The sequence below is a fragment of the Aplidium turbinatum genome, chromosome 4 (assembly GCF_918807975.1).
Source record: "Aplidium turbinatum chromosome 4, kaAplTurb1.1, whole genome shotgun sequence".
NCBI lineage: Eukaryota > Metazoa > Chordata > Ascidiacea > Aplousobranchia > Polyclinidae > Aplidium > Aplidium turbinatum.
The window spans coordinates 29,738,469-29,810,557 of record NC_137475.1 but is presented as its reverse complement, the minus strand read 5'-3'; the positions used below and the strand labels follow the sequence as shown (position 1 = coordinate 29,810,557).

The 72,089-nt window shown below is 37.9% G+C and overlaps 4 protein-coding genes and 1 non-coding gene across 5 annotated transcripts; 4 read left to right on the top strand and 1 right to left on the bottom strand.

Moving 5' to 3' along the window:
• The first annotated feature begins 5,844 nt into the window (after positions 1-5,844).
• LOC145768823 (tRNA (carboxymethyluridine(34)-5-O)-methyltransferase alkbh8-like) lies at positions 5,845-8,160 on the top strand. The gene has a single exon (XM_082580423.1). It carries the CDS (start codon positions 5,846-5,848, stop codon positions 7,694-7,696), a length of 1,851 nt encoding a protein of 616 aa, XP_082436549.1. The 5' UTR covers position 5,845; the 3' UTR covers positions 7,697-8,160.
• A 9,904-nt stretch (positions 8,161-18,064) lies between these two features.
• Positions 18,065-22,082, top strand: LOC145769704 (SUMO-conjugating enzyme UBC9-B-like). The gene has a single exon (XM_082581382.1). It carries the CDS (start codon positions 18,098-18,100, stop codon positions 18,578-18,580), a length of 483 nt encoding a protein of 160 aa, XP_082437508.1. The 5' UTR covers positions 18,065-18,097; the 3' UTR covers positions 18,581-22,082.
• Positions 22,082-40,810, top strand: LOC145769703 (cyclic AMP-dependent transcription factor ATF-7-like). The gene is made up of 17 exons (XM_082581381.1): positions 22,082-22,202; positions 22,595-22,700; positions 23,585-23,688; positions 24,839-24,964; positions 25,419-25,608; positions 28,447-28,514; positions 29,830-29,964; positions 30,278-30,435; positions 30,638-30,806; positions 31,249-31,335; positions 34,148-34,213; positions 34,552-34,685; positions 34,974-35,055; positions 35,487-35,548; positions 38,009-38,118; positions 38,365-38,438; positions 38,851-40,810. Exons 1-17 carry the CDS (start codon positions 22,110-22,112, stop codon positions 38,914-38,916), a joined length of 1,830 nt encoding a protein of 609 aa, XP_082437507.1. The 5' UTR covers positions 22,082-22,109; the 3' UTR covers positions 38,917-40,810.
• Positions 40,811-41,475: 665 nt separating this feature from the next.
• LOC145768592 (cysteine sulfinic acid decarboxylase-like) lies at positions 41,476-70,161 on the bottom strand. The gene is made up of 14 exons (XM_082580121.1): positions 70,068-70,161; positions 68,266-68,308; positions 63,468-63,518; positions 62,083-62,268; positions 60,658-60,748; positions 60,000-60,106; positions 58,117-58,367; positions 56,909-57,025; positions 55,401-55,465; positions 54,281-54,359; positions 52,273-52,383; positions 51,292-51,435; positions 42,022-42,134; positions 41,476-41,785 (listed from the first exon to the last, which is right to left on the bottom strand). Exons 1-14 carry the CDS (start codon positions 70,137-70,139, stop codon positions 41,635-41,637), a joined length of 1,581 nt encoding a protein of 526 aa, XP_082436247.1. The 5' UTR covers positions 70,140-70,161; the 3' UTR covers positions 41,476-41,634.
• Trnay-gua (transfer RNA tyrosine (anticodon GUA)) lies at positions 57,896-57,984 on the top strand. The gene is given in 2 exon segments: positions 57,896-57,932; positions 57,949-57,984. It is a non-coding gene; the product is annotated as a tRNA-Tyr (tRNA).
• Positions 70,162-72,089: the final 1,928 nt, after the last annotated feature.

Genomic DNA, 72,089 nt, shown 5'->3' with positions numbered 1-72,089 from the left:
TGTGCAACTATCCGTGACGAGCTCTCAGACATCCTAGTGCTTACATTTGAGGCGCTATCCTCAGGATGTATGTCAGCATCCAACCTATCTGAGAACTCACTTTCTTTTTGTTCGAAGTTATTTTTTAACGAGTTAAATTCGGGATCTACCCTATCATGAAGTTCTGCCAAGATTGCAGAGTTAACAATTTTACTCAAAAGAGCATGGAAATGCCGTAATTCCTCTTCTAAAGTAGATAACTTAGATCTAAAAATTAACAGTTCCTGCTGATCACTCAAAGAACCTAGGGCTACAGAAAGTTTCCCAATTTGAGTCAAAATATCCCGTCTAAGATGCCGGGCCTCTCGAACTGACTTAGCCTCATCGTTAATGGGTCCCTCCCCAGAATGGCCTGCCCGACCGCAAAGAACATCATCAGGCTTAAACTCAGTCGAGTCGACGGCGGTCGAGTCCCTGTCACCACCGAGTGTAGACATATTAAATGTTAGGGCTAAATTTAACAATTAAAAAATTAAGTTACACAAACACACAAAATTACAGTAGTTATAAAAAACTTAACTGCAAAGACCGTAAAAATACAAAAAAGAATTTAAATGCACGATACCGTAGCTGTACGAGTATGTGAAGTCCAAACGTCCACAAAACTTGCTTGGATTCTTCCACTTGAATCTTCAAGCACAGATGGATTGCCTTTAATCTTCTTTCTTGCCAATAAATGTCAAAGTTATTTTTCTTCTGTACCAAACTGAGAAGAAATGTCTTTACTTTTTAGCTTAAAGTTCTTCAGTTGCCTACCGAGAAGAAATGTCTTTAATTTTCTTTGCTTCTTTAGACTACCAACCAACAAGATCTTCTTTTATTATTTCTTTGCTTTTGTAGCCTACCAACCAACAACTTTGTCTTTTATTTTTTTATGGTCACAGCGGTAAACCATAATCTCTTCTTGGGAAAATTTTAACATAAAGTTCCCGAATCCGTTCGTCTGTATATAATGACCGAAGAAACACACACTTGAACTTCTTTTCAAACAGTGTATTTCTGTAAAATTAGCCCACGGCTACCGAAAACGAGGGGGTGCAACGCCTTACACCACTGAAAAACTGTCACTACAGAACAGATTACTTGGATAAAAGACGGAACCTTTGTCCAGCTAGCAAGCACTAAGCCAACAGTTAAAAGTGCGGCCAACTTTCAAACAATCATTTTACGAATGACCAGAATAGATAGCAATATCTCAAATTCACGTATGCAGTACTGTGACGCAATAATGAAAGACAACTATGAAGTCATTCCAACAGGTGTTTAAAGCTGATGTAATATTTCCTGTTTAAACAGGCCCAAACAGGTTTGACACAATTCTTATGAACGCTGGTGCAATTTTGGCACATGTTTTAGGAATTTCCATGACGTAATATTCAGTAGACTTGAACGGTTTTTATATGACGTTTGATTTGGTGAAAATTGTCGGGAACAACCGTAGCACTGAAAATAGTTTTCAATCCTGTAGTTGTAGACATCCCTGATTCCCTGGTACATATACTCAATAAGACAAATTCATGCTTATTGCTTAGCTAGATGTTCCGAATAGCACTGTTCATGAATTGAAGTAATAGTGGTTTCTAGTTTATCTGCTACTACAGTAATTTTTCATTTATCAAATTATGCAAACGAACCGGTCATTATGCTCTGACAGTGCTAAATTATTATCTGTCACATTTGATTGTAAAATGGCATTTTCAAAAAATTGTTTCAATTAAGTTGTTAGCGTTTATTTAGCCTTAGAAGGAAATAAAAAATTTGGCCTTTTTTTGGCCTTATTTTATAATGGATTTGGCCTTATTATAGCTTGAGTATCTGGCAACCCTGTCCCAGACCACCACAAGTCAAGTCAATTTATTTTGTTTCAACAGCGCCATATATTAACAAACAAGCAGAGTATATGTAACAATGCATTGTACAACTGTTGGTTAGATTATGGCGCAATCAGGACGGTAGCGAAAGACCATAAGCAGTCATCTAGTCAGCCACCACCCCATAACAGTATGTCTAACTGTACACTAGTATGCAGAGGCAGGCTCACTACTTCAATAAATAAAAAGGGTTCGCCACTGAGATTGAGAAACAACTGCTGTTGGTTTGAATTTCCATTCTCAAACTGAGGATGACGACAGGGATATCTAAAGAAGGGGATACGAAGGCTTTTATTACGTCTGACAATAGAAGAGCTTTTGTTTATTGTAAATAATCTGTGTTTATCGTAAAATGATAATTGGCACCGATAGTAGTTTAATAAATCTTGTTATGATAACTTGCATTACGCTATTAACATCAGGCCTGGATATTCACTGCATGCTCGTGGTTGCTTGTTAATTCAACTACTCATATACTTGCTTTACATCTAGCCTCCTGCAAAGGCTTTGTTATAAAAAACAGCTTACTGGTAACTTTTCAACTGTCTTTGTAAACAAGTATTCTTTAAATATACTCTACGTAACATTTGCTAACTGTCTTTTGTAGCTCATTGTACCAGCTGCACTACAAAACTTTCTACGATTTTAAAAAGAACCACATGTTTAAAGCACTACAAACTACCGCCCTGGTAGTGTCATGAGAATAAGACAATCGCTGCAAGCCTTCATATCCCCTTCTCTAGATATCTCTGGATGACTACTCAAACCAGCGACCAAGAATTAATCAATGACCAATATGTGATTGTGTGCTTAGATAGGCTACAGCACTTGCAAAAGTTTTCCTGAAATAACTGGGAAAAACGTGACCATTGAATTGCAACAAATATTATGTAAAACATACAACTAGAACAGTAACCGTAACAACAACAACAGTGAACACAATCACAGTGAACTCCTGGCTTCAAATTGCCTGTCAACAACCCAGTATTTGTGCATGAAGTGTCCGGACTTGGATGAAGTGATTCATAGGTAAATCAGAAGATAATACAGTATATTAAAATGTGCCATAAATCGAAGAAGCAAATGTTAAGAATGTCAAAGCGGAAATATTTATACTTGCAATCAAACCATTAAACATCTTATCTTTTTTTTTACTTCTCCAGCCCCAGTTGTTTTCAATGATGTCGACCACTTAAATGTCAGGAGTCACAGTTTTCTGTTTGTATAACTGGACACAGTTTTTGCCTTAGTTAAACAACTGCTGACAACATCAGCCTTGTTGTACCATGATTCAACATCTGCAGGCATTGATTCAGTACGATAGCGTATAAAAAAAGGTGGATTTGCTTACTGGGTTTCTCTAATCAAATCTCTTCTCTAATCATTATTCCACAGAGTGGCCTATTTTGGAGAATACGATTTAGGCTGATTCGGAGACAGCCTTATTTGGAGAAAACCAATTTAGTGATTTCTTAAAGCCAGCGACGGCTTCTGTTTATTTAGAGAATTCGTAGGGATCATTTGGATAAGCGGTGTTTGTGTTTACTGTACCTTCCCATATATACCCATGCAAATGAGAAAGTTATTGTTTCAGTGAGGGAGATGTAAATGGTATACATAATTACATATAGCAGTGATTCTCAAACTGTGCGCCGCGGCACACTAGTGCGCCGCCACAGATTCTCAAGTGTGCCGCAAATCTTTTTGAAATTTTGGAAAAGAACTGTATAAATATTTAAAATAAGCCACTCAGACAAGCATAATGCGACTTAAAAGCGCTTTAACTCCTTCAATAGATGATAAATAAGCATATGTGACGATGAATCCAATTATGGCATTGCCGATACAGCAGGGTAATTGCTACGTCACTATTGGGCTGCTATGTTGGCTATTGCTAACATTACTTCCCACCATTTGGAAGCAATCAATCAAGCAATCTTTCTGCAGAAGAAGAACAGCTCATTGATTTACGAAATGACCCATTTTTTCAAACGCTGTTGCCACAAAAAAACTTGGATGTGTTTTGGCTGTCTGCTTCCAAATTCTATTTTATGATCCGTGCAAAAGCAATCAAAATTATATTACCATTTGCATCTTCATGGCTATGTGGACATAGCTTTTCTGTTTTGACTTAAATTAAAAGCTGTAAACGAGAGAGACTGCTTGGAATTGACGATGAAATTCGGGTATATGTTTGTCAGCAATACAACCTCGTTTCAGTCAAAGCTTATATTGGTATAAACAAGCACATTCATCGCATTGACACGTGAAAATAACTTTTTAAAGCAACTTTTCTTCTTTTGTAAGTGTGCTGCGTGCGTTTTATATTTTTTCTAATGACTAATGTGCCACAAGCTGAAAAAGTTTAAGAACCACTGACATATAGGCGTTAGCCAGTGTTGTACGTTGACGCCGTCAATTTAACGGTGTCAACTGTTTGTTAACACTGAGGCTAGCGCCGTCAATTTATTTTTTAGTTGACGGAAGTGATAGCGCCGTCAACTATTTTGTCGATTTTAAGCATCCCATGGTATGCGTCATTTTTTGTTTTTATGGAAAATCTTGTTTCACAATGAGAGTTTCACAATGTATTCTGGCCAGCTCGACTCATCCGAATTACCGGCTTTTGCGTTGGTTGGAATGGCTACCTGGAATACAAGCGGAAGAAGTTCGCCAAATGGTGATCACTCATATCGAGCACTATCGAAAACGAGGGATCAGAGAGAGAAACCGAAATATCAATGAATGTCATCGCGTTGGTTGAAAATACTATATTTCAAGAGCTATATGCCTCTGAAAAGAGCAATGTTGGTGCAGTGGACCTAGTTAAAAGATTTATATATGCAACACCATCACAGCACGCTAGAAACAATGGAACAGTGATACCTTTCCGAGTAAACATTTTCAAGGCTTGTTTTTGAAATATAATACACCAGTGCCATCCAGCGCTGCTGTGGAACGTATGTTTTCACTCGGAAAGGAAATTAATGTGTCCCAAATGCAGCAGATTGTCGGACAAACATTTTAAAATGCTTGTGTTTTTACAAGGAAATAACCAATAGGCTAAGCAGCTAATTAGCCTACACGCCCTACAGTACAGTCTCAAAACATAAAACCTGCTCTTTATTCATAGCTATTGGTAGCCTAAACTTGGTTGAAATACTTCTGTTCTGTGAGACACCAGTTGGCTAAAATAGCGCAGATGCGTCAATTTCTTTTAAGAGCTTGACGCAGTACTTTACGTCGTGAAGTTTTTAGGCAATTCACGCTGACGCCGTCAATTTTTTCATTGACACGTACAACACTGGCTTTAGCGATATCTAGCAACTTTGAAGACATTTTCACCGACACTTCATTTGATTATCAACTATATATATAGTTAGTCACGAAATGCCGTTTGACAGCTGTTTTATTATTTTCGCTGAGACTTTATTTGTTTAACCTCTATTATAATATAACGACATTTGATGCTTTGTTGAGAAAAAAACATGTTTTTGTTTCTCAACTGTTGCATTCACTCCTCAAATCACTTTATGTCAGACCTGATGTCAGGATTGTTTTTACCGTTCTGAATACTTTCAATTCTTACAACACTCATTGTAGAATTTGTAACAGTTGATGTTCAGTGAGCTCTTATACTGACGACATCAAAAGTGTTTTTTTTGCATTTGTTGTTTTGGATGTGCACAGCTTTGTCTGATACAAATAAATAATATTAAGCTAATTCCTTTAAATATACAGATAAGCTATGACAGTTTAGAAATCTCCGAAAAAGGCTGTCTTAAAATTGAGATTTTTTTAATCAGATTCTCCGAATAGTAGCAGACCGATTATTCCATTCATTATGTGCCCCTGAAGTGGCTTACTTAATTGGACTGCAAGCTTTTTGTATTTCAGGTTTTATGTTTTCATTTACCAGAAACTAGGAAGCCAGTATGCTTGCACATTTGACTAAAAAGAAAGTTAAAAAGTGGCGCAAGATAAGACACAAGCTGGAGAATGATGGTTTCTCAGTGTTGGATGAGATATCTTGTTTTGTTCTTGCTGCCAACGCTGGTTTAGGAAATGGAATCACTGTTGGCCAAGTTAAAGATCTTTTTGATCCATTTGCTTCTGATTTCAATATTCACTCATTTCCGGATAAATCTTATGCTTTCATACATTTTAAATCTGATGCTGAAGCAATGCAATGTGTGGAATCTTTTCAGGGACATGTACTTGTCAAGCATGCTGAAGAAAAAGAATCTATTTTATATCTTTTTTACATCAAAGATATTTCGATCCATGACAAGAAGTTGTCAGTTACCAGTACAATAGATGGATCACCGAATGGTCTTCACATTTATGAAGACTTTATAACAGTTCAAGAAGAGAATGAATTAATGGAAAGAATTAAAGTTGACTTCAGTACCTTATCTCAGCAACACCTTCAGGAAGAATTAAAGCACAGGGCTGTTATTCATTATGGATATAAATTTCGATATGGTAGTAATGATGTTGATTGTAGTCTTCCTCTTGACAAAGAAGGGCTACCAGATTTTACCAGAAATTTATTAGACAAAATTATGAAAACTGGTTATTTTCAGTCTGAACCAGATCAACTGACTATCAATAAATATAATCCTGGAGATGGCATTCCGCCACACATTGATAACCCTGATGCATTTGGTAGTGTGCTTGCTACTGTCAGTCTGGGCTCATCAGTGGCTATGGAAATGAAGTCATTGAATGGCGAAAGAGCAACAATTTTGCTGAAACCTAGAACTTTAACTATTTTTACTGGCGATTCTAGATATAAATGGACACACAGCATACCTGCTAAAAAAACTGATGTCGTTTTTGATAAGTCCATAAATGACCAATGTCTCTTGAAAAGGCAATTGAGAATGTCAATGACGTTTAGAACTGTGTTGCCTTCTATAACGGACAACTCTTTAAAAAACGTATTCACTGAGAACGAGCATTTTATCCCCAAAGACCAAACTGAAGCTGTGTGCTTGGAAAATAAATTGGTACACAACGTTTACAATGACATTGCCAGTCATTTTTCATCCACAAGAGAGAAACCCTGGCCCCGAGTGGTTGAGTTTTTGCGGAAATTGAAACCGGGCTCCACTGTTCTTGATGTTGGTTGTGGCAGTGGGCGATATTTGAAGGCTAATCCTAACATATTGGTTTTAGGATGTGATTATTCTTCATCTTTAACTGCTATTTGTTATGAAAAGGGTGGTTCGGTTTTCACTTGTGATGGATTAAGCCTCCCGGTGAAAACAAATTGCTTTGATGCTAGCATTTGCATAGCTGTAATTCATCATTATTCAACGTATGAAAGAAGGCTTGCTTCAATAATTGAACTTGTCAGGGTAATACGGAAAGGTGGGTTATGCTTGATATATGTGTGGGCTGCAGAGCAGAAATTAAATGATATTGATTCTAATTATCTGAAACAAGGGAATAAAAATGTTATATCTTCTGACCAAAGCAAAACATCTGAAAAAAACGAAACTGACTGTGTCAAAAATGATGTTGGGGAATTAGAATCAAACCGTCTGCTTGTGCATAAAAATCGAACTGAATTTGTTCAGCAAGACGTTTTAGTTCCTTGGACAATGAAAAAAAGTTCTTTGTCAAAGAGGGGTGACATCAATGACTCCACCTATTACAGATTTTATCATGTGTTTAAGCGTGGTGAGATGGAAACGTTGTGCGAAAACGTACCTAACTGTTCTGTTGTAGATTCTTATTATGATAACGGGAATTGGAGTGTGACATTATTGAAAAAGTAACACGTCAGATTTTGTTTCTTTGGGGCGTGCGGTAGGCGTGTTTTTGACAAGACGGGGATTCTGTGCGCTTGCACTGAAAATCAAACAACGTGATATTATTAATCTATGATTGGAAGTCCGTTATTGCTTCACTCCCGTGCGTGTTAATTTGTGGATACAGTATTTCTAATCGAATTTTGAACGGTAGAATTTGTCTAATTCGTTTTCGTTGATCTGGTAAATTTGTTACATTTTTGTCAGTTCAAATAGAATTTTTATCTTGCGTACATTTCAGTTCTTTTATAGCACTACCAGTTACTGCAGTATAGCTAGATTTTACTCTTGAGAAAACCCAAACGAACCATATTCTGTTTTTTCGGATTAAGGGCGATCGCCCCCCCTGCCGTAAAATTTTCTCTAGATGGGGGGCAACTGTGCCCTTTTATGGTTATGTGAGCTACTGCACATTTTTCAATAATAACAATTTCTGCCATTTGCTTTTAGCCTAATTACAATCTTACATTTTTGCCTCAAAATAATATTCACACACAAAATTCTGTATCACAGTACTTTAGCATGATGCCCTTCCGTGCCATTGTTCTTTGTACACCGGTATGTAGTTCTTGCATCATTACTCGATAATGAGCTATTGTGTAGGTCACAACTCACAAACATAATTTATTGCAATTCTACCACTCCTATACTTCTTCAAACACGGCTTTTTCACAACTACTGTATGTTTGGTGCTACCACCAGCCGTGAAAATCAAACGGCAATGATTCGAGGCACCACTTGCGACCGTTTCGCATTGCATTGGACCAAAGGTAGGGCCGGATGGCCGGGTATTGTTGATGGCTGACTTAGGGGAAAAAATGTTTCTTGTGGTCTGGGTTTTAGTTAGAAAAAAGATCTGAGTGATATAGAATTGTAGAAAAGTTAAGTAATGATAACCTATAAACGTCTTGGCATAGCAAAGCCAAAGAGTGTGAGAACCTGAAAGTTAAAAATTTTTAGAAGAAAAAGTGTAAGTAAGCCGTTATGATATAGCGTCAAATTAGAAAAGGTAAATGCTGAAGGCAGTTTTAGCGCCATGAGGCGTGTAAAAATATGGCTTCGTACCACAATGACAGACAAAAGTTTAAACAACTGACTGTTTGCGACTATTCACAAACAGGTGATGGACACCATTGACTTAAATGCTATTGCAAATAAGCTCATTCGAGCAACCGGCGCGCGTAAAATGTACTTTTCGGATTGGTTTGATATTTGTCTACACTCTACTGTCGGCCTATATACAGTAGGCTATACAAATTATTCCGTGGACACATTTTATACTTTGCAGCAGATTGTGACGCTATGAATGTGAAATTTATCTTTCGTTTCTTCTTGTTCAACCTATTTCAATATATTTTATTGATTTATCCTCAACTGTCGAACATATGTCGAACTGCCCAGCATTATCGCTATATCTTATTTTAAAACTTTAAAAAAGTGCCCTTTTTTCATAATCCAGCCCCCCAGTCAAAAATCGTTCCGGCGCCCCTGGTGACACAACCATTTAAGGCGTGTCTCAGCTTGTTTTACAGCTCTCCGTACCCAAATGCAACCTCTTGTCAGCAACAATTTTCCACAAAATTTCGACCAAACTAAGCGTGATCTCAATTTTTCCCTATCTTAAATTTTGGTTCTCTACAGCCTTGACATTTCCTTGAAGTTGAAGTCTTTAAATCGGAATAGTTGTCGGGTGGATTTTTGCTACCGTAGGCTATGTCATTTTCATCCAGGTTCATAGGCATGGACTATAGAGGAAAGTTATTTTTTGAGGGTGCGAAAAAGTACTTGCCCAAATATAATTAAATGCGCCCAAATATTTTTTGTGACAAAGCATGGATCACTTGACTAAAATTTCTACACTTCTCCCTACAGTCTGGTATACTTTTGATTGGCCTATTTTAGCAAAAAATCAAAAGTAGCCTAAGTTCAATACAGTATTAATAAAATTTTTGAAACATGCGGAATGTTCTTGCCCAAATTTTCGACTAGGCTAATTGAATAGTTTGGGCGTGCGGTTGCACTTTATTTGACATTTGCATCATTATTATCTTAGCAAAAAATCCACTAATTGAAAATTTTGGGGATGCGGTAGCACTCTACGCCTATGCCAACATTCTTGAATAACGCATTAAAAGAGGGAGAAAAAAAACTTTATTGACCAATCAGATTTTGTAATACAGATAGGTAGCCTAGTGTACTAGCTGGTAAAGCTCCCGCTACGGCACCTAATATAAGTGAATACTGAAAAGTTTGGGTGTTCATCAGGACAGTTATCGTTTCTAGCACTAGTTGCTACGTTCATCTGATGAAATTGAAAGTAAAATTAACAACAAACAAGATGGTTTATTGCTTCACTGACGTTTCGCGCATATGGAAATCTATCAATGAACTTCTTCAAAAAAAGAAAGCTAAAACGAATACTCTTCCCAATGAACTTATTGCAGAAAACATTTCATACAAAAAACAAGAACAAATATGCAACCAACTTAACTACCACTTTACACATATTGGCGAAAAATTAACCTCACACTTAAAGCAAAAGTCAAACTTTGATTCATTCATGGGGCCTGCTTTAAAACAAACATGTGCGGTATATGAAACTGATGAAAATGAAGTCGAATGCCTAATAAACAAACTAGATGTTAAAAAATCGGATGGACCAGATGACATCTCTTCTCGAATGTTAAAGTTATCAAAAAGTATTATTGCACCTCATTTAACTAAACTTTTTAATGCATGCTTGAAACAAGGAATATTTCCTGACGCTCTAAAAATTGCAAAAGTTATTCCTATTTTCAAGAAAAAGGCAAAAGCAGATCCAACTAATTACCGTCCTATTTCCTTGCTTTCAAATATCAGCAAACTTTTAGAAAAAATTATTTACAAACGCTTGATGAGCTTTCTTGACAAATTCAACGTGATTAATGATCAACAATTTGGATTTAGGGAAGGTCATTCTACAACGTTAGCATTAAGTAATCTTCATGAAAGACTAATTGAACTCAAAGAAAAAAATCATTACGTTTACCTGTTATTTCTTGATTTAGCAAAAGCGTTTGACACCGTTAACCACCAAATACTTCTAAAAAAGCTGGAGTTTTATGGCCTGAGAGGTTTAATGGGAGGCCTTATAAAATCTTACTTACACAACCGCCAACAATATGTTTCTGCTGATGGCTTCAAATCAAAGCATGAAAATATCACATGTGGTGTTCCTCAAGGATCTATACTTGGACCATTGCTTTTTCTGCTTTACATAAATGATTTGCCTCTTATAACAACTTTCGATTCTCAGCTATTTGCTGATGACACTGTTTTTTTTACTTCAGCAACATCTATTTTGCAATTGCAGCAAAACACTGAAATTGAGATGCAGCGTATCACTGATTGGTTCAATGCAAACAAATTATGTATCAACTACTCCAAGACATTTTACATGTTACTTGAACGAAAAGGAGGGTCAACTTCAAAACTAAATGTAGTCTTAAACAACACAAAAATTCAAAAAACAAACAACATCAAATATCTTGGCATATTTCTTGATGACAAACTGAGTTGGAATTATCACATTGAAGATCTATCTGGGAGATTGGCAAAAATATCTGGAATATTTTATAAAATTAGAAACTACACAAACAAACAAAGCATGTTAACACTGTACTATGCTCTTGCACGATCAATAATACAATATGGCATTTTATGTTGGGGTTCAAGCACACAAAAACTGCTCAAGAAAATTTCGACAATGCAAAATCGAATCATTCGCACAATAACCTTTAGCAACAGAAGAGCAAAACTTTCACTACTGTACCAAGATCTCGACATACTTCCCATCACTAACTTGCATCAATTAGAAATTTCTAAATTTGTCTTTAAATTTAAAAATATGCTATTGCCAAGCTATTTTGAACCTTACTTTAAGGAAATTACTGAAGTACATTGCCATGGCACTAGAGCTTCTCAAAAAAATAACTTTCACTTACGTAGTGTCAGCTCAAGAAAAGGCCAAGGCAGTTTGAAATTCTTAGGCCCAAAAATATGGAATGATTTACCTTCTGAAGTAGTAGGGGCTACGAGTGTAAAAACTTTCACAAAAAAATGTAAAATTTATTATATGAAAAAACTTTGTCTGTGACTGTTTTTATTGCCACAACATTGACGAGTGTTATCGCAAATTTTTCGGATTGAACATTATTGATACTACGTAGACCTAGGTCTACTACTCACGAACTAGTGCTAAGTACTATTTATTAATGGCTGTCATCTTATGAACTGTATTCAAGTCGGCCTATAAACTGACTGATTTTGTTAAGGTTTAAAGTTATATACTATGATTAGGCCTACTTTTAGTGTTTCTGTTTCGTCTTTTATGCTAGCAGTTAGAAGTTGTTGTTTATGCATAGTTTTTTGTTTGTTTTTTTTTCTCATAACTTACTACTTTTGTAGGGCATGATATTTTTTGATATTTGAATAAAATCACAGCAATTCACTTGACTGTCGCAGCAGTAAACAACTTTTTGTTTTCATTTTTTACGGAACTTAAGCTTATCCTATTTTAACGCATATCTTGGTTTCAACGTAATGCCGATGTTTGACATTTGTCACATTAAAAACACGGGAAGCAGCTGACTCGATGACTAATATAGTCTTTCGCTGCTTCCTGTCTGTTGTAGATTCTAGTTATGGTGCTATTTTATTTGCATTGTCTATATTTTGTACCGTATACTTTTCTCGCAACAGACAAAATAAAAGGTTTCTCTCTCTCTCTCTCTCTCTCTCTCTCTCTCTCTCTCAGAGCGAATAACATACAAAATAAAATTTCACCAGGTTATATAGGCCTACTGCAGTGCGATTGAAGGCAAGAAAAAATAAAACACGCAATATTTTAAAAAAATTGGCCAATAATGTGTGAGCGGTTACTTTCCACGTTAAATTACGTAAAAACTTCCAACAATAAACAAAAAAATTCGAAGCAGTGACGACCAACAGAAAAAAGTGCGATTGAAGGCAAGAGAAACTTTTTTCTGTTGGTCGTCACTGGTTCGAATTTTTATGTTTATTGTTAGAAGTTTTTACGTAATTTAACGTGGAAAGTAACCGCTCACACATCATTGGCCAATATTTTTTTTTGAATATTGCGTGTTTTATTTTTTCTTGCCTTCAATCGCACTGCAGTATATAACCTGGTGAAATTTTATTTTGTATGTTATTCGCTCTGAGGATGCGCATTGTCATGGTGCGCGAAACGTCAGTGAAGCAATAAACCATCTTGTTTGTTGTTAATTTTACTTTCAATTTCATCAGATGAACGTAGCAACCTAATATAAGCTTACATCACAATAACATGCAATTCATAAACCAGTGGTTCCCAACCTTTTTCATCAGGTGGACCCTTTTAGTCAATATTCAAATCTAAATTCCCCCCTATAAATTTAGTTTGTTAAAAACTCGTTTACATTAATGTTTTAATCTAAGTCTTGTAAGATAAATTAAACTTTCACTAGTAATAAGCTTTTTAGCCTGTAGGCTAATATTCCTTTTCATACTAAAATAATTTAATTACGGTAATGAAGAACGTTGCTGAAAAGTATTTCATTCAAAAAAAAAAAAAATGAGATACAAAGACCAGCTGAAAGTCTCCCTCAACCATGCAAACATTGATCTGGATTCATGGGAACAACTTGCTAGTGACAGATCAACTCTGCAGAACAAAAACTAAGGAGAGCACGCAAATTTTCGAAAAGAGCAGGATACAAAAGCCACATGAAATACGAAACACTAGAAAAGAAAAGCTAAAACTACCACGTCCCCCACCATCCATACAATGTGATTTTTTCTCACGTCCTTCCCCATAGTCACCCACCATAGACTGGGCTTCCAAAGCCACATATGACATCACCATCCAAAGCTAAATTCGATCGGACACGAACTGGAGCTAACGACATTGAAAACATAAGAGTCAATGCATTTAACAGTCTGTGTGAAGCTTGTGATTTTTTTGTTTCGACAACTCATGAATGTAGTGGTTTCGTCTTGTAGTGGTTTCCTCTCTTACGTTTCTTTTTGAAAGTCATCGAGTATTTGCATGAAAAAGAAGTAGGCCTACGTAATGGATTTCATCCATGTCAGTGCACAGTTGCTTAAATAATCGGGAGTTTAGAGCTCCTCCTTAACGCTTCGAAGCTCTGGTCTAGGCCAACTTACTAGGCTTAAAAAGCTTTACAATCCTAAAACCAAATTCACCCCTAAAAATTGCAAAATTTCCCCCTAGTGGGGAATTCTCCCCCGGTTGGGAACCACTGTCATAAACATAGAAGAAAACATAAGTTAGCTTAAGTACGCTCAGTGTTGAATAATCCCGTCTGATTAGCCAGGAACAACGAAAAACTATTTGGTCATCCAGTCAGCAGCTCCCAACTAATCATATTTAGGCTATATCAAAAAAAATAATAGGCTAATTGTAGAAAGCGCTCGAATTGGCTAATGTTTTTGTTTATCAACCGTTGCATTCACTCCTCAAATCGCTTTAATCAGACCTGATATCATCTGATTGTTTTTATCGTTCTGAATACTTTCAATTCTTCCAACGCTCATTGTATGTAAATTTGTAACAGTAGATAGCTTATTTAGTGAGCTCTTATAAAACCGACGGCATCCAAAGTGGCTCTCTCTGTGACCTTTGTGCAATGTGCATTTGTAGTTTGTGTAGGCTATTATTTCGTTGTTTTGTTTTGGATATGGACAGCTTTGTCTGACGCAAATAAATAATAATAGGCTAATAATGACAACAAACTAATTATGATGTATCAATGCGTGATTTAATCATCTTTAACAGCATAAATATTTGTAGAGGTAGAGGTAAACTAAGTTGTTTTTTCATGTAGAGCAGAGGTCGGCAACCTTTAGCATTAAAAGAGCCAATGTTCCCAAGTTTCTTCAAATTAAGACATATTCGGAGCCATAGCATGTAACTATCGAGTTGGCCACTAAAACCAAAGGTAATTATAGCCTACACTTCATGTAGAATTTCTTTCAATTTTTGCTTTGTAGGCTACATGCAAATATTCTAGAATTTCAACAAACAAAGCCTGACTATTAAACACAACACTTTTTAGTAGGCTACCTACGGGCACAGTAGGCCTATTGGGTAAAAACATACATTTTCAAATAATCATTTATTTCACCCAGCTAATGCGATATTTGCTCCTGAATTTCACTGCACAGCACATCTACATTAGCTTGATAAGATGACACTTTGAGTTTCATCTGGGACTGCAAGCTCTCATCTGTTAGGCGTGAGCGTTGTTCATGTTTTAAGTAATTCATGACCGAAAAACTTTGTTCGCATAATATGTTGATCCAAATATTGACAGAACTCCAAATGCATATTTTTTTATGTTCATGTAAGAGTCAGGTATGGCATTCCACGTATCGAACACGAGCTTGTCTGGTTTTTGAAGCTTTTCAAGATCACTCCATTTGTGGTTGTGACGAAGCGTGGCCTTCTGGCGAGCAAGATCTTCAAGGTCAGCTCTCAAGCTTCGGAACTTAGATACCCACACATCCTTGTCAGCTACGTCGGCCAGTTCAAGTTCAAGACTAGATTGACTTACAGCTGTGAATGCAGGTCTGTGATGCAGTCATATTCAGCAGTAATGGATCGATTTCCAGAGGGGTAATAGGGAAGATAACGTAAAGATAACGTTGGTATACTGGCAATAATTTGGCAAATTTGCCAAAGTTACTGATTAATAACTAATGGTGATTTACATATTTAACAAAGAGTATCTGACACTTTTAACTGCTTACAAAATACTACAGGATACTACAAACTGCACTGTGACACTGCCAGGTATAAGATAATGCTAACATTAATTGTGCGATAAATCACGTAACAATATGCTCTTTATCGTTTCACAGACGGGGCGGGCAAATCAGATTCTGTCCGCATACAATACATGCATTGTAAGCCGTGAGGAGCCGCCATTATTCCTAACAGTCCTAAATGGTTTTTTCCTTAGCAAGATAAAAGCATTAAATCTTGGTGAAATAAAAACATACTAAACGGATTTGTAAGTCATAATTTTCAACAAAACTTTGTTTGTTTGTTTGTTTTGTTTTATCTTTATCCTGCATTGCGGGAAAGCGGACTTGAGCGCTATGCATCGGTGTACGCCTTCCGACGTACACCTGACCCACGCTGCAGCCGACGGCAATGTCTGTTTCCGATTGTCTACTCTACTTATGACCTAAATTTGGTACTACCCATTACTCGAAATCGCTCACTAGGTAGAGGCAATTATCGTAAAGTTTCTTGCCCAGAGAAACAACAGTAGGCCTAAGTGCGGGTGGCTGGAGTCTAACATGCAGGCTCTCGATTGCGAGTCCAACGCGCTAACCACTCGGCCACGGCTGCCGACAAACTAGTTTAAACTATAGCTAGTTTAAACTATAACTAGTTTAAACTATACTAATTTAAACTAGTTTAAACTATAGCCTAGAGCAGTTATTAATTTACAACGAAATTTTTTTGTATTGACCAAGCTCGCAGTGTTTAAAGTCACGGGAGCCAGAGCAGAGGGGTGAAAGAGCCGCATGTGGCTCCGGAGCCGCAGGTTGCCGACCTCTGATGTAGAGGATTGATTTGTCGTCGTTTTCGAATAACGTACGGTAATTTTATTTTATCACCAAAGGTAATGACATTGAAAAGTGTGCATATTTCGTGTGGGATTTCATTTTATACCTTTGGACCTTATACTTTTAGGCTCAAGCTTGATTTTTTTGCAAAACAATAGTTGTTCTGTTGAAGGTCTTGTATTATAGTAGAATACGGTACCGGTAGTGTAGTTTACTTTGTATTTGGAAGTAGCCTATCATATAAAATTGAGGCAGGTGTTCACTTTTGTATTTAAACATAATTTTTGCAATTCAATGTTTATAAATGAGGTGCTCGGAAAGCTCTCAGCACTTATCCATAAGCTATTGGTCTTAAATCTTAATACGCTAAAGATTGGACATAGAAAACAAGCCATATAGATTTGTAAGACAAAAAAACGTCCCGATAGATCAAGTTGGTTAACGCGCGACTTCGTAAAGAAAGAAGCTTCAAGATCAAGCGGCGCTGGTTCGACTCTCGAAATGTGCGCTTAAGCAACACATTCTAAAGACTGCTCTCCATTCAGCAGCAACTAATGAATGGAATATTACCCGGCAAACTACACTTCAACCATCGGAAAACTTCACTCTGTCAATTTCGGTATCCGGCTCTTCGTCAAAAGCCTCTACAATATAGTAGAAAAACTACCCGGAATAACCTATCAAGGCCTTGTCAGTCCGAAGATCAAGATTCAAAACCAAGCAACCAACCAAAGTAAAATTTGGAAATATTTTTTTTCATAACAACCCCTCAATTTTTTTCGGCATTCGGCAGATAATTTTAAAAGATACGGCAACACTGCACAATAGTAACAAAAAAAAAGTGCAATGAAAATTGAACGAAGTACTAATGTAATGTTGAAAGACACAAGCAATTCAATTTTATTTTTTGCTGCTTGCGCAAATATGTACAGAACGACAAAGTAAACATACGAATTTGACACCAACAAATGGGAAAGATGGCAAAACCCAAAAGTTTAAAATATACATCGATAAAATAGTACAAACTACATAAAAACCATACTTACCGTACTAAGTTATTTTGATGTTTAAAACATTTATGGAAGCTAATATACGGTACAAGTTTCTGCCCTGGTCAAAAATACCATGAAGTCATACATTTGAATGAGATGAATCTATCATTTGAATCATATCACATCTATCATGTGTGTTAATCATTACGTACCTCAAAGAGTGAAGAAAATTGCATGTGATCTTTACAACACAGCTGCGGTAAAATTTTGTTTCAGTGCAAAAATACTTTTTTGTCCCCTCCCCCCCCCGAAATTGTGTGGTGGTTTTGCCCTTAAAAGTGACTACAGTCACTACATTATAACAAAATTTGATCGAGCAGACTAAAGCTAGGTTACTATTGGCTTAGTTTAGGCAAGTAACCTAATGACGTGTACACTGCATTTGTATTGTTAATGAGTAGGTTTAGTGATTGTACAAGTTGGTAATTTTATTTTATATTTTTCCATTATTTTGTATATTTTTGGTTTGCCATTTTATTGATGGCTAGTTTATAGTGGATACATCACCTTACGTTTAATAAGAAGATATATTATACTTGATGGCATGACAGCATGCTCGAGTGACAAACGGGGACCATAGCCTTTGCTTATCTTACGGTAATATTGCCAGACTGTGTATTTACTGGTATATTTTTTTTAGCCACACTGCCCAAGAAAATTATTTTAAAACATATTTAAAATGAATGGAATAGCGTGTGCTCGATTGTCAGAAGAACGTAAAGCATGGAGAAAAGATCACCCGTTTGGATTCGTAGCGAAACCAACCAAATCAAGTGACGGAACTTTAAATTTAATGAACTGGGAATGTGCAATACCCGGAAAAAAGGGAACATCATGGGAAGGTGGTCTTTATAAGATCCGTATGATTTTTAAAGACGACTATCCATCATCACCTCCGAAATGCAGGTTTGAACCTGCCTTATTTCATCCTAATGTCTATCCATCCGGCACTGTTTGCCTCTCAATACTTGATGAAGATAAAGATTGGAGACCAGCAATCACTATCAAACAGATTCTTCTTGGAATTCAAGATCTTCTAACAGAGCCAAATATTCATGATCCAGCTCAGGCAGAAGCATATGCCATCTATAGCCAAAATCGAAATGAATACGACAAGCGAGTAAAAGAGCAAGCCAAACAGTTTTGTGCTATGGATGTATAAACATTACAATCACTCTAGCTGCTGTGAAGAATTTCAAGCAACAAAGACATTTGATTCAACTGACATGAAATATCAGTCACTTGTTCGGCCTCATAATTTTTTGGTCAGTGAGTTAATGCAAATTTTTTTCAATTTTTATGGATAACAAAGTAAATCAACAGATAATTTTAATCCATATCACGCTTTTGATGACTCCACAACGAAATATTTTGCATAGAATATTAAACTATCTCCAAATTTGTCAAAAAAGTAAATTTTCTGCAATAGCCTGTGACCTAATTTTCAAAACATGCTAAATCTTTGACAATTTTTTGTTAAAATAAAAAGTTGTTAGAAAATATTGTGTAAAATACTTGAAAGCAGTTTAATAAGTAGCTTGCAAACCAGTTTAAGTATTTTGTTGGATTATTATTTCTACTGCCTAGTTTATTCATGCAATTGCAATTGTTAAAAAACATGTTCTCATTGTTAAGATTGAAATGTCTTGACTGGTGTTCATTTGTTGATAGATGTGAAAAATGATGAGACATAAAATTGAATTACAACATGGATAAAACTGTTCTAAAATGAAGTATGCCATATCATGTTATACATGCCAATCATGCATTGAAAAAAAAATTGGAATAGTATGGAAAATTAATAGCTGCAAATTTAACTTGTTTGGTGTTGCGATACTAATATTCATGTTTTAGTTTGGTGTGATGGCTTGGACCAGATGACTTGTAAAAAGAGCAGTTGAGGTTTTATTGTTTTTTCACTTCTACGATTTGTATATTTTAGGCACCTAAAAGACTTGTATGTGATACTGGTATTCACAAGCTTATGAATTGCCATCTGAAAACTGCAGCATGGAATCGTCATAGTAGTCTGACAACACCTAAGCTTCCTGAAGAGTGACAAATGTTATCATAAGTCTCTATCTGAACATAGTTAACAAAAAACATTGCCATTAGTTATACTGTATATACAGATTTCATTGCTTTTCACAATTTGCGATGAACAACAATGAATAAAATGTAGTACTCTACGACTACGTACCAGGTTTTATGTGTTTGCAAACTCCAGTCAATTTCTGGACGTAGTATATATACGAAAATAGTCCGATTTTAGTTTCCGAATAAAAAAGATTTTGTTAAAATTTCACAAATAGCTAAAATTTCACAAATGTTGTAAGTGCAAGCAATGTTATGTTGATGTACGAAGAAGAACAGTTTCTAGTTGTGATTTATTTGAACCATGGAAGACACAACTTATCTTTAGATTTTTTGTTTTGTTTTCATTTTATGACTTACCAACGTTAACTTTGGATATGTTTTGATTTGTGGTAAATATTTCACAAAAACAAGTGTTTCACTTTCAGTTTTTATATCATCAAACCAATCATTTCTACATTCTACAGTATGTGAATTTTGAATCGTAATATCATACATTTGGTTATTCAGACAACTGATAGCTTTATTTTGCTTCCAGTAACTAAACAACTCAATGTGTCACTCTGTCATGCTAGGGAAGAAAAGTATTTTCAGAGCTTATCAATAATTTGAAGAAAAAGTATCTAGGATCAAGACATTTTAAGTTTGACCAATTTGTTGCAAGAAAATCTCACCGTGCGACTATTTGGTGCAAGTTCTGTTTCATCTATTCAGCATATCTTGCCTTGTGCAGATATTTGTTTTGCCAGTGTTGAATTTCCATCACAATTTTTGTTATGACACAGTTGTTGCCCCACAAAAGATATTCAATGAATATTGGAAACAAGGAAATATACTAGCTATGAACACAGACAGGGTTTTTTTTAAGGTTTGGTTTGGGTGACCGCTAAGTAGTTTTAAGAGACCGCAAGTGTTTCATTTAAATACCAAAAAATAGCCATAACTACATACAATCATCGCAACATAAAATGAATTATTCGACAAGGCACAGCTTAAATGATTGTGACAGCGACCAAACAGCCTGCCCAACATGGCGGAATGGCCCGTTTCGGTGAGTCCGATTTGGTGAGTCCGATCCCTTAATGGGGGATTTTTTCATTTTTTTTTTTAAATTATTGGGTACTGTAGCCTAATTATCATTGCCGTTTTAGGGTTAGGGGTTAAAAGTTAGGAACTCACCGAATCGAACTCACCGAATCGAACTCACCGAATCAGACTCACCGAATAGTAGCAGACCCCCAACATGGCCGCCAAACAAGTTTGCTGCACAATCAAACAAAGTGTGCTTGTTGGCTTCTGCTTGTTATGTTTCCACACGTAAAAACTGATCATTATGCGCCATAAATCAGAAATAAATATTGACGAGTATCGAAGGTGCACTTCTTTTGTGAATGATTCAGCTGTTAGCTGTACCTCCACTTATTCTTTTTTCCGGACGTGAACTATTGCTCGTAGGCTACATTCGTATTATCGACAAGACATAGCGAGAAACAACCATTACTTTTCTACTGTAGTTGCAAGTCCAAATTTTGGGAAACCGCTGGGAAAATTTGGGGGACCATTTTGGTCCCACAAAACACCTTAAAAAAACACTGAACAAAGAACAAGCTAACTTACAACCAAAACTAAAATTATGTCACACTACCGTTATAATGCAAGAATTGATATAAAGTTGTTTGGCTATTGGCTAATGTAACAAAATTATATATAGGGAAGTTTGTGTGGAAATGAAATGTTTATAACAGTTTTAAAGTAATGTTTACCACTTGCATTGTACGATGTTGTATTTACTCCAACACACCGCATTGTAGCTAAGTCGTGCTTTGGTTTTGAAAGGGTTTTATGATTTATTATAGCTGGTTCAAAAGATCTGTACTGTCTGCTGGCATTGTTTGAGGCTTGATATTTCAAAAGAAAATGTTTATTTGACAAAAAATATAATAGTATTGTTATAATATAGTATTATCTTGCTTTCGGTTGTATTGTAAGTTAGCTTTTATATTTGTTCGTAACTAGTAGTTTTTGTTTTAAATATATATATATTGCATAATTTTTTTGTCACAACAACTGTCTTGAGAAAAAATTGAGATACGCATTAAACTGGCAAAAAAATATCTGCACAAGTGCACAAGGCAAAATACGATATGCTCAATGGATGAAATAGAATATTCACAAATAGTTTTGCAGTGATAGGTCTGCTGTGGTCAATTGTCTTGCGTCAGGTTGGCCTTGCTGGAATGCTGGGTATCCAAAACATCTCTATGTGCCTAATTCCATCTATGTAGTATAGTAGATATCATGTCAATAAAATTCACTACATTCAGATATTTTTGTTGAATCACTGGTAAGCTCTGACACTTTTTCACCCAATGAAGTTGCACATTCCATTTTCTGGTATGCCAGCTTTTGATAAATACAAGTGTCATTTTGTAATCTAATATGATATTATATTAACTCAATTGGTCAGAATGCTAAACAAATTTTGAAATGACTACAGTAGAGACTGGAGAATTTGCAACTTTTGGCTTATCGTTGTCACATTTCTTTCTTTTTTTTACAAAAAATGCAGATAGTGAATACTTAATATTTGAGAAGGTATGTCAGTGCAAGCTGATTCATCATCGTCTAAAGTTGACAATGATGACACCAGTGAAAACATATTTGCTTGTTCTTCTCTGGGGTGCAATCAGGTAAAAAATGTTTTAGCTTATTTAGTAATTACTTTGAAATTTTCTGCCTCTTGTTGTTCATTGATTAATATTGAGAGCACTAGTCAAAGGTAAAAGTAATTAAATCACCGAATTAAAAATTTACCGAACCAAATTTACCAGGTACCGAATTAAAAATAGTAGTCAATTTCATATGCGAAATCACAGTGTTACAGGACAAGCTGAAGTACCAACTTTATAATGCAGCAATGCATATAATTTATGCTGTGGTTGTTAATTGTGTTAAAAAATATTTTTACATTTGTCAATCTGATTTCAACTGTGGATTGTGGAAGTTATTCAATTTCACACATATTGTACATTGTACAAGTCTCTTTTGGTTGCCATGCATAAATATAAATTGGATTTTTTAGAAATTTGCAAGTGCTAATGAACTAACAATCCATAACCAAAAGCATCAGATGACTTTGACACTAGGTCCTCCTAAACTGCCAAGCTTAGCTGATGTTTTACCTGTTGGTAAGTAGCTAGAGTTTGTTGTCTTAAATATTCAGAAAACCAGTTCAACATTATTGTTTGAAAGTGTGTCAGTTTGTAAAAATATTATTTTCTTATTATTATTTGTTTATGACATAATTTTGTTTATTTAAGGTGAATAAAAAAAAACAACTTTTGAAAAAAAGTTTGGTGAAAACATTTATATACCCATTAGGTTTTAATGAGGCTGTTCAATGGTAAATTTAAAAGCATAATACCTTCTGGTGTAAAATATGCGAAACCATCACAAGATGTTGTATGTACAAAAAATATTCTTTTCTGAAAGTTGATGAATTAATCTAAAACCTCATGCTGCGGTCAACCGGAATAATAGCATTTTATTTCCTGTTAATTACAAAAGCTGGTAGAAACTTCTGCTTGACTAGTTTAAGTTACTTTAACTCTGATCTCAAGCGATGCATAAACATTTGATTTCCTGTGATTTATGGGTTTCACTATTCCGTTGCTCTTGTTTTAAGTTTCGTTTTGTTGTTGATTGACGACTTTTATACTATTTGACGAGTTTTTCAGTGATTTTCAAATTTGCGCCCAATACTTTGTTTCGAATCTGACTTTCATTGCGCATCTACACACTACACTGCAGCAATACGATTCTGTGCTCTTTCATATGCTGATCACCTGATCTGATTCTTCATATAAAGGAAGTTGTGACTGATTGATATTATGACTATATTATATATGTTGGGAATCACTTACAAAATTGTGTGGTAGTTTGGTTCATTTCACATTAGAAAAACGTCGATTTATTTGATTTCGACTGTCATGCTTAGTGAGATAAATGTTGGTTTAAGTAGTTCGGTGACAAAGTGCCAGTGATATCTCATGATACAATTTGATTTTTTAAGATCAAACTCCCACTCCAACAAGATTTCTGCATCTTGGAAACAAGCTTGGCCTGTTTGATGAACTAAACCCGTTTGACAAAGAATTTAAAACTGCACAAAAAGATGTAAGTGGTCGAATTTCATGCTATCACTGAATGCGTTGTGCATACTGTGTTCAGTTTGTTAGCTGTTGATCCCAGGGGCGGATCCAGCAAGTAGCCTTTGAGGGGATTTCAGCACCAAACAATGATATGCAGGTCATTGGCTACATTGATCGTACAAACTCTGTACTTGCAAATACACCGTAAGTAAAGTTACTTTTCTGTGTTTTGGGGGGAGCTATCGCCTCCCGCCACTGGTTGGTTCAAGCCAATAGTCCACAAGTAGCTTGCTTCAATTTACAAGTATGAAGAAATTGTGTCAATCATGTTATTTTCTTGTTGTCATGTATCTTAACAATAGTTGCTGTCAAGATGAATATTTTTTGAACGGTTTTGTGTAGATCTTTTTTCTAATCGTCTTCATGTGTTATATGATTTCACTTTGCTGATGCAGTCTGCTGCAGTAATGAATTTCACAACCGAGTCAAACAAGCATTTCATTTAATATCAATGCTGTGCATAAGTTTGTACTGTGTTTGAAATTTCTCCGGTATGTTTTTGTTATGCAAAGTTCACTTGCCCTTTTACTTTAGAATAATCGTCTCTTCGTATACCGTAACTGACTTTTAGCCTCAGGGTTATAATATTTAGTTCTTAGTTTCTCGAAGCCAGCCGTCCGATATGTATAATACGTGGGTTGTATGGGAAACACACCTTTATCGTCTCTAAGTGTTTGCGTCATTACTATAGCTAGTTCGTATGATCGTGTCATTAATTAACGAGAAAAATATCAACAGTTGTTCTGTCATTTTGCGAAAACGCACTTGCAATATTAGTGTATCTATTAATTAAAACATAGCGTAACGCTTTACCCAGAAACAACAATATAATACTGTGCAGTTTCACGTTGCTTGTATTCTTTGGTAACATTTTCAGGTGAATATAAAAATAGTATCGAAGAGTTGGTTTGTTATGTTATGCAAAACTTGAATATGTCAAGAAGATAGTTTATCATTGCTCGAAGTATCGTCTGACTCCCTTCAACAGGAGCTTGTCGTCAGGGGCTCCTGCATGGAGTCAGACGAAAACTACTGCAGCTTCGAGCAATGAAAAACTTTCTTCTCGCCATGGTCACAAAGACTATCTTTTATATCACCATATTTGTACGTTTAAGGGCATTTCTTCTAAGCAAAGACGAGCCGCGGCGGTTGTTCAGCAGTTACAAGCATTGAGTAACAAAAATAAATCACCTTCGACTCCAACGCGCTCTACAGATGGAAATTCTCTTTCGGTATCTGGGGTATGTTTCACCTTTTGCATACCTCAAATCATTCCAACTAAAAAAAAACTATACATGAATAATTATTACTTTTCTTTGTAAATTGACGTATTCTTCAATGCTTCAATAATAACACTGTTGCAATTTTAAATATTTACATTGATAATAATGTACAAACACAAGCTATCAGATATTTTCTCCTGGTGTTTCTTGTTCAGAGCAGAAAACCCGTTTCTCTTGTTTGAAGCGAACTCTTTTCAAGCTAAGTTCTTCGACTGTGTTTGACCGCAACACACGTGGAAAAAGCTAAAACGACTTGCCATTATTCAAACGCGAGGCAAACCCTGAAAGCAATTTTGGTTGAAATTTGTTGTCAAACACATGTCACACCTCTGGCTACTTTTGTATTATTGATGAATATCACTAAAGTGTTCCTGGTGTAGTATTTCAGGTCGTTTGTTTTTTTATTTTACAGCAACCTCTTCATGTTATCGCAATTACACCAACGCTACCCTCCCCAGTGACTGGTCTTTCAGGGGGTGCGGGACAATTCCTTCTTCCCCCTCTTCCGTCGCCACAAGGACTAATCCCTGGCCTTAACGCAACTTCGCCCCTTCAAGTTCCAGTCAACCTTTTGAGTCCAACCCTAATGCCATTCCCCTCAGGTAATGCAATTATGCGGTTGTGATGCAATAAGTACTAAGAACTTATTACGCACCGTACGGTACGCGTATTTGTAATATGTTGGTCGCTGCAGCAGATGGGGTTTTTTGTTTGTCCTATCCAGGCTTAAACCTGGTGGTTGAAGATTTTGATTAAGATTTAGACGGGAAGGCAAGGAAGCCAAGATGGGGTGTTTTGACCGATAGACACTTGAGCATTTTCCCTATGAACCAGTTAACTGCAGTCATTGTGACCCTTCTAGCACTCAGTCTGAGTGTTGATTCTTGTTTCGAGCTTTATTTTATAAGAACAGAAGAAAAAAGTAATGGCAAAGGTGGGAACCCACGTTATCGAAATGACAACTTCCTAACCCTCAAACGCAAGAGCACGCGGACGACGGCGAAACGTTGACTTAATTTACTTTCTAACGTGCATGAGTCACATAACTGTAAGCAGCTGATTTAAATCTTGCTTTCTGATTGGTTTATTCACCTCATCTGCTGCTGCGATCTTCAGATTACAAATACGCGTATGGTACAAAGCTTATATGTTTTTCTATGTACAATTTTGTAATTTAACTGCAGAAATATTGCTTTGTGTCAAGAGCTTACTTTTAATTGCTCTACAATGGCATACTCCAATAGTGCTCATCATCACACACAAACAAAAAAAATAATCAAAATTAAATATTTAAATAGTTGTTGACTGATAAGATGCAGAAGGAATTTAAATTTTGCTTTCTTAGATAATCTCCCCCCCCCCCCGGTTGGTTAAACAATAAAATAACTTGGTGACATCACCAAAGAACGAACCAAGACATTGGTTCCACCCAAAGGTCTATAGTAAATGCCTTGCATTGTAGCAAAGATGGAAACAACATAACGACTGAATGAATCCCAAGAGGATGAAATTAAAGCGAAGGCAAACTAGCAAGAAAATGGAGGGGTACTACTGAAATATAATTTGAAAGATTGCATGGCAAAATAGGACTAGCATAAGAAAATTTCCAAAGACCGTCTTGACATTATGACGACATAAAAAAGTTTATAGTCGCATAGTAGGCTACCGCAAAAGCTGAGTGAATAAAATAATCGAAAAATCAGCCTACTGTAGTTTAATTGAACAGCACCCTTTCATAAAACTTTTCAATATCGAGATCAATGTGTTCATGAACTTTCTCCTCTAGGTGGCATTGCCGAGTTGCGATTATTATACTCGGCAAACTTTCAAGCAAGTCGGGTTTGGTGGCTAGTAAACTTTATTGGCAGAGCTTTCGCAGCCGTCAAGTTTGCTTCGTCAGTACTGCTCTTATTTATGTATATGGTTTGTACGTATGGCAATCAAAGTTTTAAATGCAACTTTACATGAATGCGCGGTGGATAACTGGTGACTTCGGTCGTTTCCCCTAAGATCTGACCTACCTCTTGAACAAGGAAGGGCGTTCCTTCTAGATATCGTGCTACTGTTCAGTTGTTTACAAACGTGAAAGTCAACTATCGTACACAGCTGTTGATTTTTCGCAATTTGCAGCTGGTTTGACATGGTGTGTTCGCCATATTGCTTGCTCGATATATTAATAATTTCCGTTTAACGGAATATAAAATTTTTAATCCTTTGCACATCATGGCTGTCGGACAAATTTGCAAAAATTCTTAACTTTTTCGTTTAGAAAGTACAGGATGTTTCTCGTGCAAGAAATCACGCAGTTCACTTGAGCATCGGAAACAAGTGACATTGTTGATGAATGCTGTTAGTTGGTGGTTACCAGTACTTCATTCGTTGGCTGGTGAAGTGTTTTGATGTAAACAGAGTTTTGTCTGATTGGATATCTGTTGTTGTGAGCATTGGCGAACGCAGTGCATTTAAGTTTGATGAAGTACGTAAGTTAAGTTTTAGATCGAAGCACCAAAGCAAACTTGATGGAGCCGATGTATGAAAGGAGTCAGTTGTATGAAGGTGACACAGCAGTTTCAGGATTTCGTGTTTTACTACTCATAACAATAAATGTTTTTAATTTATATATAAAGTTTACACAGTAAATTAGGAGATAGTTTTTTACTTTTTCCCGCTTCTTTTTCTCCTTTATATATTTTCCATATTTGGTCCGATAATAATACGAGTTAGGCATTTTTTTTTGAAAAGTTTAGTTTGCGTTCTTTTTCTTTTCATTTGGTTTGTTTCACCCTATCATCTAAATTACCTTCAATTGTTAGTGTAAGAACTTCTAAGCTTCTACTGCAATCTTCTATCTACTACCTGGTGCTTAAGTAAGTCTTTTCTACTCAATGTAAGAAAGAAACGAATTTCTACCACCACACGTAACACTTTTTGGAAAACTACTGTTGTGTCTACTGAGAACATTACAATAAAAAATGGAGTTTACTATGCAATAGATGTATCGCGTGGGAAAAATATTTGACACCAATTACACCATTCAAGTTGCTTTTCCACTGAAATCCTTGTGGATTTACGCTTCCGACATTACTACACAGATGTAGAAGTAGGAATATTACGCATTTATGTGTTGAAACTAACTGAACAAAAAAACATCCAAAGTTATTTTGCTTGTGCGCTCATTTAAAATTTTCGGCGAACTCATTTCCGATTCTGCGCTCGGAGTTGAGAAATATTGCAACAACAAATTGGCCCCACTAATATCCAACCATTTCGTTGCGCACTTGCCTACCAACTGATCTTACCGTTGCACTTTATTGTATGCAATTTTCGGTAGAATCTTGTGCTTAAAATGTAGAATGGACTTTGGCCTATGCCTAAATATGCTTTTAATACTTTATTTACTAACATACATCTAAAAACTTTATCACTTTTCAATTATCCAGGTTTCGTGTCCGGCATGCCTGCTTCATTGATGGCCGATGCCCAACAAAGAGCTGCCGTCTTGACACAGGTTTGTTCATTTTCTTGCTAACCATTTTCTTGCTAACCGGCTCTGTGGCTTAGTGGTTAGTGCGCCCGCCTCTGAATCGGTAGGCATGAGTTCGATACCTTGTCGGGTCATACCAAAGACTTCTTAAAAATGGTACTGAATCTAATTTCTGCTTGGCACTGAGTAATGGAGTGGATTCGGGTAATAATGTACTCAGTTGCGCCTCTATACGGCTGCATTGACACTGTCTGCTTTGTAAAGCGCTGAGGAGCAACGCATTCTGCGATGGATACAGCGCTATATAAAAACTAACATTATTATAAGTGCTGTCTCCCCTGACAGGTTATTTTTTGATATTTTGTTGAAAAGTGTGTTTCGCATGACATCACGAACATTCAGGTCTTCATCCCGTAAACCTGTCTTTTTTTTACATCTGTAGACGATGAAATAATGTAAAAAAGGACTAGTTTGCTGAAAGCTGGCTGACCAGAGATTTTTCAAAATCGATAACAACACACTTTGACAAACAAACTATTTTTCGTTGATCTATGCCGAGTTTGACCAACTGTGGTCAATATCGGTATACTGCAAGCCAATGTGATGGATTAATGTGATGCATTACTGTTACTTGGACATAGCGTTCATGTGCCAAAATCTTTTGGTGGTGATGCTATTGCAAGCCTCTAATTATAACGATTAACTAATCAAATGATTGTTTGGTCATCCACTGCATGGTCTGCTACTATTCGGAGAAAGCCTTTTTTGGATAATTTTAAAATTCCACAGCGGCATCTGTTTATTTATATAAATTAGCTACCAAGTAAAGTGTCAGCAAAAAAGTCCCAACTAAAGGGAAAAAAATAGTTATCAAGCGGCGTTCCATGATTAACAATAGAGGTTAATTAAATAGTTCTCTCAGCCAAAAAAGCAGTGGTCAAATAGTAGGTAAGTAAAGTATCAGTAAAAAATCTCTAAACTATTGTCTGTGGAAGAAAAAAATAAGCAGTTATCTATCGTTAAATGACCTTCGAAACTGCGGAGTCAGACCGGCTTCCACAAGCCGACATTTCTCCATTCCGTTTGTATTCGAAATGTTTTTCTCTTCATTCACAATATTTTTTCATCTACAAGGCAAAGTATGAGCGTCGCTGTCGACCTATAAAAACTTAAAGACTTGCTCAAAGGGCTTATCCACTATCACACCAAAATCAAACCCGTATTCTCCAGTGCTTTGCACTTATTGGATAACTCGAGGCGCGAGTAGTTTCAGATTAATTGAGTTTCTAATATTATTCACCACTCGACAGCAATGAACGGCAAAAATTGTTTTCTTCAGGCGATGTTTGCTGCAGCTGTCCCCGGATCGTCAGCGGCCAACATGTCATACCCAACCCTGGCTTCCTCACAGCAAGGAGATAACACCGAGATCTTGAGCAGCATCTCTGCGTCAATCGAACCAACTGTCGCTGCTGTGAATATTTGTTTTCAATTTCAGTAAAAGCTTTCAATGTTTAATGCTCCACCTGAGATCAACCCACTTCGTATCAAAATTGGTTTCACTTGAATCACAATTTGTTTGCAACTTGATAGGGTAACAGTTCAATAAAATAAACTTGCCACAAACAAGTGCTGTATTTGCAAGCCTAGCAAATATTATTCCCTTTATACGACTCCCTAATTTAACTTTTACACCTTCTTATGGTCATCTAGTGGATACATACAAACTTACCTACGCTCAATCACAACATACTTAAAGTCAAAAAAATAAATAATTTCTCAAACAGACTCAGCTAACGGACTCCTTATCTGCTGCATCGTTGGTTATCCCAAAGCAGGAACGACCAATGTCCGTGCCCTCAGTTACCACAGAACAAAGCCAGTTCCCCGATACATCAACAGCACAACCGAGCATGCTTGCCACAACAGAGTCTTTTAACCAAGGGTAAGCAAAGATGCATTAAATTATGAAGCAACGTTATAATCATGTATTGTGACGTCTTCAAACATTGTCACTCGCCCAAGGTTTTATGGCTATCAAAGCGTTATGTTTATTGGGTTGGTAAATACGCAATGGGCAAAAATATTATATAAAGATGCACTAATCGGTAGTATCAGAATATCGTTCGGTTTGTTTTCATTTACAGATCGGAGGAGATGTTGTTGTCGTCGTATCCTGTGGTCGTGCAACTTCCCAATGGCCAAACCACTTGCATTGGACTATCATCCGGAACCGCAACAATGTCAACGAACACCCGTGTAGCGTCCGCATCTACATCCTTGCCAAGTGTGTCCACACTCCAGCATCCCATTGTGGTGAGTGATTCAAAGCTTTGTTCAGCTGTGCACGCTCTGAACACGAACATCAATTTGGATGATAATGTTTAGTAAAGGCTACGATTGGATTTCCGAACATTTTGTGAACGATATACATCCATGTTTATTGAATTGCCGCGTCGTCTGAATCTCTTTTTTTTTTCATTGATAAAATATCATAAAATAATGTCACAATGAAGCCATCCAGCAGTTGCGTTTTCAATCAAACAAGCTCACATTCTGTATGTGTTCACTCCCAACCATCTCTGTAGTGCCTGGCAGAGCAACTAATCGGTGTAGCTCGAGAACTTTTAGTCGACTGAAAAGTTTGTTGCTGTAGCACTAAAAACCTTTCTTTGAAAATAAAGCATGTTTCCAAAACTAAAGTGTATTTTTCTTTTAATTGTGCAATCCGCTTCAAAAATCTTCGTTTATACTTCAGAACTCCCAGGCAAATACGCATCCTGCTCTTGGACCAAGAGCTTCTAGTGAATTTGGAAGCACTTCAAGTTTGCTGGAAGCCAAACAAGTGTGTTTAGTTATTGTATAATGCTTTTGAAAATGATTGTAAATGTTTTTAACTATTTTGCCTCTTTGTCAGTTGGCATACTTATTCAAAAGCGTGTACCACTGGCAGTTTTGAACTTTTTCCTTGTATCAGGCCATCGTATAATTTCAGCGCAGAATTTTCACAAACCAGATGATCTCTAATTGCTGACAGTACATTTGAGTTGAATCTGTTTCTTTGGTTGGTGGAGCGCTCGGACGATTTTTTTTCCAATGGCATGGATCGTTACCTTCTAAACCGAGAAAGGGCAGGTCTTCAGTGCTGTATACAGCTGTTTTACGAGGAATAGATCGCCCTGAGGCCGAACGAAAGGAAGAAGGGGAAGTTTCTTTGTCGACATGTCTGGATCACACAACTCAGCAATGCACCAGCACTTGCAGAGCGAGTGGTGAACATTTTGACGTTATTCTGGACTGCTTGCTTGTGATTTTTAGCTGATAGGTTTGAAAAAGAGAAATAAGCTGAACGTTAGGGTGCATCCTTTCCCCCTCATTTTGGAATTTCAACTTGTGCCATTGAGAAATGGTGACCGTTCTAGGTCAGATTCAACTAAAAAAAGACGAGATTCACCCCCCGCAACAACAGTGATAATTTTAATTCTTCTTGTTTTTATCCATGTGTTGTTGATTTTTGTTCCTGTATTTTTTTTTGTTTTTACTATATGTTTACATTCCATGGTGGTGCAGGTCCTTTTCTTAAAGCAATTATATTCAAACGTAGCCAATCTTGACTAGCCTACCTCGTCTTTCACCTGTTTTCCATGTTCTTTTTGGATGTCTCCGTTTTCTCTTCTCATCTCCTTGCAAATCTCGAACCTTTCTGAGAAAAGTTCTTTACTTCCTTTTTAACACATGCCATTGTACATATACGTTTGCCCTTGCAACTTGGTCTATAGTCTTCCTCATCTCTAGCGCATATCCATCAGCTTTTCATTCTTTTTCTTCCTTGTTTTTACTTCACACATTTCTCTCACAATTGGTCTTCTCGTTCTTCTCAGGACTGATGGTTTACTCTCTCTATGTCTCACTCTTACCACTGCACAATATTACAAGCCCCACACAACTCCAAAAGACTGTTCCCATCATCTTTAATGAAAATTTTCTTGCATACAACATTTCCCCGTATTTCCGAAACTTTGTCCAACCTAGTCTTTCATGCTCCAGCTGTTGCGCACCCACCACTTTATTATCTGAGCACCAGATAACAGGAAGCTGTATCCGTTTTGAGAAAAAAAGCTTATTCGTGACTCTCCACTAAATCCTGTTTTACATTTCCCACAATTAAAACACTTGCTAATCTTAATGTAGCTCTTGTTTCATCTTGCATGTACCCACTTTTTGCACTCCTTGCATTGTATTGAATTCCGCATCGCTATTTCACCACGTGTTGTACAAGGATCCACTTTGTCCGTAACTGTTTCTTCCGCTTTCTCTATTACTATCACTTTTGGATGGTTTTTCAGAATTGACATTTATACCCTTGATCTCAAATGCTTTTAATTCCTACCGTTTTTTCCAGTCCCTCTATTCTATGCTTGTCAAGACAAGATCATCTGCGTATGAAATTTCACTCAGCATGCCATCCCTTACTCTTCCAGTCACAACATCAACAATAATAACAAATGTGAAAAATCACAGTACTCATCCTTGGTATACCCCGGCTTGGATTTTACAAAAATATCATCTGATTGATCTGATCCTACTCTCACTTTTGTTGTCAGACCATCATGGATCGACATTACCACCGACTCATACTAGCACCTCTGGCATAGGTTGCCTCTTTTCTTCATTGCCCCCTCCATTACTTTTCTTAGGACTCCGTGAAAAGTCCTTTCTAAATTCACAAAATAACAAATACAGAATTTTTTCTACAAGATTAAAAAGTAAACTCATCATCGTTGTTAATGACAGCGAGGAATAAAGTTGGCTGCAAACTTTATCATCATCAAACTATACACAGAAAAACTTAAAGAATACTCTTCAAGTGATGGAATGAAGCGAATGTGATTTGCTTAACTTAAAAAAAGACTACGTACTTAGCCGTTAATGCAGTTTGCGGTTATCTTCGTTTATTATTTTGGTACTGGCAAAGATTCAATTGCGTTATTTGTCCTGTTTTCTATAGCTTCTTTTACACCTTTGTCTATAAAGTGTGTAGAAATTTTTTTACAACATTATTTTCTTTGCATTTTGAATTAAATTCAGTAGTTGCAATACATTTAGTACCAAACTCGATGTGGTTATCCCGTTTAGTTTTTGAGTTATAGCGATTTTACTAAACCAAATTTAAGGGGTCTTAGGAAGTGGTATTAGGAAGGTCTGGTGACCCTAATAATTTTTTGGTTGAATCTGACCTGGAATTGTCACCATTTCTCAATGGCACAAGTTGAAATTCCAAAATGAGGGGGAAATGACGCACGTGTTACAGAGATAAGGATAAAAGCAGTGGCCTCGCAGATGCAGTCTCATCCGTCATATTGAAGACGATGTTCAATTTGCGTCTAAACTTACTGGAAATTAATGAATAAAGCGATGCACCCTATACACGAGCATAATGATTGCATTTTTTACGAAGGAAAATATTGAGGGTAGCAAGCCATGGTTGTTGCCTTTGCATATAGGTATTGATTCGGAAAAGTTTAGGAAACACTGCTGTGAAGTTTAAAGCATTATCTTCGACATATATCTCTCTGATTAATAATTTAGTTTTCATTTGCTAATATTCTGTTTGATGCATTCATTTTGCTTTACAACGAGCATCTTATTGTTTGCAGAAGCTGAAAGAAACTCTCACCAGTAACAACCCTAATTTACAACAACAAGTTACAACCACCAATCAGGTTGGATCTATGGCATATGCAATGTATATTTACATCTTTGCCAAATATACGTTTTCACCCAACGCATGCTATATTAATAGGTTTTGTAGGCGGCTGCAGGGTTTGTCCCTTGCGATGGCCAGTATTTGTAAAAGATTTGCGAAAATTCGTATGGGACCTTTTACGATTAGTACGTTCAATTTTTGTTGCACCACAATCCTAAAAAACGCACAAAGTTGAACATTACTTTAGGCTACAAGCACATAAACACTAATGAGGAAAACGAAAGTTTTTGGCTTCCATCTAACCCTCGAAAGGAATTTTAACATCCACACTCTATCGATTGGTGTTGTGTTCAGTCAATCACTATGGGCGTTGATGTTTCCTCCGGGGAAGCGAAGCCAGTACGCAGACGGGGAAGGCAGAGCCAGGACATCGACCCTGACCTGAAGCGGCAAAGATTTTTAGAAAGAAATCGGGCTGCGGCAAGCAGGTATGACCACCAGGCGAAAATGCGTCGCAAAAAATAAATTCAGATTGGTACTCAGGCTTCACTGGGTTAGCCTGTTACCAATTCACAAGAAAATTTTCGGTGTTAATTTTATGTACTGTTGGTTTAGTTTTTTTTAATTGTTTCTTATCGGTGCAAAATTGTAATATCTCAATATCCGGCAGAAAATATCTTCTGTTCTGCTTAATTTTACTTTGTTGTATTAATGTTTTTGAGTCATTCACTCCAAGACATCCTTCATTTCATATCCTCATTATTTTTTGTATTCAGATGTCGGTCGAAGAAGAAGCTTTGGGTGAATGGTTTGGAAAGCAAAGCGAAAGGATTATCACAGACTAATATTATGTTACAAGTGAGACACCACTATTATTTAGTTGTGCTAAAGTACTGATTAAATCCGATTTTGAAGCGATTTTCAACGCTATTGCAATCATTTCACAAAAGCGAGATTTTTTCTGAATTCCAAAGATCAGACTGTTTTTTTCTGGTTTAGTCAGGCTTGTCATACACTTTCAGGGTGAAAAGGTCGATCACACATCATTAATTTTCAACTCGTTAAATCTGGTATTGTTTACTGCATTAATATTACACAAAATTTACGTTAAATACGTGTGGTTGAGCTGTTAAGAATCTGTTGATGATACAAAACTCAAAAAACGATGAGTAGGCGTTTGAAAGCTCTGAAATGCTATATTGGGCCCTAGGCATAAGTGTTTGCTGGAGTAATACTTTTCAGTTTTTTAATTTATCAACTAAACTCATTTTTAAGATATCTTTTTTTAGAATGAAATTGCTGCTCTGAAAGACGAAATTGCAACGTTAAAACAACTTCTTTTATCACACCGGTAAGTGACTAGGGTACAGTATATAGATAGCTATTCTAGTAAGATAGTTGCAAGCATCATAAATACGATCCATGCAGCCAGGGCTGCGATTTTTTCTTTCTTGTCGAACGACCAAAAATTCTACGCTTGTTTGTCGAATAGTAATATGACGTCACAAGAGTCAGATTATAAGCGTTTGGTCGCGAGTTACCGCACAAGTTGTGTGGTATCAGAGTCACTTACTTTAAGTTTTTAACGCTGGTTGAGTGATTCCATCTACGACGGAAAAAAACATTGCCGTCGCCAAATCAACACACCTTGGATTGCTGCGACAATTGCCGTATGCTTTAATGTTTAATCAAACAAAATTTTATGCGCTTCTTCATCGCGCGTCACACGGCGGTAGCCCAGAGCATCACGCTATTTTATGCGCTGACAATGCTCTTGTGAACTGTAAAAAGTTTACCACCTTATGAATACTGGCTTAATTGTTACGCAAATGTTATTCTTTCATCGAATGCTTATTGTTTACCGGTGTCGTTGCGAATATAAATCATCGTGAAAGAAGATACAGTTAAAAAGTGGAATTTATCTGCTATAGATTGATAATAATTATCAAACAGAAGGAAAAGTTAGTGTGGTATTTTGCAAAATTTGTAAAGAATTTTATGACGGAAACAAATTGGAATTAGAAAAGCTAGGGGGTCAAGTTAAAAAAGTAATACGAAATTCGATAAATGGTTCTTGGGCAGTAAAGTAATGCTTCCGATCATATGGCATTGCGCGTTCATGAACGGGCAGTTTTGCGTCTTCAAGTATTCTAGTGACGACGCGACAACCTCATCCTCCGATACAGCATCTGATAATTCCGATTCTGACAGCTAGTTCTTTATCAAACAGACTCGTGTTTGCTCGCAGTATCTCAATTGTGCCGAAATTATGTTAGTGTAAACGTAAATCGAGGCAATCATCTCGCAGTGAGATATTAATTTGTTACCGGTACCTGGTTGAACAATTAACGTTATTTTATGATAATTCAAAGTCGCTAGATGTCGAATTAATGTAAAACAAACGTAAACTTCTTCTTGGGCATTGTTATGCAGGCAGCAAAATTCGTTATTTTTGCATTAACTTCACGTCTGTAGACGTTGAATCAATGTAAAAATGATGATTTTTCTGTCTGGCTACGCAATGTAACCCGCCAGGAAAATTAAATAGATTTGTGCTGACTCGAACGTTGAATCAACCCAAAATTAACTTACTTTTCCCCCTGAGTTATTTAACGTAACAGCGTGCGTATTGCTACTTTTGGTATTATTACATCACTACAAATCAAACAGTGCGGTCGTGACTCGTGATAGACTACTCTAGTATATTTTTTGCTTCTCGTTTTTTCGATTCCACGTCCGCAGACGTTGAATCAATGTAAAAACGAAGGGTTTTGCCAGCTGGGTTGTGTGCTTTTGTGAATGCAAAATTGCCCATTACGTAATCACAGAAACCCTTTTAGTGGATGGAAGTCAAGTTGCAACCGTGTTTATCTGTCTACTATTCCTTGTTCACATTGCAAAACATTTCTGCAAGCTTGGAACAACAAGGGCATAAGTCAGACATAAATACAAACTTGCAAACACGTTGACAATTAAAGTAGCCTACTTCGGTTATTTTATCTATAAAAGAAACCCGTTGCGTCGAATAGCACGAAACGTGTGTGGCGAAATGTTTGATGCCAGGCGTTGGAACTTCGATCAAAGCATTCTCCCGCAGTGTTCAAAATGGCGGCGCTGACGCCTTGGAGTTTCTCGTGTGAAGCGTCACTTTTAGACCTTGCTTTGAAGTACCTGGCGCAAGAAAGTTTACGTAAGTCAGCACTCTTATGATTGCATCACGTGATGCCCCCCACCCCGATTGTTCCTCGACCTGACAACGTTTAGTCCTCTCTCAGTTTTTTTTCCTTTTTATTTTCCTTTTTTTTTCGTTTTTTTTTTCCGTAAGGCACGGCGTTTGTCGAATAGTAATGGCGTGTGTCGAGTGGCCTCGTCACCGAAAAAGGCAAAAATCGCAGCCCTGCATGCAGCCCAAATCTTACGAAACCAACCAATTTCTCACCGAGGTCTTACCACATTACATTGTTTTTTGTCTTTATGTTTTTCTTTTCTTTGCAAAAGTGGCAGCTGTGCAGGATCTATTTTTAGAAAAACTTGCAGGGTTGATGCAACTGAAAGTTTTCCTGTTATGTTCCAACACGTATGACACGTGATCAAACTATTGTCTTTAAAGAGTCGAGTGTGTTCGCCTTCACTCATCGCCATGAAGGTCGCAGCCACACTTTGTAACCAGCCTTGCCAACATGCATATACTGCACTGCATGTGTCCTAAAACCACTCCCTGGATTTTGCCACCAGGTATCTGGCAGTTTAAGGAAATTTTTACCCTGGTCATATTTTGTGCTACTTTTCAATTTTGCATATCTTTTCACAGTGACTGTCCGATCACTAAAATGCAGCAGCAGAACATGGCGTTGGCTGGCATCAACTTGGATCCCAATTCGTCTCTGTCATCTGTTAAATCCGAATCATCTGGCAACACTGGTGAGTGGACCTCAAAACTTTCTAACAACATCATGACCTAAGTGTAGCTGTAGTTTAGTTATTTGTCGCATTGTTAATGTATTGAAACAACTGGCTAAGCATATTTTTAAATAAATATCTTAGTTTTAAACTTGACATTTTTCTGGTGAGACTCTCTCTCACCGGCTTCCGGTGTTGCCCTGTCATGCGTCATATTTGATCGTGTTTAAATTAGCGGTCACTTTCTCAGCTTGGTATGTTTTGCAGCAAGTCTTCACCAATCCCTGTCAAGTACACTCTCGAATAACTCAGTGGACGACAACTTGCGCTCAACCCAGCAGGTCAGCCAGTATTCATAACACACATTACTGGCCGTTATTGTGCTTTTTTACAAACTTAAACCATCGCAGTGTCAATTACAATTACGTGTCTGTGTCCTTAAAATGTAGTTTGACTGTTGTACCGGTACTTGGGTTAATTTAAATAATAGTAACTTTTCATCTCAATTCTGTATATTTGTCGTTAGCTAACCAGTTATCCAGGTGATTGACGTTTACTATTGGATTGGAAAGCCGGTTTTCCGCAATTATACAAGGAATCGATTGATTTAAATCATCGACATGTGATGTCGTCGACTTGCGATTTATTGTGAATGTTTAAAACATAATAAAAATAAATCTTCATATCACAGCATGGTCAATGTTGTGCATCAAAAGTTCGAGTTTTAACAAAAGCGATTTCATTTCCTCGCAGCCCAATGTCTCCAATTCCTTAGTGAATGGGTCGCTCTTCCTCGCTATGACATCTGCCTCTTCGTGACGATATGACTCCAGCATCGTTTAAAGGCTAAAGATTTTCATCATTTCTTTCATTGTCTTTTTACTTTCCGGTCATAGAAGGATCTTGTTAGGTGAAACAGCGATTTGTTGTCGGTGTTTTCAATCAAGCAAACCAGAATAATAAAAGCTTCATTTTAGTGAAAGACACAGCTTTAAGCCAAGAATAAATTCATCTGAATTTTCATACATTTGTTTTTGAACGATAAATATATTTTTACTAACCAATGGTACAGCATTTCGTGTTCTTTCAGACATGCAACATCGAACTTTGTTTGTTTTGTTCGTTGCTATTGTACAGCTTGCTTATCTAGTGACATTTGCGTCTTCAGCTAACTAACACTTGTCTCTTTTACATAGACCAGTTTTCTCAACGTCTGCGGACGTTGAATCAATGTAAAAAAGACTGATTATGCACCGGAGCAACTAAACTTTTCAACGTTTTTTTTAGCTTCCATTTTTTAATATTGTAAGGACCATAAAACTCCTAGCGTCTCTTAAAAGTGTTTATTTTGCATATGTGTTAATGTTTACAGTTAACCGATGAAATTATATGAAACTTTCAATTTCTTCTCTCTAGCGTTTGTCAAACCTAAGTTGATCACATTTCACAAAGTTGGTCCAGCAAACATTAATAATGGGGATAATCATGTCGAACTTACTTTCGCAATTCCTACTTGTTGTACAGCCGCAAATGCACTGCCGTAGGTCTCCCTTGCTGAAGTTGTGCTAGTTTTAACAACATGTCTCCAATTCTAACTAACTACAGGTTTCCTAGCTGAACTAACCTGAATTTTGAAGCTCATGCTGATTTGCTGTCAATGCTATTGTAATCTTTTATATTTTGCCAAACTAAAACCTAAGCAACATTCCGCCACATGTCCGGCCAGCATATTAGTGCATTTTACATTGATTCGTCGTCTAAGAAAGACTGCTTTGCTGGCAATGTGGGTTGTTGGCAAACTCATCATGTCATTTTTGAGCATAAGAAGTTGGAACAAGCTCAGCGTTTAATTATTTTCTCAAGCCACTTAAAGTTTACGTTAGTTTTGCACCAAGACCAATTGAAACTATCGCTCATTGTTCATACTGAAAAGTAAGTTTTCGTTGCATGTAAAATGTGCTTCATGAAAGGCCTCTTTAGACTACTAACGACCGATATTATTAATTGTGTAGTGTGAATACGCCTTTATCATAGATTTTTAGCAGTATTTTAACGTTTTTTAAATCTTATTTTTGAATACGAATCGTCATAGTATCTTTATATCGTGGTGTGGTTGTTTTTACTGTCGGTTTTCCGCATGAAAACATTTTGTTGCGAATAGCACGAATCATGACGTTGTATCAACGTTGAATTGGTGTAAATATGTCGGGCATCGTGTGTATTTGCCATAAAAGTTCCACACTTTAATGAACGACCAAATATCCTGGCGTCCAAGCAGCAGCAGAATAATGGTCTACATTTGTATTTATGGAAGACTTGCTTCACCTGTCCTAGACCATTAACGTTTTTGTTTTCCTCACCTCACTCTGTATCATTTACTTTTTTATCGATCCTACCTTTTCGATAAACGTAATTTCAGTGATCGCAACAAACCTACAGTACATTAAACATTAGCTCTGTTTCTAATGAACTTTTAGATACCAAAAATTTTACACAGAAAAACCGTTTTCTGCTATCAAGCCCTGCAGTCAATAAATCTGGTGTAACTTATTTGTTTCAGGATTATGTCAGCAAGGTCTTTAATTTTCATGTTGTTTTGCTTGTCCATTTCCCCAATTGCGTTCTGCTCTTTGTAGATTCGCACGTCTATGTCGTATACATGCATATATATTGCTATTGCCTTTAATAACATTGATCGCCCTTGCGTCCGAAAGCACTGTGGTTTTGTTGATTTCGCCGACACCGCTTTGAATAGTCTTGGCTAGGTGATCATGATTGATTGAATCTTTACCCTCGAACTGGGAAAGCTTCTTGCAGAGCTTAATCCTGGTAGTTTCGCATTGTAGAGGCTTTTGACGCAGAGCCGGTCACCGAGATTGACAAAGTGAAGTTTATGATTGTTGAAGTCTTGTTGCCGTGAAATAATTCCATCTATTAGGTGCCGCTGAATGGAGAGTAGTCTTTAACGTGCGTAGCTCAAGCGCACACCCCGAGAGTCGAACCAGCGCCGCTTGATCTTGAAGCTTCTTCGTTTCAGAAGTCACGCGATAACCAGCTGAGCTATCGGGGCGGACCACCGCGATGATACATATCAAAAACTTTTCGAGCAATGAAACTGATAAAAGGAGGGATTTTGTTAGCTAGGGCAGAAACAATTCATTTCTGTGTGTAAAACGACGTATGGTTGTTATTGCCAGTAGGCCTCGTACCCTTTCTCTTAGAACGCGACAGCAATCAAAAGTAGCCTATCAGTTTTTGAAGTGCGCAGCAAATCGCAATTTAAGCTAATGGGATGATGAATGTTTTTTTGGTGTGACGTCGAAATGCGTTTTCATTGCCATGCAACAGATATTGAACAAAAACACTAATTCTCACAAATTCAGCTCATACATATTTAATCTCACTAGGTCTATTGCTATGACATTATATCAACGTGATTTTCCCAAGAAACACCATCAAGGTCAGGAAGTTCGTAGGCTGCATCTTCAACAATCACAGACATGCAATTAAAAAACTTGAAAGAATAAACATCTACATTTAGAGGTCTTTGCCTTGACGTTCTATTTCATCAAGAACGAAATCCATGTCGTCATGGTTGACCATTTCGTTCATGACTGTCATTCGAAAGAAGGCTGGGGTATCCGGTGTCGGCGTAAACCCGACCAATAAAGATCCAGCTTTCTGCATTCTGTAATAAGTCGATAACGATTTGAAAATAGCCCACAAGCAGTTTTGTAATGTAGAAAATCAAAATAGCTTCCTCATGACACTGTCTCAAAAACATACGAAAAGCACAAAGTGTATCATTACATTTAGTAGGAGCCTACAAAGTATGTGTGAAACTTTTTAGGCAACTTCAATTTTTTAAATTTGGCATCTCACAAATACAGTAACACGATTTCTTTTCAAACTGATATTCCATACCTCAGTTTGATAACCGGAACGACTGCCGACAACTTTTCAATAAATGCTTTGTCTTCTTTCTGGCCTCGCATGCTAGGTGGCACAAACCAGAAAGGGACATTGGTGCATTCCAGCTGAATAAACAAACGAAAGCTCTGTTAAATGTTTTCACGTCAGGCACAATTGACAGCTCGGTTTTGGATTAAGAGTCTAGACGAGAGGGACTGTGCTTTTGACGAAACGTACTCATAGAAAGATTGAAAACGCCAATTTTATTGATAGGCCTACAAGTTTTAAGAAATCTACAGGATTTACATGGCTAATGTTTTTGTTTAGAGCAGTTCTGATTTGAACCTTTCGAATTCTGGAGGGTTGCGTGTGACGTTTGGCTTCGATCACCGCAAGCCCGCGCGAGAAACTAAATTAGTCTCGCGCTTGCCTTCAGATGATCTCACATTTTTTGTAAGCTACACGTTTCATTTTTTGACTACGTTGAGCAAAATAGATTAGTTTTTAGTTTGGTTGAAGTAAAATTGGTCGTTTGTTTGCTTGTCGATAGAGTTTTTGAGAAAAGAAAGAGAATACACAAAAGGTTTCCATATATTTTATACAGTCAAAACTTAGAACAAAGAAGGAGAAGTAGCCCGTTTGCGCATCCTGGTAACCCCGACTGTGCTCGGGATAGGGTGTAACATGTACCATGTTTTTAACTAACAAATTTATATTTTAACATTTAACCGAAAATTATCATTATTGCAAAATGCATTTCAATGCTGCAAATTCAAAACCTAGCGTTCTCACAGAACATAAGTCAAGCTTCCTGTAACAAATGCCACTCACACAGAATCTAGCTCAACACATCTGTGTTTCTAATGCGACATAACTATGAAACCGGTATAGCTTTTCCCTTGATTCTTACGATAGCTTTATTGACATGAAAAGGCTCTACCGGTATATTATGAAGTAAGCGGGGAATTGAAAAAACCAGGCATTCGGAATTTGACTAGCAAAACGAACGGACTGAATTTTAGAACAAGAAGGTTAAATGCACGCCGGGAGAATGTCACTTATCCGACACCCGTCTCAATAAATTAAATTAGTTAGATATTTTCTCAACTCCCCGAATACTAAAACTTGTAACATTGATAAATAATAAAATGTATGATTCTATTCGATTGGTTTACTTTTTGTAGGAAGCCATACCCCTAGACTAGACAGCCAGAAGCCTAAATTATCCTTTTTTAATTAGAGACTTAGAGTCTCTCAATATTCTTTTAAATTATCCTTTTTATTTTCCTTTTATAACAAATTACGACAACTAGACAGCCAAACCCTACACTGGGGAACTAAGTTAAGCAAAACCCTACACTAAGGGGCTTCAGAGTTAGGTAAAATCCCTACACTGGGGGCTCGTCCGGGATAGTAAAAAATTTTTAGTTTGTGAAAAATTTTTTAGTGTAGCCAAATTAGACAGAATATTTATCAGGTAGTCAGACAGTCTTAATATAATTAACTTATTAAACCTTTAATTTAACATATGTAATATAAATGTTAGCCTACCACATTGGTGACACTCAGACAAGTAAGTTTAGAAATATTCTTCAAACTAGCTATAAAAAAATTTGGTAAGTACCCTATGCTACAATTTTTATCATAAATATCTTTTAAAAACATGTTAACTTACTTGATAACATTTCACACGTTGATTCGCCAACAAACTATGTGTAGCCTACTGTACTCTTAAGCGCAACGCCGGCATTTATTGCTTGTCAAACGTAACTGATTTTTGTTGTTTGCTCATGGAAAGTAATAAAGCGAATTGTTCAGCGGCAGACAGCCCATTTAGACGCCGATGTCAACAATTTATTTACATGCTAAACCGCCATTTGCCACTTTTAATATTTTTAAACGTTCACATTAGAATAATTAGATTTACTAATTAGTAATTACCAACAAGTTGCCTTTTCAGGGAAACATAACCATGTAATTTTTTGTTTAAAATTCACAGTGTCAAATGTAACTTAAATTTTTAGCTCATTTTAATATTCTTTTTATTTTGCCTTACTCGGCATCGCAGATTGCAGGACACCCCGTCCCAATCTTATTTTATACAGACGTGCAGGCACCGCTCTGCAAAGCGTTGTGGTTTCGCTCCCAAGCAACCATCGTAATTTTTGTGCGTCTTTTTACTCCGGCTAGGAGACACTTTGGTACCCTTATACGTTCTCAGCTGAAGCTATCAGTTCGTGCAACTCCCTGGGGCAAAGGAAAGGGGAAATCATGCGAAGCCGCCTGGACACATAAGGTTGTTATCGTTCCCCCCATTTTTTTAGTATTATTAGGAGCTAACATGATTTGAGAAACTTTGTTTAGTTATTTTAGCCGCTGTTTTTCTTTTGTTTGGAATTGCAGTATATGCACAGTTATTTACCCTGAATAGTGAATATGGAACTTTGTGTGCAAAAGCTTGGTTGGCATTTGGCCATGTAATTTATTTTGTTTCTTGATAAGGCAGGAGCGCTGCCACGTTCTAAAATCGATTAAACAGCACCATTCATCACACGTCGTTTAAACGTTGATTAACCACTAAAAAACATACTAGCCGCTTTAGACCTAACGATTTTATATCGGTATGTTCTATTGAACCATTACTGTTTCCTGTTACATACACCCTATTAGCCGTAAGCTTAGCCTACGCCATGACACTGTCATGTTACGTAGTATTCTCGTTTATCATATGCTATTATATGCCGCTTTTCCATATCGTACTACAAGCCAAGCCATGTCTCATTGACATTGTTCATTCACCGATATCTCATCATCACATGTTTTCACTGAATTTTATTACAATTTTAGGTGCTCATCATTTCACCTAGCCTACGTTAACTAAGCTATTCGTTCTCAATGACTTCGCTCATTCACTGACATTGCATCCCCTGTATTGTATCACAATGTACATACTTACAGTCTATCAATTTTTCCTGACTGTTCTCACACTTGAACAGCTTCTAGAACCTCATAAGCTGGAATTTTCCGCCATGATTAAATCATGTCGCCTAGTGGTTTCATCAATTTTATGCTATATTTTTTTGTTATTGTGTTATACTACCATGTACGTACTTTACTTATTATACCGCAATTATGTATCTTGCGGATGCTACTCTGTATCGAATTTTGCAGATGCGCCACCTCACCGCATGGTTGCTGCCAGATGAGATGCGAGAGACCTTGAGAGACCTTGAGAGACTACAGCACTACGACGGATGACACGACAGAGTTCTCTATCGCCACCACACGGTGACTCTCATCAACTTACCTCCACGCGAGATGCCTCTATTCAGAGATGCCTTTACTTAAAGAAGCCCTGCGCAGACGACGTCAACTCGGCTAACCTCATAGCCGCCAACATGCACCGAAGCTGCATCGTTAACTTTCAACATGGTCAATCCCATGTCCGCCGTAAAACTGCACTACCGTGCACAGTAGTTGCATTGTTACGCACTCAAACCTTCTTCACACAAGAAGCACTCTACTTCAACAACATCGCCGCAGCATTCAGCTGCCCAAGACGTCTGCTTTACAGCTTGCGACCTTACAAGCTGACCACTCATTCATGTCGTGCTCACTGCTCATCATCCGTCAACAGACATAAACTGAACTGCTCATCAGCACTGCTTGTCATAGTCTCGAACTCAACATGCTTGAACTGTATAGCATAACTGGTCCTCAAAGACATTACTCTCACAAACGCCATCTTTGTCTAGCTAGTACAACCTTCGCGCACGCGCAGCACACCGCTATTCTATTATTATTATGGTTGCTTCTATGAGTGTCAAGCCTATCTCCCCGGACGCTGGGCATGAACAATCAAGGACACTCACCTGCCTATATAGCCTAACCTACCATATTTGTGTATTTTATCTTGCAAGTGCAATCTGTGTATATCATACCAAGCCAAAGGGCTCCCAGGGAACTAAGACATCGCCTTATCTCTTATGATAAACGACTGTTACCCCTGTAACCGCAATTACTGTAGCCTATTACAGTCCTGCAATTATTGTATATCGTAGCCTACTAAGCCAAAATGGCTCCCAGGGAACTTAAGACATCGCCTTATCTCTCATGATAAACGACTGTTACCCCTGTAACCGCAATTACTGTAGCCTATTACAGTCCTGCAATTATTGTATATCGTAGCCTACTAAGCCAAAATGGCTCCCAGGGAACTTAAGACATCGCCTTATCTCTCATGATAAACGACTGTTATTCCTGCAATCACGTTATCGACTACTTGTTAAATTATGTGTGCGTCCAATCTCCTCATCCCACGAAAGGAAGGGGGTCATGTGCCTTCCCCTAGCAATTGTTAGCCTACAATTGTCAATTTTCTTTGTAAAAAACATATCTTATAACCACACACCTACATATTATTGCATCATGTATAACCGAATTATCGTAATATTACTTATCTGTTATTTTTGCCGTAAGGAGGGAAGTGTGTAACATGTACCATGTTTTTAACTAACAAATTTATATTTTAACATTTAACCGAAAATTATCATTATTGCAAAATGCATTTCAATGCTGCAAATTCAAAACCTAGCGTTCTCACAGAACATAAGTCAAGCTTCCTGTAACAAATGCCACTCACACAGAATCTAGCTCAACACATCTGTGTTTCTAATGCGACATAACTATGAAACCGGTATAGCTTTTCCCTTGATTCTTACGATAGCTTTATTGACATGAAAAGGCTCTACCGGTATATTATGAAGTAAGCGGGGAATTGAAAAAACCAGGCATTCGGAATTTGACTAGCAAAACGAACGGACTGAATTTTAGAACAAGAAGGTTAAATGCACGCCGGGAGAATGTCACTTATCCGACACCCGTCTCAATAAATTAAATTAGTTAGATATTTTCTCAACTCCCCGAATACTAAAACTTGTAACATTGATAAATAATAAAATGTATGATTCTATTCGATTGGTTTACTTTTTGTAGGAAGCCATACCCCTAGACTAGACAGCCAGAAGCCTAAATTATCCTTTTTTAATTAGAGACTTAGAGTCTCTCAATATTCTTTTAAATTATCCTTTTTATTTTCCTTTTATAACAAATTACGACAACTAGACAGCCAAACCCTACACTGGGGAACTAAGTTAAGCAAAACCCTACACTAAGGGGCTTCAGAGTTAGGTAAAATCCCTACAAGGGAATTGCAATTGTTTCTCTCGAACAAGGAATTCTTGGTAGGCGCGAGTCATCAGCTCGCGTCGATTAACCTACGTACTTGCCTTTTGTACACACAGCCAGAGGTGGGCAAAGTTACTTTCAAAAGTAACTAAGTTACAGTTACTTGGCCAAAATAGTAACTGAGTTACCGTTACAGTTACCGATTTAAAAAAGTAACTAGTTACCGTTACTAGTTAGGCTACAGTTACTAGTTACTTTCAGTTACTCATAAATCTCAACATAAAGTTTTGTACCTGGCCAGCTCTGCATGTACCTGTAAGTCCAGTTTAACCGTAATGTTTGATATATAGGCTATTGACTAGTGTTAGAGCCATCTATGCTAACATAACAGCACAAGTACAAAACCAACAATGTTTTATTTAAAAAAACTATTCAGTATAAATATGCTTATTTCCTTTGAGAAATACGAGCATTTTAAAGTGCTCGTCACTTAAGCCTGCCCTTTTGGGCTTTAAAATGTCCTTGCCCAATGAAAACAACCGATGGAATGGGAGTGTTATGTTTTAAAAACAGTTTTTTCATGGGTCAGCTTGTAAATCTGGAACCGCTTAACTTGGGCTCAGGGTCAGCTTCCAAATACTCCTGCAACAGATTCAACGCGCATTGCTTTCTCTTCTTAGTTTTTGCATAAAGTGGTGCAAAAAAGTCCTCTGTGGCTTTATCACCATCCACTTCAGTGTCGCTGCTGCTCCCCTCTTCAGCAGAGCAGTTTGCTTCTTCAATTGCTTGAAGCATGTTCTGTTTTATTTCGGTCTTCAATTCAGCATTGTCGCTTAATTGTCAGCCATTGGACACAGATAAGTTTAAATTGTGGGTGGAATGCAATAGCAAGCTGAAAGTCGCTGTCCTCGAACCAATGACCAAATCTGGTTTGTATTGCTTCCACAAGAACGTCCACCAACGGCAAGCAAACAGCAATGCTGTTGCTGGTTTTGATGTCAGACAACCTTTTTAGAGTCATTGCAAGCGTGGGTAGCAATACCCCCAGGTATGCCCCGGTATGCCTCCTTCTCGGAAATAATTTGTTTTCCCTGCTATGACTCGAAGTTGTTACTTAGACATCGACTTCCGATTTTGAATCAAGAAAACAATGATGTAGTAAGGGTGCGAACAGTGAACGTAACACCGAGACTCCGGGTCCTAAATACTCCAAAACTACGGCTCCTGTACACCTCTGGCAGCTATACGACAAGCATGAACTAACTGAGCTATCAAGTGTTGCCAAACACTTTTACTAAACATTGCATAGAAAGTCACATATTGATCAATCACCAAAAGCAATAAATTTAGCCAAATCAGTTCTCGAAAAGCGCCAAAATAGAGCCAAATCGCCAAACCATAAATATGAAGCCAAACGTCTTAAAAAAAATTGCCAGATTTCTGGACTTTGGCGATGAATTCGCCAATATGGCAATCCTGCTCCATAAGATCACAAAACAAGAGCGCCGCGCATGGGCAGTGCTCCTCCGATACAGCTGCGAGAAGAATGCATTATTGCGCAACGCGCAGCAAACACGCATAAAGCATGACACAAACATGTGCAAAGAAATGGACGGCAATTAGAAACAGAAATTTCAATGCAAAAGTAACTTGTAACTGTAACTGTTGAAAAAGTGCTAAAATAGGAACTAGTTACCGCGTTTCGTTACTTTTGGAAAATAGTAACGAAGTTACCGTTAAAGTTACTCAAAAAGTAACTAGTTACAGTAACTAGTTACTTTTGTAACTAGTTACTGCCCACCTCTGCACACAGCACACCAGATTCACACTTTGCAACCCTCCATTACACATTGCTGAGCACTGCGAATGGTCTGTCCGGCACGCGAAAATTTTTTTCCCACCAAATTTCTGTCTCATTTACATATTTTGGTAAAAGTTTGTATTAAAAACCGTATGAATGCAACATTGTCTCGTTGGCACGGTTGATTCAGTGGTTTCATCCTCTGCCTACTGATCGGGAGAACGGGGGTTCGACGCCCGTCGTAGTCAAACTTTGTTTTTCTTTAAATTAATTTTTGCGGTGCACAAGAGCTTTTCAAAAAAGTAGGGTTAGGAAAAGCTTATATTTTATTATCATTGCACAATTTCATTGGCAAATAGTTATTTCGCAATCTGAATCAACCAATCTCTTAAAACACTTTCGGAAAATCTTACTTTTAGAGTGACTAGAATCAATGAGACAAAAATCTCGTGGGAAAAAAATTTTCGCGTTTTGCTTTGCGCCTTGTAGCCCTGCTCAAACTAATCATTTTGTTATTGTGTCTGCGTGACTTATTTTGTGTTCGCACTTGTAAAGGTGAAACCATGCTCTGAGTTCGCTCGATTTGCATCAATTTCAAAAGATACAAGCTTACTAATGCCTCATGAAGTTGTTATCAACCGTTGAATTCGATTTTTGCCGTCTGAGTTTAGTAACCTACAGCTTACTCCTTACATAGATGTAGTTAGGAATTGGTTTCCGCAACAGTGATAGTTTGAACATCGTTATTGTCGGTTTCTTATGTATTGCATTATTTTGTACATCATGCATTTTTTTGTCGATTCACCATTTTTGTTTGGATAATCACATGGTTCATCTGGGGGAGGGCTCAGGGGCGTTGACAGGGGGGTCTAGGTGGTACTTTTGGACCCGGGCCCAGAATATTTAAGGGGCCCGGATTTTAAAAAATCACCACGTCTTCAAACATTATCAAGATCTTAATATAATCAGATCTAAAAGAATTGCCATCAAAGGTTAAAACAGCCATTTCAGCCGTCAAGTACCGAGCCCCCTTCTGGGTACCGGGCCTATTTCAGCTTTCTGGTGCTAAAATAGCCAATTCAGCCAAAAAACAGTAAAATAAAAATTTAGTCTAGTAGGCTATGGTGATTTCCCTAACCACGAATATTACCCGAAACACGAATTTCAAAATAAACAGGCTAATATTTGTTCAAACTCAAAAACTGAAATGGCACAGGAAAGAAGATTACTATTCCTATTTCTGCACTAAAAATTAGATCAAAACCACTTTTCAGATTGCAGCAATCAGCAAGTGTTTGACCTAGGCCCAAACACTTTTCCCAAATCAAATTCAAAACTTTCTGACTGTCTGCAGTGCTGTAAATTCTCTTCTGGTGAGCCAAGAATGACCAGTGAAACATCAATGAAATTGAGAAGTAATACTCTTAGCGCCATGTGACAAATAAAAGTTCAAAAAAGTTAGATAAAGATAGTAAGTTTTGCGGTTCAAGAAATTTTAAGATTGCACAAGATTTGTTAAATGACCATGCTTAAACGACATCAATAAAAGTTTGTTTGCAACCTTTATATTTATAGCATTGTCGATGAAGGGGGCCCGAAAATAAATTGGTACCGGGCCCGAGAAATCCTGTTAACGGCCCTGGGAGGGCTGGTGTGACGTTTGGCTTCGATCACCGCAAGCCCGCGCGAGAAACTAAATTAGTCTCGCGCTTGTCTTCAGATGATCTAACATTTTTTGTAAGTTACACGTTTCATTTTTGACTACGTTGAGCAAAATAGATTAGTTTTTAGTTTGGTTAAAGTAAAATTGGTCGTTTGTTTGCTTGCCGATAGAGTTTTTGAGAAAAGGAAGAGAATAAACAAAAGGTGCACAAAAGGTTTCCATATATTTTATACAGTCAAAACTTAGAACAAAGAAAAGAAGAAGTAGCCCATTCGCGCACATGCGCTTTACAAAGCTGAATAGCGGCGTAACAGCTTTTCAAAAGCAATAAACGCTTGGTGTCACCCTGGAGTAAGAAGCTTCAATTAACCCTTTCTTTCCCAGGGTTGCCGTTTGGCAACATTGAATAAAATAAACAAACAAAATTTTCGTTTTTTTTTGAAGTTATTACTACCCCAGGAAAGCTTTAGAAAAATTTTTCCGCCCAAAATAATAATTTGGGAATGAAAGGGATGAAACTGAGAAACGCGTCAGGTCCCAACAGCAGCTGGCTACGTGATAATACATTTATTGGATTGATGATGCAAGATTTACTCTCCGGATGGATCACCCTGGGGCGTCTAAATCCTACCTCGGGAATGACCAGACGGAAGTTATCTCTCTTCTTGATTTCCGCGGTGAGGTATTCAGCATTATCGAATGCACGCTCGACGTGCTTCTCCAAACCTTTGTCGCCTTTAGCCTTCCACATAAGCCACAACTTGAAAGCATCAATCTTAAATAAAAAGTAGAAAGGAAGTACGGTTTATAGTTGTACAGAAGAAAAAATGACATATAACATCACTGTAGGCGACCGGTGTGGCCTACGTTGTATTAAGCTATAATCGTAGCCTAGTTAGGCTATCAGCATCAACCAATCATTCCACTGCTACACTAAACTAGTGCATTAAGACTTGCATGGAGGTAATTACCAGGGGCGTAGCCAGCAAAAAATTTCGAGAAAGGACAAAAAGTATTATTGCACATCGTGTGCCCGGCAACGAGTTGGCGAAAGTGAAGCGCTCAGACGGGAGTTTCTCCAGAAAATGTTTAAAAAATCCTTAAAATTGCGCATTCTGAGAGTACTTGCAGCCTAAATCCGTAGTAAGCTCAGTCAAATGATGCTGTAGCCTAGGTAAAGCTGTTGCCTAGGTATTGAAGGTAAAATGTCTATCAGAATATTTCGGGGAGGAGACAATTGCCCTCCTCTGGCTACGGCCCTGGTATGTATACAAAAAAAGCGCAGAATTGGGTTTCAATTTCATTAAAATTCTGCTTAGTTTAGTGTTAATGCAAAGATAATAAAGCGTTGATAAAAAAAAAAAACTTTGACACTTTCCTTTGAAAATCCTTTTTACATAACGACACTTTAGTGTGTCTCCAAGTTAGAACCGTAAGCCAAAAAGCTCTGTTATATCTTAATAATTTGGAACAAGCAGGCTACGGCAGCCAACACATCTACGGAAGACGAAATTTTGTAGCAAGCAACGGATTTAAAACAGGTCAGATTGCAATACGTTGGTTTGAATGTTTACAACAAAAGCCAGTACATAAATATCCTTTCTCCACTCACTCGACGTCCGCACTGAACCAAGTTTCTTCCGAGGTCATAAGATTGATCGTATGGCTTTCCATCTTGAAAGAGGTATGGGACAACTAGGGAGTGTGCTTTTTTGAGAAGATTCTGATGAGGAAAAAATATCCATTACGCCATGTCACTTTCTACATTCCGCTAAAATCTACAAAGGATTAAAATCTAACCTCTGTTTTACGTGTTCAAGTATATAGTCCTAACTAAATAGGCTACAATGTCGGAAACCCAATCACCTACAGCAGGGCCGGATTAAGGTTTTATGGGGCCCTGGGCTGAGCTGAAAGTGGGGGCCCTTATCAAGTGACATTTTTCGCTAAAAATTAATGGTGGAGTGGGGCTACGATACGGGCCCAGTTGCATGTATCGGTTTCACGGAGTCCCAAACAGCGGACCAGTGACGTAGCCAGAGAAAAATTTTTGGGGGGGGCGAAATATTTCATGAATTGAAGAGAACAACAAAGTGTTTGATTTAAAGCCATCGCTACTTGATGTGCAGTGGCGTATCCTGGTGGGTTGAAGCAATAAAACTGGTAGGGGAGTTAGAGCGTGCCGAAGGCACGCGTATTCTAGGGGGTCCGGGGGCATGCTCCCCCGGAAAAATTTTGAAAAATTACACTCAAATAATGGATTATAGCGCTTTCTGAAAACACTTTTAGGGTAATATTTGTATGAAATTTATTAGCAGATAAACAGCTATTAACTTATTAAAGATAGCTCTTACACACGAACGGGCAAAAACTGCGGCTAAATAAGAGAACACCAAAAATTCAGCTACACAAAAACTCAATAACTACACAAAAACCCAACAGAGTAAGCCATTCTGAAATTGCTTCCACAAGTTAGTTCAAAGAAACGTAAATCGCGTAAATTTTGCGCGATTTACGATTTGCAAAATTTATTGGTGTCTTTCTGTGTGTCTGAAACAAATCCTTGGGGGTGTTAAAAGCCAGATGTCTTGGAAAACGATATAAATTTCTACAAACTTTATTATATTTTCAACAAAGAGCTCAACTTCGAAATCCAAACTTGGAAAATTTGCGGGGGCATGGCCTCTTTCGCCCCCCCCCCCCCCTGGCTACGCCTATGCAGCGGATCACCTTCTTGTTTGCCCTCGGCTTGCCACCCGGTGCAGTAGGTGGGACCTGTCAGTGTATAACTCCGTTGCGGAAGAATGTGTCAATCTGTGGTGTATCAACGAACTTTAGAAGACTCGATAGAAGAAGAAGAACTGCATTATATCTAACTGACCATCTTGTATCAGATAATGTCTTCAAAACAGGAAACCATCTAGGAATTTTGGATGGACTTGCCAACGATGAGTAGACGAGACGAGCCATGAATAAAGGCTTTGCAACAATTCAAAAAGCTCAGCGGCAGAACGGCATGTTTCTACAGGACATTTAGGCTACCGATTAAACTAAGTGAATGTGCTAGGGACATAATGAGCTACACTACATTTCTCGCACAGAAGAGCTTGAAGACCGTTATACTTGCCACTCATATTGGCAGCATTATCATAACTTTGACCCGTAATCCGTACCATTTTCGGATATGAAAGTATCAAATAAATATGTTTTTTGTTAACAAAACGAAGAAAAATTGAATAACTGGGGCTGGCAGCACATATGGGTGAGCCGCCCTTGCTTGTTTGAGATACGAATTAAAGCAGTAATCTCCAGCTGTGCAACTAAAAAAATTAGTAGATTTTTTTCTTTGAGGTGGGGGCCCCCAAAAGTGGGGGCCCTGGGCTTCAGCCCAGTCCGCCCCCCCCTTAATCCGGCACTGACCTACAGTAACCACACGTCCTTTCCAAGAAATGGCGTTGCTTGATATTGTCGTTTTCGAACAATTGTCTTTGATGGCGACAATTGAAGAAAATATTGTGTGAGCTAAAAAAGCGTGATAATTTATCTAAACAAAACTTTAATACCACACCTTTGGACAGGTCCCTTGCCCTCTCTAAACCACGCCACTGCAATCTACTCACCGCTTCCTTAATCAGCAACAGCGCGCATTGGTTCGGAGCACTGATCATTTTATGAAAGTTCCAAGCCACAGAATTAGCTCTGAAAGTATGTCAGTGTATATTACAAAAAAATCAGTCGGGTTGCTTTCAATAAAAAAAACTGAAATGCTCGGAAGCACTAGCGCAATGATTATAAATTTGCAACAGTTATAGCCTACAATTTATCAATAAGCGAAATTAAGCTGCATAATAAAATAAGCTTTATACAGTGAAAGATCATTAATTTTATCTTGATTCGGTATGAATCTACTCTCAATAGTGAATCTACACTGTAGAGAAGTTACATTTTAACAACTGCATAGCTCAAAAGTGTAACCTACTCATGAGTCAGACCGCTCAGTTGAAGCGCTCTACTTAATTCACGAATAAACGGCAAGACCAAGCTGCGCTGGTTCGACTCTCGGGGTGCGTGCTTAAATAACTCATTTCAAGGACAGCTCTCCAGTCAGCGGCATCCAGCGGATAGATAATTCATAAACAACACTACAACAACAAACGGAAACTTTAATCTGATAATTTCAGTGAACGGGCCTGCATTAGTGCTTCAAAGGCTCTACATTACAAGTATGCGAAGCTATCAGGATTAAGCTCTCAACAAAGCTTTCTCAATCTGAAAATAAAACTTTTCACAATCAATCGTTAAACCACAGTCTCTATATTACAGTCTCTATTATTAATATAGAGACTGTGGTTAAACCACAAGCAGCACGTTTTTGACGCATCCACGTAGCCTACACGCTTTGGTTCAAGATTTAGGTCAAGTAGACAGACAAACAAAGAAGTCCATCATTATGCCCACCTTCTGGCATGTTATTACGTGTCTTGTCAGAGCCGCACACTTCTGAGCGGTGTCGAGGCGACACTTTTCGAGCGTCGAGCCAGGGCTCTCACCACTCGGCTATGCAGAGGAAAAATAACACTGCGAGATAGCCTACAAACGGACTAAATTAACTTTTTCTAAAATGTGCGTTCTCAGCACACATTCCAAACCTACTGCATAATAACCAGCCTACAAAATAGTACCAAGTTTTGAAACATTTTTTTTAAATTCAACTTTAAAAATCACCAAAATTGTTCTTACCGTTCCACACCATGACACAGGTGTCTGTACTTCTTTGATAAAAGGGCACTCGCACCCCAGGCTCCCTGTCAACACAAAACAAAGTAGCTCAATGAGTTATGGTTCCCACAAAATATCTAAAGCTGGAGAACGTGGCCATGGAGGCCTTTGGGGAAAATGCCTGCCACCAAAACAAATGAAATTTGTTACACCAATTCAACTTTGGCAGAATGAAAGTGTGGGCTACAAACTGCATCCACAAGTAGGCTTTAGCTTCATTAACCAAATTTCAGCTTTATTGCAACAAAAATTAATCATTATATTGAAGTGAGCTGTTTTGATACTTGAAACGTGTGCCAGTTCCAATTAATAATTCATCACCCTTCCATTGAAGGGCAAACTATTCTAAACAAGCGGTTTTTCGATAGTTGTAATATGAATTTGAATTAGGCTATGCATTAGGCTACCGTACTGGTTTTTCATTACAGATGATTTTTTCGTTGACTGATTCATTCACTACTAATCTACTATTTAGGCCTACATACTTTACTCCTCCATGGCCTGGGTCGACACGTTGTCGTTGTGTGGTGGCTTGCGAGCACAGAGGAGTCTGTCAGGCAAACAAGGTCATGGAACTCCCATACTTGATTTGACTACAGATGAGCTGCCAGACTCAGATTGACCCAACCCCGTGTCACGTTAAAGTTTGTATAGCCTACATTACTGGTCCTACTGTACTTAATTAAATTTTCGTCGTATTTAGGCTTATGCCAGGTAGTTGAAGATTTTGATTAAGTCAGCGGAAAAGCAAAAAAGACAATATTCGTGTCCACCTTCAAGCACGTCTTCAAGTATCCGCCAGACAAAGCCGCATGCTTTTGAAAGGTGTCGCACCGGCGCCTTTCGGAGTGCCCTAGCCGTATCAGGGCTCTCACCACTCTGCTGTGTAGCGGATTTAATTAATAATTTGTTGATTGAGAGGAGATGTACAATGTCACAACCGTGGGAGCAGCACAAGTCATTTCAATTCTCAGTAAGGGCAAGGTGTCAAAGTTGTTATAAATGCTTCATAGATATTTTAACCGTTTTTTTTTTCAATTCAAATTAAACTGTGAAGCTAAAACGTTAGCCATGTTGCTCTGGGCAGTTGTTCAAATAACAAACTTATCGTAATTACTGTTTTTTACCTCTTCACTCTTTTGTACAATAATAATAGTAGCTTTTGACCAAAAATTAAGCTACAAAAAATCTGGGTGGTTTCTCGAAGGGTTCCGAGGGGGTGAATTTTGCACTACTCCTACGTAGCCTATGTGAATATATTTATTCCCATTTAATTTTTCAGTTGCGTCTACTCTTCCTAATAAGAATTGTCGTTTTCGTGCATTGTTGCGCTGTTAGCATCCTAACTAAGCATTGCCTTGGGCGCATAGCTCAGGCGGATTCAGATTGTTTTTCAGCCCATGACAGCACATTTAATACTAATATAATTTAGCAACATAAAGCATTGAATGGTCAATAACGATGCTTACGTCAATGTGCATCCAGATGTTATGTTTCTCGCAAATGTCTGCAATATCATTGAACGGATCGAAAGCCCCCAATACTGTAGTTCCGGCTGTAGCAGTCATGAACAAAGGATGGCAACCCTGAATTTGTAAAAACAATTTCGTGGGCCTAAAAGTGAAAAAAGGTAGGCTATTATAGCATATTTACCAACTGAAATATACAAACTCACGTTTATATTGAAACATTTATTTTTGAACGAAAGTAGCTTTTTTTAAACTTAATTCTGAGCTTGGAGATTTTACGTAGCCCAGGTTGACAGTTTGAGGTTTCACTTGCAGTTAAACTAATGCTGTCTATAAACTAACCAATCTTGTCGTTGTCGGCATTGTCGGCATTGCCAATCTAAGCTACTGCAAGTCAAACGAGAGAAGAAGAAGAAGAAGAAGAACTAACCAATCGACTGGATGCCATTGAGAGAGTATTCAAAGTGCGCTGCTCACACACACTGCGAGAGTTATAACAGTGTTGCTTGAAATTTTCAAATTTTTGTTTGTAATTCTTAACGTTTATCTATTAAGCTGTAGAACGAACAGTGCAAGGCGATCAGTAGTGTTGACAGAGGGGTCCAGAAGCTACTTTTGGACTAAGGATGATTTTTTGCGCTCGTAACCTTTCCAACGGGCCAGTAAAGGAAAACCGTCCTAAGATTTAGTGCGTTTTTTTCAGAAGTGTCTTGATGTGGGGCCCGATGATCTCGTTGGTCGGCCAAAAATATCTTCTCAACGGCCCTAAAGGCGATGGCAGTATTTTTATTGAAAATTAAATCCAGGTGGAAAGTTGACCCATCTCGACGTCTGTCGACATTACATACGTGAGTGCAAGCTAATCAATTGAGTGCAAGCTAATCATTTGCTACCACGCAGCATGTTTGTAGAGTAAACAAGGGTTTAAGTGGATTTTGTACATACTGTGAAGGACGACAAGTATTTTAGGATTACCACGAGTACCGTCCTTCGATAGCTCAGTTGGTAGAGCGGTGGACTGTAGTGGTTTAACCTCAGAAATCCATAGGTCACTGGTTCGAATCCGGTTCGAAGGATATTTTTCTTTTTTTTCCAGCTATGTTTTATGACGTCCATGAATTTAAAACGTTACTGTTAAAACAACATTCAACCAAAAACTAAATCATAAATGCGTTATATCAAATTGAATTGTACAATACGTTGCTTACTGCTTGTTTCGCTTCTGAGATACTTTTTTCCAGCTCTTCCGGAATTATTTTCCCACGTTTGTCACACTTGACTGAAAAGCAATTGTCTTCTCCGAAACCCAAAAGCGCTGCGTTTTTCTTAGCTGAATAATGGGCTTGTTCGGAACAGAAGGTGGCTAGTTTAGGAAGTCCACTCAATCCTGTTCCTTTGCTGTCGGGAAATTGCTTTAGTTTCGCTACATTCATGGCCAACATATTCGAGTAAGTACCACCTGAAAAGCCAGTCATATGATATAACATAAACCTAAGATTTTATTTTTTTCAAGCGCAAGTCAAATGATTACTTTACAAATTTGTGTAATATGCTTTTGTATTTTGTGTCCAGCCTAACCATGAAAAGGCTACATGTGATAAAATTTGGCCAATTACTAACCTGCTATTGCTGCGTAATCATTGATTTCATAAGTACGGTGGGCTACAATTTTATTAGTAGAGCTTTCGCCGCCGTAAAGGTGGCTTCATCAGTACTCTTATTCAAATAGAATCAGTTGTTTCTATTTCTATTTTGATTTATTTCATGTTTCTATTTGAATAAGACTATAAGAGTACCGATGAAGCCACCTTTACGGCGGCGAAAGCTCTACTTATAAAATATTTGTTGTTACCAAACCTGGTTGCTTTTTTACTGATTTTATACGTTTGGTTGAATCCTTTTACATGGATCCTACAAATAATTTATGATTCGCAATTCTCTAAACACCGAGAAGCCAGAACGGAGGGGGTCTTCAGAAACATTTTATTACTTATTGTTTTTATCATTTGATTTTTCATTACATTAACATTTTTCTCAACTGTAACAAATGGTTGTTATAAGTTAGTTGCATGTAATTGTTTCCGGCTTGAAACTTGTGATTATACAATAATGCCCGTAATAAGACAATTAAAGGCTAAACTACGAACTAATGTAATGTTGTCAGGGGCGTTGACAGGGGGGTCTAGGTGGTACTTTTGGACCCGGGCCCGGAATATTTAAGGGACCCGGATTTAAAAGATTCGCCGAGACTTCAAACATTATCAAGATCTTAATATAATCAGATGTAAAGGAATTGCTATCAGAGGTTAAAACAGCCTCTTCAGCCGTCAGATGGTAAAGTACCGGGCCCCCTTCCGGGTACCGTGTCCACTTTAGCTCTCTGGTGCTAAAATAGCCACTTCAGCCACCAAACAGTAAAATAAGAACTTAGTTTAGTCTAGTATAGTAATTTCCCTAACCACGAATATTTAGTGAAATATAACCCGAAACACGAATTTCAAAGTAAACAAGCTAATGTTTGTTTAAACTCGAAAACTAAAATGGCAACAAGTAAGAAGATTGCTATCCCTATTTCTGTACTAAAAATTAGACCAAAACCGCTTTTCAGATTGCAGCAATCATCAAAAGTTTGACTTAGGCCCAAAAACCTTTCCCAAATCAAGTTGAAAACTTTCTGACCGTCTGCACTAACTTTGCTGTAAATTCTCTTCTGGTGAGCCTGGAATGACCAGTGAAACATCAATGGAATCGGCAAGTAATAATCTAGTGCCATGTGACAAACAAAAGTTCAAAAAAGCAATCGCTAAATAGAGATAGTAAGTTTTGCCGTTCGGGAAATTTTAAGATTGCGCAAGATTTGTTAAACAACCATGCTTTTGGCATATCGGGTTTGATCTATTCCTCTTAATTTTCTACTTTGAACGGCATGTGTCATACCCATTTTAAGAGCAACCCTAATATTCATGACGTTGTCGATGAAAGGGGCTCGAAAATAAATTGGTACCGGGCCCGAGAAATCCTGTCAACGGCCCTGAATGTTGTAGTACACTTATAATAACATATCGTGGCGCGTGGGATGTAGGTAACCAACCTGGACAAAATGAGCCATCTCCATCGTTAAAACCAACGTACTTTTTAACATGATTTATGATTTCAACTTCTGCTACAGCGAATACAGGGCTGATCTCATAAGTATGGCTGGAAACAAAGACAACAATCAGTAAACGTTTGCATTTCCTGTGTTTGAAATAAAATTTGGCAAAGTGTAGCCAAGATAAAGTCAGGATAGTGCAAAAACAACAAGGTTTAGCCTACTGACAAAAAAAGGCAAACACGTAATATGTCGTCTCTCAGACCACCCACCGGGCGGGTTATATAGACTTCAAACAAGTAGTTTTTATAATAGCAGAATCAACCCTCCCCTCATATAGGCTAGCTATGTTATTGGATGTCATAAAGATTTGGATATCTTCAACGTGAATAGTTATATTTAGATAAAGTTAAGGTAGGGTTAGGGCCTATAGCTATTAGCTTTTGCCAAACTTTAAACGATTCTATTAAGAATAGCTTCGTTGTTTTGAAGGTTTTTAGAGATGCATATTCACAGATGCATACCCTTATATCATGATATCTTTTTTAAAAGATACTTTAGGGTCAGCAAATGATTTCTTCAGATCAGTTTTACGTTTTTAGATTTTTGTTTTACAAAAGATAACTATATTGAAAAAAAGTTCAAGATCAGATCTCACCCATTAGTAGTTAGAGCACTGATAATAATCTCTCCAGCTAATCCATAAGGATCTAACCCTCCTATCTGTTGATTGCAATATCGCGCATGACCTGGAAAATAAAAGAAACACAGTATCAATGCGATGACAATATTTGTTTCAAAACGCGCTACACCCATCACTAGGTGGGCTTACATCGCTTTGAAAAAAGAAGATATTTTTTGCGCAGCCATATAGAGGCACAACCACGCAGGGCATTAAAGGCTTTTTTATGCTAAATCCAATCTAATCCTTCCGTGCTAAATGATAAGCAGAAACGGAATTTATGCTACTTGAAATAATCGAAAAAAAAATGTGACTGAGCGAGCGACAAAATTCTGCAAAAGCTGAGAAAAATGACATGTGCTTTTTTTTGGGAGGAAGGTAGGTGGCCTAGCCCCCCCCCCCCCCCCCGGCATTTCCCACTGGGTATGATCTGAATGGGGTACAACTATTTCACTCCATGAATTTGGATGATCTTCCTATTCGTTATCAAAATCTAAACACGTGATCATCATTACGAACCATAAATGGAATTCTGAATGGAGGTCAAGCACCACCAGACTCCATTCATTCATCCCCGACGCCGACACACGCCCCATCGGCCTGACACTACAGAGACAGGCATGGGTGCGCCTCAACCGTCTCCGTACGGGCGTCGGGCTTTTCCGCTCAACCATGCACCAATGGGGAATGGCTTCTTCCTCCTCCTGTCAATGCGGTGACGAGGAACAGACCGCAGACCACATCATCAATGACTGTATCATGTTCAAGCCACCTAACGGAGTGGAAGGTCTGCGCGTCATGGATGATGAAACTAAAGACTGGCTGCTCTCTAGCAGCTTTCCAGTGTAGTCCGGGAACATCGTGAATCTGGGGTGGTAAAAGGATAGACCCTCGGCCCCAGAAGGTCAGACGACGACGATCATTACGAAGAATTTATCCGTTTATTGCTCGACGAATATTATAACTACACCATGTGCTTCATTCCAACATGACTTTCTTGGTGGGCATTTCGTACGACTGAAATCAAGACACGCTTTCGTGCCAACCATTAAATCATCTCTGTGACTGATCGGCAAGACCAAAAATGAAAAGCAGAATGGAGAGTAAACACAGCAAATTTCCATTTCATCATCGTTGACGCGTCCTTTCATGCACTTTTCACTAGCAGTGTAGTTATGGCGTCCACGAGCACAAAAATACTATAACAACACAAAAATTAATTGACGAAACTTTGACAGGCGGACAACTATTAATGTAATTTAAATACGCCTACCGCCCTACATGAGTACATGTAACAATAATCGTCAAACAAAAAAACTATCACAGAAACAGCATTCCCCATGAAGTTCAGGAATTAGCCTCATTTAATAAAACAAAACGTCAGAAAAAAAAAACAATTACCTGTTAATACGCTATTCTCAAAAACTTTATTGCAAAGATTCATTAATTCTGAATGATCAACACCATTTTCTGGGAGAGTAAAGTCAATACATTTCTTTAACTCTTCCGGAGTCTTGAAGCGAATAACAGGATTGTTCCGGTCACGTCCAGCATGAACAGCCTTATCGATGCTCATGTTAAACACATCTGCATTTGGAAACAAAATTTTAACGGCGTGTTTGCAATAATTATAATTTGTACGCTCAAAACACGTAAGCTACGTGGTGTTAACATAAAATAAATGAACAGATGTGTTCTTGGTAGCCTACAGGCCATTGATTCTTCTGATGTTACCATGTTTATTGAATGTTGATTGAATTTCGAATAAATGCTCGGTTTTATCAAATAAAAACGAGTTTTTGTTGCATTTTGTTACATGTTCCTTTCTTGTGGAGTGAACCTCAGTAGCAATACATAGGCTATTAGTTGTGCAACTTGATTAAAAACGCGAATTTGGTTAATTGCTTTTAAAGTGTGCTAGTTTAGAATTGCCAGGCTCAGCTTGGGTGAGGATTGATTCCATATCTTTTGCAGGCCCGGATTTAGGGGGGTGCAGTTGCCCGGACCCCCTTTTTGAAGAGCCCCTGACGTGGAAAAGTGTGATTTTGTGTTATTATTATTTTCTCTCAGCCTTTGAAGTTTCTGCAAAATGCCTCCTTTTTCTTTCAAGATTATTTCTTAGTCACAAGGTGGTGACTGAGCTTAGCGTAAAGGCATTAGCGGTGTAGGTGACTTTTAAAACAATTTTTGCACAGGGGCCCCCCGATCTGAAAGTGCCCCGGCCCCCCATCAGCTAAACCCGGCCCTGATCTTTTGTACTGGCCTACATCTGTATGCCATCATAACAACAGTGTGCAATCCACTTAGCAATGATACTAATCCTTTGTAGTAAGTTTGTAAGCTGTTCCAATAAAACATTTTTTAGCCTATTTATTGAAAATAGCCACGAGCCGCCACTGGCTTCAGCGACCTTGAATTTCTGCATGAGTCAAGTGTGGCTGCAGCGACTGTCCGACATCGTTCAGCTCAGTCGTTCTCAAGCTCGATGGTGTTCTCTTTGCTGACTATCATCATTATCTCAATTGCCAATTGCAGTCAGGTAGCAGAAATATGTTTCGAAGGGGTCTTGTCGAATTGCCACCTTGTGTATGTAAATCAGACCGAATGCTACAACGCATCTTCACTGTCCTGTCTATGGACCTCGATATGGAAATGCTAATCTCACAACTCTTGACAGCAACAAAGTCCAATGGGTGCAACGCCTGAATAGAATAACGCGACAGCTGCCACTTCATACACAAGACATCTTACGTCTATAAGCTTCTGTTTTGAAAAGTTTAGCTTACCTGACAAAAACTTGTCTGTTTCGGCGAAAGTTTTTCCGTTGACATGCTTTCCTGAAATAAATAATCAGCGTGGATTGATCAGTAAAGGACAAGTTTTTGTGCAACTCAAAGGGATCCTAGTTACTAGTTTAAGATACATATAGCATGTCACAAACTTACTGCACAACATTTTCTAAAGTAAATGAAAAGAATTTCGCGGTGTAGCCTTGTCGGCAACTTGCCAGTTGCTGCAGTGTGAATATCACCGGATCCCATATTTTCCGACTATGAACCAAGAATACAATATGTTTTTAACATCGCGTGTGGAGATATTGGCCTAATAGATATTATTAATGATCATGAGAAACCTTTAACTTAAATGGCTTGTTTTTATACACGTAAAAAAATCGTAACAACACTTGATCAAGCACATTGATTCTTTATAAAAGCCATCTTGTAACAAAGCTTAAATCCATATCCGAGCAGACGTTACACTATGCAAACGTCATGACTCGTGACTGGCTGTCGAAAACGATTGCCACTTAAAATGACAATTCCTTGTCAGACCCGATAACACCGCCAACCAATCAGAACATTTGTGACCCTTCTAGCATTCATCTAGAGAATTGATTTTACTCTGAACTTTGTTTGGTAATTACAGAAAAAAAGTAATAGTTTAGGTTGGAACTGAACACACGTCACATTTCTGATTGGTTGAAACGCTGTTCCTGTAACTCCTGATTAGTCCAATGATTTTTTTGCCTGACAAAAATTTTTATGTTTAAGTGCCTACAGTTGAAAACGATTTTTGCTTGGTAGAAATAAGAGTGTTTTTGGCAGTCGAGTGTAGCAAGAATTGACATCGATAGACACATGTTTTGCCCATGAGACTGGACTCATCAGTATCGTATCACTAATTCATGCCATAGTTCTCAATCGCTGCTTTTTTCTGTCAATTGAATCCTTACCCTTGTGAAAAGAAAACAACTAAACTAACTGTCGCCAAGGATAGGCTATGCACTGTTGAGAAGGAGCAATTTTCCTATCTTCAGCACTATCTGACTGCTCCCTTTAGAACAGCGAGCACTGTGTTTGGTTGGTTGGTTTTGAATCTTTATCCTCGGACTGACAAAGCCTTGATAGGTTATTCCTGTTAGTTTCGCATACTTGTAGGTAGCAGGCCCGTAGCCAGACGTTTTCAAAGGAGGGTTCCCAAATCCAAAAATATCGACCTTTTGAAAACACTTTCCTTTTTGGCGTGTCCACGCAAGCGATCAAAACATGAGTGGCAGTACATAATATAATAGATCATCATCAAACAAAACAAGCTTCAAATTGCCAACATTACCAAAACAAAATAAATAAATACAAACTATTTTCATATTAACAATAACACATCTACAGGGGCGCTGGAAGCGGGGGGAGGGGGGCAGATGGCCTTTTAAGGTCATGTATGCTACTGCAAATTTTGCAATACAACAATTTCTGCTATTCGCTTATTATAGCTTATATTGTCTAAGATAACAAAATTGTCTACGGTATGCGAGGTTCTAAACAAGCAACAAAGACAGTCTTTCGGAAATACGCAAACTTTTGTGCATTTACCGAACAATCGCGCTCGTCTCGGTCAATGCTGAACGCAGTTTTAGCGCCGTGAGGCGAGTAACAACGTGGCTTCGAACCACAATGACAGACAACAGTTTAAACAACCGAATGTTTGCGACTATTCACAAAAAGGTGATGGACACCATTGACTTAGAAGCTGTTGCAAATGAGTTTATTAGAGCAAACGACGCTCGTAAAATGTACTTCAGATTTGTTTGATAGTTGTCAGTATGCAGTGCCGTATACAAATTATCCCGTGGACACATTTTATACGTTGCAGCAGATTGTGACGCTATAAACGTGAAATTCATCTTTTTTGTTTCTTCTTGTTCAATTAAGCTATTTCAATATATGTCATTTATTTATTTTCATCTGTTTCACATTTCGATTTATATGGCTAATAGGGGAAAACGATTAACGAAGTGCCAAGCACACAGGTCATGCCCAGCATTATCGCTATACCGGTAGCGCAACACAAGGCATTATGACGCAGCAATGATCAAAGTTTAAGACTTGACTAAATGACTATTGTAGGCTACAATCTTCCAGAAACCTCTTATTCAAAGCCAGTGTTGTACGCGTTAATGAAATAAATTGACGGCGTCAGCGCGAATTGCCTAAAAACTTTACGGCGTAAAGTACTGCGTAAGCTCTTAAAGAATTGACGGCGTCAGCGTCAGCCCTAATTTCTAGCGCTATTTTAGCCAGGGTCTCACAAAACGGAAGTATTTGACTTATAATGAGTTTGGTTTTTGAGACTGTTTCGAGCTGTGAAAGACGATTTCGTCTTTTCTCGACTCAGATTAACCCAGGATACGATAAACAAACTTGAAACTGCATAATTGGATAGACGAACAGCTGCCACAAAAAAGATTGTTCATTGCTATCAGTCTGAAAGTCAAAACGTCAAACAAAATTTAACTCTCATAGTGAAACGAGATTTTCCATGAAAACGAAAAATGACGCATAGCGCTTGACGTTTAAAATCGGCAAAATAGTTCACGGCGCTATCACTGCCATCAACTAAAAAATAAACTGACGGCGCTAGCCTCAGCGTCAACAAAAAGTTGACGCCGTCATTTTACGCCGTCAACGTACAACACTGTTCAAAGCTATCTGGAAGGTTTCAGCTGATCCTGTGATCGTATGTACAGTTGTACACTACACCTTCTCCAAAATGTGGACCTTTTCGGCTCAAGGGGGGTTCTCGGGTACCCCGAGAACCTTCCCTGGCTACGGGCTTGTGTAGAGGCTTTGACCTTTTGACGCACGGTTGGTTACCGAGTTAAGTTTCCGATTGTTGAAGTGTTATTGCCGGGGAATTATTCTATTCTTTAGGTGCCACTGAATGGAGAGCAGTCCTTAGAATGCGTTGTTCAAGCGCACACCCTGAGACTCGAACCAGCGCCGCTTGATCTTAAAAGTTACGATTAGATGGCGCCGCTTGATCTTGAAGATCGTGTTTCGCTAACCATCTAATCGTAACCTAATCTAAACCATCGCTGATCACGTGTTTCGCTAACCACACAGGTGTAGCCTCCACATCGCTGTCAATTCTTGCTACACTCGACTGCCGAGAAACACTCTTGACGGCCAGTGTGGAGGCTACACCGGTATGGTTAGCGAAACACAATGCTCGTTGTTCAGTGGTGCCACTCCTAGTGTTTTTCCACTAGATCTAGTGTTTTTGGCTTGCATCTAGTGCTCTAGTGTTTTTTTTTTGCTATCTAGTGTTTTTTAGCGCTTTAGCGTTATGTTGGTGTGCATAAGTTTGGACAGTGTTCAAAGTAGCCCACCTATTTTTTGTTTACCTGCATCAATGTGTTTGTAGTGCTTTTCAAAGTGGACAGCGAGTTTTTAATCTAGTTACACCCAATGATGACCAAATTTGAGATATTTAGCATAAATATTTTAAAAAATTCACACAAATAACTGTGAAAGTGTTCAAAGTAGACTAAAGTAGGTACCGTAGCGTGACCTACCTTATGGACGGTAGGCTTACATTTCGTCAGCTTACATTACGTAAGGCTTACATTAGTCGCTTACGTTTCGGCTGTGGATTATAATGGTAGAAGACGAGGCACCAGTTTACACTTGTTTATTACAATATAGCCTACACTACAGTACTATATAGCCTAATCAAAGAGTGTAGGCTACGCTTAATAACGTACGTACACTGCCAAGTTGATGAGTGTGGAGTTCTTACACTACACTACCTCAAAGATTGGGAGTAATATTGCGTTTTTGACAATATATTTGCAAAAGCCAAAGTTGGGTAAATTTTGTTCTCCCCCAAAATGTTTTACTCTCCTACGGCTACGACTTCAGGGCTCTCACTTTCAAGGAAATTCAGATATATTTTGAAATTTTAAGGACTTTTGACACTCACTAACGCCATTGGCTGTCATTTTTGTACATTATGCATGTAAATGATCGTGTATTTATAATACTAGTGTTTTTTTTGTGAATCTAGTGTTTTTTTCAGTCAAATCTAGTACTTTTCCATGACAAGAGAGTGGCAACATTGTCGTTGTTCTATAGTGAGTAGTGGTGACGCCAAGAAGATCGCTCCTTCTCAACAGAAAAAAGAGTTTGGACACGTGAATTTGAAGAGAAGCTGTAAGACAATGAACTGAATCGAAAAGAACTAAATAGTGGGTTTTGAAATTTTAAAATACTTTAAAGGTAGCCTAAACACTTCTATGCTTGACTGTAATCGGCAATTTCGAATTTACAACGAAACAAAGTTAGATTTCTTATAAAAAAAAAAAAATTTATGTTGAAAGATCTTTGTTGTTTGGAACTGTCCTTTTTTAAGCCTCTGAAGGGCAAAAACATAATCATGGTTTAATAGAGTCTGGAAGGTATGTAAGATTGATAGGATAAAGCTGCAGAAGAATTTTTCTCAGCGATTAGGTCACAAATAGGCTACTCGCTTATCTAAGCCAAGTGTTCAGTTCAGTTGTTTTTATTTCTGAGTTCTGACCACCACAACAAAAACAATACACGTCAACAATCAACATAGGTCTTGCACATTTATTTCATTGATTCACATGTACGTTTTATCCAATACAAATTGCTAAAAAACCCAGAAACAGAGCAGTTGCTATACCACTCCTATTACAAAAAAACGCTACAAAGTCCGGAAAAAAGAATAAGCGACAAGCTATACCACTGGCGTTAATCTAATAGTATAGTTGTTGGTTAATCTTACCGCTATCAGACGAAGTCATTCTGCTTGATTGAATGCTGGTAATCTGAAACACGTGATCAACGTTAACAACAACCAAAAAACTAAGTCTGCCGAGAAAAACTGAAATGAGGCGATCAGTCGACTGGTTTGGCGGAAACAATCGTGAGGGTAGCAATTTATGTTTCCTTTTGAGGAAAGGCTGTGTGTCTGTCACGTAGGCTTTGATCATTGATAACTGGCTAAAACAAGCTTTGAGAAAACAAATGATGTTAAATTAATCACAGCAAGCAATTGATATTACACTGATCTCAACTTGTTGCATTCAGCTTAAAAAACTGAGCACTAATGCAAGCCAATAAGTAGTAGTTTATAGTGATATTTTAGTTTGAGTGCAACTGTTAAAGGTGGTAGTCGGACAACTCATGCGACAACTCAGCAATAATACATTTCAGCAATTGCCCTCAGCAAATGAGATTTACGTGCTCACGTCGGGCGCGCTTTGTCATGCTTGGTCAAACTCATTTTGCTGACTTGTGATATTCCAAGTTATATGGCTTGCTCAGTTGCTACTTATTCAGTTTCATCATTTACCAACTTCAGCCACTTGCTCAAATGCTGCTAGCTCAGTTCACAATTGCTGACTTGTAGGAGACTTGTTAAAGGTAGCCAACATGTTCACATGAGCATTGCAATGCAAGAACCTGGTTGCAATTTATAGTTAATCGTTCAAAGTTTTTTGATAAAAATGGAATTGTTGACTCAAACGCGTATGGTGAAGCCAATGCGACTATCTTTATAGTTAACTGAAAGGAAGTGGCTATTTTTCCACACTTAATGCCATGGTTACAATCAGGTGTTGCCAGAGTTAGGATTAAAGTTAGCAAGGGTTAAGGTAAGGGTTAGACTTAGGAATAAGATAAGGGTTTTGATCTTTGCCTAGAACTAAAAAAAAATTCCAAAATTTAAGTTTTTGTTTTCAACAGCTTTAAACTTTTCTAAAATTAGGGCAGAATTTATTATCTGGCAACACTATTGAGGCTATTATTACACTATATAGTGTAAATATAGCCACAGCCTAACTGAAAAAGTGACACTTCGCAATGACGGCATAAGTGTCACACCTAATTTAAATGAGCAGGCTACGGTCATCGGCTCACTGAATAGCACCAGATGGGTGTTGGTTAACTTGAACCTACTGTACTGTTCAACTAAAGCTGTCTAAATGGCTTGTAAAACCTAACAGTTCTCAGTTGACAGGCAGCTCTTTATGTACCGTGCTGTTGGCGTCAGTTAAACAACCCACAGTAATTATTAGCTTTAATTTTACAATGCTAAGCCAAAAATCATTAAACTGGCTTGAAATCAACCCTTTGTGCTGTGAACAAAATTTTCGGTCAGGTAGCTGTCTAGCTGACTACACTCGCGCTGTGCTGTCTGCTGAGTAATTCCAGACGGATGATTCTATTGGTTATCTGCAGCCTGCTACTGTTTGGTGCTGAAAGTAACGGGTGAATGCGGCGATCGGCATTTGGAGGGCAGCAATGGGTAAGTTACATCAGGGGTGTGCAAACCGCGGATCGTGGGCAACTCTGACGCGCAGAAAGCTCTGGTAACAACCAGAGATTTGGTATTAGATGTTGAAGTCATTCAAGAACGTTGGGAAGTAAATAAACGTCTCACCACCTAAATTAAAATTAAATTATTTTGTTTTGTTTTTTTAGTAGTTTTGTTTTGAATTGTTTTTGGTGAAGAATCGCGTTTCGCCTTCATCCATATAGAATTTATTTCAATTCACACACCCCTATTATAGTTAGGCTACTTACTTTTTTTGATGAATACGCGTATTCTTTGACGTAAACAAGTTTTTTCCACAATCTAAAGTTAAACCTTATCATTCCAAACTAATGCAATTATTTCTGTGAAAACAATGAAGTGGCCTGCATTAAATATCTTACAATAAGAGCTCACAAAAAGACCAAGAAACGTTGCAAGAAAAGTTCTAAGCAGGGCTGTTCAAAAATAATTTGTCGATCTAAATCTGTAGCTCTCAACTGGAGCCGCGGACTTAAAGGCTTCGCAAAACTTCTGAAATTAGAAGATATTTTTTTACATTAATGAGAATACTTTGCTGGCATGTTATGATTATCCTTTCTTGAGTAGACTTGCAAAAAATTTTGTAAACCGTTTTGTGATGTGATGAAGATTGTCGGCATTGCGTCTATTACAAGAGCATGACTGGATAAGCCATATCAAATGCAATTTCCCGCTCTTTTTCTTCTGTATCGCCATTTTGCAAATACAAACATGTAGTGTAGTGAATAGAAAAGTATCAGTGACCTCTCAGTCTCAAACACATGTAACTCCATAGAAAGTGAAAATTACATGTCTGTTTACTTTTTTTACTTTTTCAAAAAAAATGTCTAAAAAGATTGAAGATCAAGATCACTTCTTGTGTACTTGAAAGAATAAAGTTTTTGATCAATGATGTTACAACAAAATTACCATAAGCAGCCTGGTTAAAAGGTAGGCCTAGTTGGTATTGCTAAAAGTTGCTTTTGACTACTCGATTGCTGGCCTAAGATTATAGGAAGTTGGCGACTGTTAATGTTAGGCTTATCCAGGCCCGTAATTAGGGGGTCGCAGGGGGGGCGAAGCCCCCCCTGGAAAAAATTATGTTAATTAGCTCTGTTCGCTGACTTTTCAGTTTTATACTCAATTTTCTTGTGTTATTTAATTGTAAACATTGTGTGTTTAAGGGTGTGGTAGAATGTTGTCTCTAATACAAAGTTTGCCTAATTTTAAACGAAACTGCATTAAAAGAGCGAGTTTTGCCAATACCAAACATTCAAATATCTCAGCCAGGAATTAGCAACAAGAAAACATAGAGACTTAGCTTTATTTCCGAAAAATGCCCTAGAAAACATGATCTTATCCTTTTGCTATGCCACCGGACAGCACCATTTTACAGAAATATTTATACCCACATGTTTGTTGAAAATGCTTTCAGAATGCACCAAAATCAAAGTAATTTTTCAAAATTTTCTGGGGGAGGCCCCCCAGACCCCCCGCTGCTGGGTGTCGCCTTTGGCGAAGACGCCGTCGGTCTTTGCCCGTCGGCCGTCAACCCCACCCCAGGCGCGGATTTATGGGGGGGCCCGGGCCCCCCCCCGAAATTTTGTGAAAAATTGTATGATTCCGCATCAAATAGTTTGATATGCTTCTAAACAGCTGATATTAGTCCCTCGGCATCACAATTGATGAAAATGGTTGTTTTAATGTATATTTTCTAGCATATCGTATATGTCGTAGTATCATTGTTCATATCTGTTTAGCTTTTTCTTTCTTTTTAATTGATTTTCAAATTTTCTGGCCCCCCCCGAAAAAAACTCTTAGATTCGCGCCTGCCCCACCCCCTTTCAAAATTCCTGGCTACGCCACTGACTGTTTCTATGATAAACTAGTCTAATGTAAACGTTGTATCAGGCCTACGATTAATGTTCTTGCGTAAATATACCCACATTGTGTACAAACGTCGTTTTCGTACATGATACGGAAGGGAAAAGTTGGGCCCCCTCTAGAATACTTTTTGCCCCCCCTGCTGCTCCAAGCTAATTACGGGCCTGGGCTTATCACACCCAAGGCCGAGGGTAATTACAGTAGCCTTAGCCTACCGACTACCGTACTGAAGAAGTCACAAGTTTTTTATTTAGTTTTATGCCTTTCATTTATAAAAAAAAACAACTTTGAACTGCATCATTCTTCACCTAATTTTTGTCTGGTTAATATGGAAAGTTTTTATTCGTGTTAGGGAACGTTCAAATATTACGTAACTTCTTCGAGGGGGG

Bases quoted from the DNA above. Each gene is read 5' to 3' on its own strand.
- LOC145768823 (XM_082580423.1), top strand. From the start codon at position 5,846: ATGCTTGCACATTTGACTAAAAAGAAAGTTAAAAAGTGGCGCAAGATA.
- LOC145769704 (XM_082581382.1), top strand. From the start codon at position 18,098: ATGAATGGAATAGCGTGTGCTCGATTGTCAGAAGAACGTAAAGCATGG.
- LOC145769703 (XM_082581381.1), top strand. From the start codon at position 22,110: ATGTCAGTGCAAGCTGATTCATCATCGTCTAAAGTTGACAATGATGAC. The intron at 34,686-34,973 runs GTATGACCACCA...TTTTGTATTCAG, and splicing joins AATCGGGCTGCGGCAAGCAG to ATGTCGGTCGAAGAAGAAGC. The intron at 35,549-38,008 runs GTAAGTGACTAG...ATCTTTTCACAG, and splicing joins CAACTTCTTTTATCACACCG to TGACTGTCCGATCACTAAAA.
- LOC145768592 (XM_082580121.1), bottom strand. From the start codon at position 70,139: ATGATAAGGTTTAACTTTAGATTGTGGAAAAAACTTGTTTACGTCAAA. The intron at 63,519-68,265 runs GTAAGATTAACC...TATTTATTTCAG, and splicing joins AATGACTTCGTCTGATAGCG to GAAAGCATGTCAACGGAAAA. The intron at 62,269-63,467 runs GTAAGCTAAACT...TTCCAAATGCAG, and splicing joins AACAGACAAGTTTTTGTCAG to ATGTGTTTAACATGAGCATC.